Below are 72,089 nucleotides of genomic sequence, written 5' to 3' on the forward strand. Positions count from 1 at the left end.
TAACCTGCTCGGATTTACTGCCATTCTCGCTTTGATTTACTGTTGTTAATAGGGCTTCATACATTTACCATCTGTTCAAGTCGACGAAAGTCGCACCACTTAGCAGTTATTGATTTCAAAGTGGCCTAGAATTCGAAATAAAAGAAGGTGCCCTATAAGAAAAATATCTTCTGTGAAATGAGTCTTGCTATTCCGAAGCAATTAAAAACAATAAACATGTTTTTTGATCAGCAAAAATCAATCATCTGAGAATAAGATCATCAGTTTGAGCATTCAATTTCAGTTTGAAGCTTTTTTCGAATTTTTTAAAAAAATATTCGAGTACCGGTACTTTACCGGTACTACCGGTACTGAGGGCTTCAGTACCATAGTACCGGTTCTCGCCAAAAAGGGTCGGTACTGCGAACCCTAATTTGATCGTAATTTTCGCAGGTAAAAATGCAAACAAAAGAAATTTTTAATATATCATTTTCTTCGTTTTTACATTCCTATAAAAGAAATGTATAGAATTCGCTCAAACTTTCAAGATTTTTTCCGAGGCCCGGAGGGCCGAGTCCAATATACCAATCGACTCAGCTCGACGATTTGGGACAATGTCTTTGTGTGTATGTAACGGACAAACTCTCATTCGTGTTTCTCAGCAATGGCTGAACCGATCTTATCCAAACTAATTTTAAATGAAAGAGCTATCAAACAGTAAGAACGCTATTAATTTGTTTTTGATTCTTATGTTTATTTTCCAAGATGTTTGTTTGAATGTGTAAAAATGGCGCATTTCGCAGTTTTTTTTTAAATTATCTGCCAAAATTGACAACATAGATTAACAATTTATATATTTTTAGATAGCTTATACGAATACCTTTCGAACAAGCTAAAAAAAGAGATATTTAACATTAAATGCGGACGAAAGATTTTTATCATTTCCCATTGCCAGAAAAATGACCAAAAACATGTAATCTATTATTAACGCCAAAACGGCTTATTATAGGTCAATAATATCTTCGTAGAATATAATGGAGGCAATATGCCCTTTCTTTTGGTATTGTGCTTTTGCTGATTAATCCTCCTATGAGTGAGATATTTTCACAAATTTTCTTGGAAGTGATTATATCGAAATGATGCCTTCAGCAAATTTGTAGCTCTTACTTTTGCGAATAACTTTACTGAAGACTTCAAATATCTATTTTGAATACTTTAAAAGCTATGGCTTGCTGTTTGTGGATTACTCTTTGTCGCCTATTTATTGTTCAATATAGTAATAATCCATTGAAATAAGCTAAACATTATTACGATAAAACGAATTTTGTATTTCATTTTTCTATCTACAACCGCTAGAAATAATCACCGAACACTTCCAATTTGTCTGGAAGGAACTTGATAACTTAACAGTGCAAAAATGTTCATTTGTGCGAACCTTCTGACTGCAATTTTTCTAACTTATAACCATCGGATCGATCTCAAACATATCGAAAAATAAAAGCGAAGTAAATAACTCCAAGTAACGGCGTAGGCAAGATAAAGTTTTGGGTTTAACACCATACAACCCCCCCCCCCCCCCACCCACCACAAAAAAATTGGATTGAAGTTGAAAATTTATTGATGCTGACTGATTTAATTCAATATTACAATAACAATTATCTGATCCGGACATTGATAACCTGTTGTTGTAAACATCATGAGGACTTTTGATAAATTGTCGGAATGGGGTCCTGATATGTAACTGATCTATTGGTCTGATTTCACAGTTGTCTAATAGCATCAATATCAAATTCCTGCCTGAAAACATTCCAATAGAAAATAGAAAATTCCAGAGTTCTGTGATCAATCATAATCCTCAGATTTCTTTTCAAATTGAGCTCGCTTTTGTAGAGATGCACTGTAATAAGGGTCTTTATTTAATAGGAAGCGAAGTTAAAATTGATTTAATGTCTATGAAACATAGAACTGCTCACCAAAAAAATGCATAACTTTCAACATTTGCTAAAAATGTTTTTGCCTTTCTCATTCACTCTAAAATTCGTCAATCTAATCCCGACCCGGAGGACCGAGTGTCATATGCCAATCGACTGAGTTCGTCGAGATCGGAAAATATCTGTGTGTATGTGGAAAAAATGTGACCTCTGTTAATCAGAGATGGCTGGACCGATTTGCACAAAGTTAGTCTCAAATGAAAGGTACAACCTTCCCATCGGCTGTAATTGAATTTTTATTGATTGGACTTCCGGTTCCGGAGTTACGAGTTGAAGAGTGCAATCACACAGCAAATTCCCATATAAACTGAAATGAAAAATTTTCAAAATCAAATTTGTATTTTTGATGCCAAATGACTTTATAATGCATGAAACATTGAGATTTGATGCAAACTCAATGTTTGACAAAAATTGATTTTTTGGACTTTGGTACATTTTTGCCTTTCTCATATGGAAAGGTTATGCAATCACTCTAAAAATCGTCAATCATACCGGCCCGGAGGGAGTATGCAGTGAGGGTTTGCTATTTTCAAATTAAAACTAGTTTAAAATTTCTTAACAAGTTGAAAATTTTCGGCAGGACCCGGATCTTTTTCCATGATCCGCCGCTGCTTTCAAGCGATGTTTCAGTATCACATAGTATCTCAAGATCGTGGCTGTCGATCCATTGTACGTATGTGCAAATCGTACTGAACATGTAATATTCATTTCCACCATTGTATTGAACATAACCAGCCATGGAATCGTAGTCTGGACAAATGAGAAAAGCACAATTGCACCACTAGGTGGATTAACACAGGTTTTTATTTTGGGAATGCGTCGAGTTGAGATGAAAACGTAATATGATTAATACCGAGGATAACACTTTCCGAATGTAGAGAGAAATTTATGAAAAATGACGATTTCCGTTCGACTCTAGCAGGCGCTGATCGATTTTGATGAGCATTTGATTTTTGTTGTATGACCAATTATATGTATAGGTCAAATGTTCAAAAGCAGTAATTTAAGGTCAAGATAACATTATTTTGAAACCGCCAATTTCGGAGGTTTAGTATCTTCGATGAGTTTTACAAACGTTAAACAGCGCATCAGTTGATAAAATAATTTTGACGGTATATCGTCCAAGAAGTATTTATGGTGAATTTTCTCAGGTTAATATTCACGACTACAATAAAGTCTCAACAAATTAGCTAAAGACACGAACTCTGTTACTATTTTCTGAAAAAATAATTAATTTTAAAACTTCAAAAATTACGGTTTCAGAATTATGCCGTTTGGACAGTAAGATCGATTTTCACCAAACCCCCACCAATTGTAAAATTGGTATTGTAAAATAACGTAAGGGCGATATTTCAATGCTGATAGGTGGGACCGAAAAAGTAAATAATCGGCATTTTGACAATTTCAATAGCAAACACAAATTTCAATTTAATAATTTCAAATACTTCATGAGGGTTTCGATCGCTGAATCATGCAATCTAGGATGTAAAAAACACAATAGTTCTTAAATAGGAAATAAAACCAAGTCTGGAAATATTCACTGTTCATTTTCTTTGAATGGTGTCACTGCTAGTTTTGAAAAGAAGAAGAAAAAGCGTTGATTTCTTAGTTCTCAGTCGCGTCGGAAATTTCAGTAAAGTATAAACTTCAAATCGATTCAAAAAACTACAAGGGGCAGCCCTATGGGGTTGCACGAACTGTAGACGTAGGACTATACTACTTAATGTAAAATATTTATTTTCTTAGTACTTAGTGTGTGGGAAAAAACACCCGGACCGGAGAAGAAAAATCAAATTTTAGACAATATAATCATATCTCTTGTGTAGAACAAGCTTTCTAGTTGCTCTCAAACAGATCCTAAAAGTTCAAACACCCATGGATAACCCTAAGTTTGTAGATGTGTTTCGATGTCACAGGATTGTAAAATGGTTAATATTACGTCATGAAATTTCAATTCTTCCGTGACAATTTTTTGTGCCTGCAAAATGACCTGTGTGTATGCAAAGCTCATGGTTTGTTGGGATATTAGCATTGATCGGAAAATGCTTTCCAACGCTGCGCATTGCATACATACAGGACATTTTGCAGGTCACCAGAAGCTGTTCATTTTAACACCGCCAGATGTTCATTTTACCCACTCGCTATAAACATGTCTCATTTTTGGACATGTTTAGAAATCAAGAATCATGTTTGAAAAAATGTGTTTATGACGAAGTATTTTTACCAGATATGTACAAAACATGTCTAACAAGAAACATAAGGTGATTGTAATATCTCATTCACTTATTAGTTAGAAAATAATGACTTTGCTAAACGTGTTCATTTTACCGCCAGTTCCCCTACCTACCAACACATTGACGCCAAACATTGAACCCAAGCGTACAATGCAAAATGAGTCAACGCTGATGATGATGGGTAGAACGAAAGAGACAACTAGTACCACCACTATTAGCGCATTTCACCAAAATTCTACGCGGCCTTTCCCGATTGAAAGGAACGGCCACGCTTAGCCCATCTGTCATAATATCGTGATTTTGCATAGCGAAGGGCTGAATGATAACACATAATTTTGTTCCAAAACAGCCCTGCGTTATGCAACACTTTGTGCAGGTTGATTATATCAGTTGCAAGTGGGGCCAAATTCACCAAGTTCCGTAAAATTCCTTTTAAATTACAGAATTGATAAAATAGACCTTTCTCGTCAAAAAATTTTATATGATAGGATGCTTCCTTTTTTATCCCCAATTCGTTACTTCCTATTGCCGCAATGATTTGGTACCTCTAACTATTGAAAAAATCAAAAATAGTGCAAGCTGCTCATTTAACCCCATATTCTGAATACCTATCTTGCCTTGTTTCCCCGTATTTTTACACCATTTGGATGAATTTCCTGTGGGGAATACTAAAAGGATGCCAGATCTGCATATATATTAGTAAATCTGTAGATTTTGCGTTTTCACTGCAGATCTTTTGCAGATTACAAATATTTAGCAGAACAAAGCCTATGCCAGCCAATTTATACACCAGCCTTCAACATTTTTGATCATTTAAATTATATACATACTACATTTCTACGTCGCTTTTATTGAAGATTTTTGTAGCAATCTGCAGACTTTTATATTTTTACTGCAGGCTATTGTTTAAATAGACCTGGCATCACTGATGCTGAAATGATTCATTCATATACCTGTCAAAAATATAGAGCATTGTGTGAAAATGTATAACCTCACTTTTCTGACAGTTCGGTGTGCTTGTTTACCTAAGATTTGTTTACACGGACTTTTAAAATTTACATTACTTGAATACTTTCGATGCTCTTTGAAAGAATATCAACTCAAGAGGGATGAGGATTGGAACAATGGTAACCTGGTTCATACATTGACCAATCGGCGCTGGATGTAAAACCCGGTGGCATATGCTGAATCGAAAGATCAAGCATTGGGCTATAAAACGATTGCTTTCTGGATGATGGATAAGGATTTGTACACATTTGTTTGTTTGCTCGTGGGTTAATTCCTAACAAGATGATCCGATTGATTATTCATTTTTGGGTGGTGAAGTTTACCTGAACTTTATAGGTAACGAATTCGGTCGATGATAAGTTGTTGAAATGATTTTGATCGTTCAATGCCCATATCGAAGAACGTTTCCATTGGTCAGAATGCCTACCAGCGTATGATAGCTGCAAACATGAGGACAACAAGGTTATCGCTTTCGAATGGAACAATCATTTATTATTCGGTTTCAAGTTCCATTACACTAAAAGTTCCGTTGATTATCGCATTGTCGTTGATTTAGCCGGAAAATGCAAAATAGCGCTCGGCACTGACGACAAGGAGTAAGAAGGATTTTATTGGAGTGATAATAATGCAGAGCATTATATATTCTGGTAGAATATCAGGGAGGAGAAATTATATGTAAATTTATATTATATCCCGAGTTGCATTAATTTTGGCACCGCAATAAAGCTATCTGCAACTGCTGTCTTGTTCAAATTGGCACGAAATAACTAGGCAGCGAATGATAGATTTCATAGTCAATTTATTTACTTTTTCTGAAGGATAAGTAATTAGTATGTTGTGAATATATGTGTCGCCGGTGCCGTGTGTTATGGTGGTACCGGACGGAACAGTTGGTCAGATCTGTCTTAACGCTCTCTACTTAGCGCAGGATACGCGAAACCGCTGCTAGCTTTCGAAAGAAAATTCCTAGCTGCTGCTACTCTATCAGTCTCTCGATTGAGGACTATAATTTCGGTCGAAAAATTATGCTATGAAAATTGTATTTCCTGGAATTTCATCTGACGAGATCAATTCATTGTGAGGAATTTCGCTGCGTTTCAATATTGCTTGCCTCTGTAGGTGATGATGTGTGTGGATTCACTTCGGCAGCCAGCTCTTATGTTTTGGGTAATTTTGCTATCTTATTCTGCTGAATAAATCATCTGCCTAAAGCCTCTACGTTATACTACGGTCACTTTAAAAACGCCCTGCTATTTAATCTTGTAGCTCTCGGCAAGTCAGTCCTGGCACTCTCCTCGACTATTCCTGGCACTATACCGCTGACGTCGCACTAATCACGGTGATCAAATTTGGCGAGAGCGGCAGTGGTTTCGTCGGTATTGTTCACTCGACAAGCAGTAAGTGCAAGGACTCTGCTACTTATGCCTGAGCCCCTCATTGAAACCTTCGTCCTGCCGGAGTGTTAGCTTCGTCCGATACCGGAGCGTATTGTTGAACCGAAGCAGTCTGCTACTGGCGCTGCTTCCTTCGAATTGGAATCGCTGAATATTCCCGTTAGCCGAATGTCCAACGTGACCGAAGGCAAACCGATTGCAGCAACACTATCAGCCGTAGCTGACATTTTAGCCTTCAATCCAAGTACCTGCCATTGGCATAGCGACAGACGAGTGCGGTGCAGGCTGGACATCGGTTGACTCGGTGCCGGACGGGGCGAAACAACTGCAACAGGAGCGGACCTAGTATGGGGTGTAAAGGTCATCAATTGCCATAGATCACCAAAATGCTCTGCGACTAACATTGTGAACAAAACAAACCAAATGAAATTGATCGCAACAACGATAAAATAATCTAAATTCTACCCAAACGTTTGAAAAGGGTCACTGCCAAACGTAAACCTTGAGAAAAAGGTAAAAGAAGTTTTGGTCGAATTCATTATAATTCTATTTAAAAATTTAATACTGTTTTATTTGGTTTGATTGCGCAAATTGTTTACATCAGACACTCCCCTTAATTCATTGTGTACGTATTTCACTGCCTTTATAATCCTTTTGGAATCAGTTACAATAATCCTTTATAATCATTTTATAATATGCGTATTGCTAGTTAGGACTTTTATATCAGCCGGGCCCTTTTATAATTTGTTATAAAATCATTATCAAAATTCTTCATAATCCATTGTTGCGTTATGTTTATGCACATGGTCAGATAGATAGTTTTTAACTGGGACGTGACGTGTGGATACGAAAAAACCTAATGTCAATTGCAGCCAGGGGGAGCTGTCAAATGCAGCCAAAGGGAACCGTCAAATGCAGTGAGGGGGAACTGTCAAATGTAGCCAGTCCATTTAAAATATGTGAGGAAGAAAGAGTGGCTATGCAAGACAAGAGATCAAATGAACAGAAAAAATGAAAAAGAAAACATCTATCCACAGGTTTTGTCCCAGGATTTTAATAGAGAACATGAAAATTCGATTTGTTTGCATTTGGCAGTAGGCCTTTTTCAAATGTTTGGCTAGAAATTCCTTACTTCTTCAATGAATCAAAAATCAAAATTACAGCTGAGCGACCTTGTTTGGAAAGTGTTAACATTTGGCAGCGAACCAAACCAAGTTTCTCATACTATGATCGAATCAACAAAAATTCCAAGACTATGTAAACAATCTCTCTGAACTGTCAAAAAAGTGAGGTTAAACATTATCATGCAATGTTCTCCACCGAGAGGTTCACTTTAGTTTGTTTACATAATCAATGAACTTTGTACCGCGACTCACCACTTCATTTGCCGCGTTGCCAGGAACTCAAGCAAAAATATACAAAACCGTGTTGCCCAAACACACATTTTGAGTCCCACCATTCTTGCAAAGGTGAAAAAAAATACTCAACATTCTTGCATTTTTCAAATTTAAAAAAATCAATAAAAAATCACGATAGCTCCAAATAGTCTCATTTCAACGGCAATATTCTTAAAAATGTGTAGTCTTTTGAATAAAAATAAGAAAAAAGGGGGTTAGGTCGGACGAGAAAGGTCTATTGCTTAGATGAGCTAAACTAATTAATCAAATCCTGTTTTAAAAACTGTCCTTGCGTTTAAACCAAAATGGGAAGCATACTACTACCACTACATTACTTAATTTCAAGCGCAAATACATGTGCTAGTTAAACCAAAAATTAACTGGCAACATTACAGCGGCATTTAGGAAGCAATTGGAGCGGTCGCCTGTTGGACGACACAGGGCAGCGTCCCTCCACAGCCAGTGTAACGGACTTCCAGCTCAGCTACACTGGTTGTAAAAAACAGAGCGCAGTGATCTGCTTCGCCAGCCGTTCAACAGGGAACTGAGCGTGTCTGGCCAAGTCCGTTCTTTAAATAGTCGATGATGACGTCATTCATAGAAGCGTTGCGCGCTAGGTATACCAATCCGTCGTACAGGGCTTGGGAAGCGCTATCTTCTGTGTGTTAATGCGCGATATTTTGACAAGGTTGTATATTATTTAATTTTTTAATGCTATGATATCAAAAATCTTTGGGTTTATCTATTGGAATCTATTCTTAGAAGTATTTCGGGGCTTTTTTTGCAAAAAATTTGAAAATTTATCGTGAGATGGCTGAATTATATGCGTTTAAAATTGGACCACTTTTCGTTACATACCATTTTTGTAGAATTTGCAGAGTGCACCCCCATATCGAAAACAAAGATGTAGTCCTACGTCAAAAAAATTCGATTTTTTTGGCTCAGTGCAATATACATAACCCCTTTAGGAGAATTCAGTTTTCCCACCACAATGCATTGATTGAGGAATTTAGATATTTTATTAACAGAGCATTAGCAATAATTCGTTTGTATGTCTATTTTATTGGCCATTTTTTCGCTTTCCCATTGATTTGGTTTGAGATTTCTAGCACTGATGTTGTCCTATGCTGATTTGAGCGATTCTCTGAGTCCTGCCACTATCCCATGTAGTATGTGTTATCAAAAACATCGCGAAGCATCAAGTTCTAAATGTTCTCAAACGATATAATATCCGAAGAGAGTGATAAGAGTTATAATAAATGTCTCATCACACTGATAGGTGGATTAAAAGCGTTTTTAATTGCGAAAACGGCTGTGTAAGTGAAAGTAAGTAATTTATTATAACTCGCGGTTTGGACTTTTTTTCAAAAATTACTAATTTGCGAATTTTCAACCGATTTGAAAAAAAAATCAAATGATTCTAAAAGTTGAAAGAACCCAGTTAAACTCATTCCGGAACCGGTTTCGATTTCTGAATGGAGTCATCATGGATTCCAAATCAAATGCAACAACAGATTCCGACTCAGAATCGGTTGTTGCATTTGATTTGGAATCCATACTGACTCCATTCAGGATTCCGAATCAAATTCCAAATGGTTTGACCGGGAATGGTCTTGAAACGGTATTTCGATATTTTTGAAAAAGTGCAATTATTTTGAGGAGTGAAGCCATTGCTTTGAAAAACTATAAAACATAAACAATAAAACAATAAAAGTCAGCAAAAATGAGAACGGTTTTTTGTTCCGCTTCAATATTAAATTAAATAAATTAAATAAACGATTAAAAACGATTATATAATACTAATTGTTACTTACGTAGTAAAACAACCAGTATTTAAACTGGTTTTGTCACGAATCATAATTCCACTGACAGCACGAAACCTGATGAAACACTAACGGCAACCGTACACTGGGGTACAAATGTACCCCACTCCAACTTGTTCACCTGCTTCCGCAAAGGCTATAAGTAAACTGGCTAAACCACCTTTGCCTACCCTTACAAGGAACTCTAAATTGAATTATGGTTAGGGTCCCAGGTCGGTAAATGCCGAATTCTCGTTTTCACAAGGCTCCAAAGAAGGCGTGGGGTACATTTTTACCCCAGTACAACGTTCTAGGGTTAAAAAGACACTAATTCATATTACAGTACATCTCTTCAAAAGTAGACTCATTATGATAGGAAATCTGAGGGTTACGGACATCCGATCGAGAGATGGAGATTGTCACGTACTTATTTTTACATCAGGACTAGCGGATGGAAGCTACTTTTTTGTTGGAGATGAACCACTGCTACTTGAGACCGTTGATGTTTCTGCTTTACTTCAATGACATGTATTTAGTGCTGAAAATTCCTCGCCGGTCCAGTACAGATGATCTCAAAATATTTCATCTCATCCGTTTCTATGATTTCTCCAAAACTAGCATAAAACCTTCGCTGAATGTAGTGTAGCAAGAACTGGGTGTGTGTGAATCCGAAAAAGTGCCCGGTAATTGAATTCTAATGGAAGACTTTCTAGCCTACCATACCCCAGAACTTTTAAACTGCCGAAAATCTACGGAGAAGTCACAGTCTATTTAGAGGTAACGGGGGAAGGCAGTCTTCTTTCGACTGTCCTGGTTTTTTACTCGTCTTATATGGTCACCCTATGTAACCCCTTAATGATATTGATCTGTAATACTTTTGTTGCATGTGTGAGGTTTTGAAAGCAGATTGATAAGCTTAGAACGTAACATTTTGTACCTTTCCAGATTCTGCAAAAAATTGATTAATTTCGAAAATGGCAGTGGGTCGTGTAGCAGGAACAGGAAATATCGGATATTCAACAAACTATCGCGGTGGAGGTAAGATTTCATTTTGATACTGGCTTATACAGAGGAGTTCATTTTATGGACTTAAACAAATCAATAGCAAAGCATGAATATATTTATTTTTGTAACAATGGTTTCTTTGTTTCAACTCTCCTCCTACCGAGGAAAGTTGAAACAGCAATCTATGTGAGTTGAAACAAGTAACCAATTATTTTAAATAGTATCAAATCGTTTTCTAAAGCATCAAATGTTACAATTGTGTCATTTTTATCCCTTTACACTAAGATAATTCCTTAAAACACACTTAATGTTAGATTTTGGTTACAAATGCAGCAAATTTCTGCACTGGTCTCAACAGAAATAACAGTAATATACACACCAAAATGTATGAATTTTATCGTTGACGTAATTGCTACTATGACACAATTTAACAAACCGTAATTCACGAAATGACGGAACATAACCGTGTTCCGTTTAATTTTACATGAAACCTATGCTTTAATTGCGCAATGACATAAAATTATACTTAATCATCATTCAGAACAAACGCTATATGCGAAGTAAAATTACATGATTTGCGAAATTCAACGTCGTGTAAAATTTAAATCAAACGTAAAACTAAGTCATTTTTGGTGCTCGTATATGTCAGGGTTAGGAGACGTAAATTTACACGATTTTTTCTAGGTGTGTACTTTATCTAATCATTTTTCATATATTTATTATTTTCCAACCACTTCCCGTAGAACATTCTGCATTCATTAAAATGGTTGATATGACCAGTGATACTATGTATGACTTCAAGTGATGCGGGTTTATAAAAATACGTAATTTGGTATCCATATCGGTAGTATTTGGTTTATTTTGAATTATGACCACTTTGCTCCAAGCTTCAGAAGTTGATAGGAGTAAAAATTAAAGGGTTGTGTACAGGACACGACCACGGTGACATTAAAAATATAGCTTTTTTATCTATCACACATATCGACACACGTTCTTGTTCACTCGCCTGTTTTCATATGTTACAATTTGCTATATATCCTCCCCATTAAAACATAATTTATTGAAGGTCTTTTAACGGTAATCTATTAATTAATCAAGTATCTCACTAGGTGATTGGTATTATTTGGCTGATCCATCTAGTAAAAATAGGCTGGTCTGTCCAGAAAATATATTCAAAAGAAATGTTCCATATTGAGAGCTGTGATGAGGAAACCCACGCCCGCCAACGGAAATATACAGATTCTCCATAAAATATGAAATTTCATTTTCCATTTAAATTTTCAATAATGTACTAATGAACTTAAGTAAACAATCTTAAGTGTAAGTATTTCTTGATCGATTAGTGGTGGAAAAATGAAATTATTTGATAAATTACATTGTTATGCAACGTTCGCACTACCAGTTAAAACGGGTTTTTATGCTATCTTGGTGACATTTTTCTTGTTGCTAATTATTAAAACGTGTTATAACTCTGTAGTGTAAACATTGTATTATTAAACCAATTCTGCAGCGTTTTATGTTATATAGGTGTTTTATGTGGTAATAGGACTGACATAATTATATCTTCAGTACAGCGGTTTGTTTCATAATTTAAAACAGATTTATTTTAAAATTTAAATTAGTATACCCAACCGTATTTGTTGTATACCTTAAAACGCAATTAGAACTGTGTTTTAAATACATAGGGTAGGACAGATATTCTGACTGGTTAAACTGGGAAAACAATTTTAAGTCTAGTAACGCTTAAGACATGGCTTGAATTTGAATCGAAAAAGAACACCCGCTTCAACTGCTGCTGGGACGGTAAGTTCTGTTTTAAAATTTTCCGTTGTGTGCAGTACGAAACAAAAGTGTTTGAAATTAGAAAACAAAAAGTTCTGGTGGGAATGTGATTGTTTCCGATGCAACTACACTCAGATTTTTCACGCAGGGGATAGAGGCCGTGTAAATGAAAACCGCGTAAATTTAAAAAAAACGCGTTAATGAAAACCGCGTAAATTTCAAAATCCGCGTGTACTCTCCTATATAAAATACTACGCTGCTGAACAGTGCAATAACTACAGAAGCACGTTGTCAGATGCCTTACTGATAAAAAACATATAACCGAAATATGAAACATGAAAACCAATAGGCTCTTTACCCTACGCAGCTACAAAGCGCCGTAAACATGGATTACAAGTTACAACGCACACGCATGCATAAAAATATATTTTTTTCAAACGCAACACTCTTAAGCAGCACACACCGTATTGAATTAAATCCAAACCACCCCGCCCACCCACTTTGCAAATCATTCTGTGACACCATGCTGGTACCCGACAAATCCGCACACGGCCACCGCTGCCGAAAATGCATAGCGTCTACCGCTTATTGTAGTGCCCAGACGCTGCAGCCATGATCTTACCCGTTCGACATAAGAACAAAAACTGATTCAAACGGGTACGCGTCACCTCTATTTATAAACTAACCGTATATGGTTTAGTCACTTAGGTGCGAGTGTGTGCAAATGCCAACGTTACCGAAAATCGATAGCGCTTATTGCATCGCCCGGAGACGACGTTGCTCGTGTGGGATAAGAGCAACGACTGATTTAAACGGACATGCGTTGCTTCTATTTATGACTTTTCGTGTTTCATTGAGCAACTAAGCTGCCCTATTTTGACGGCTGTGTCTGAGAAATCTGCCTCACGAATGGTATTTTTCCCGTTTTTCGTGAACTTTTTAATTTTACCAATTTCCAAAAGTCTACTTTTATTGGGGAGATATTAAATTATTACCAATATTTAAGTTAGGTGTTTCTGAATCGGTTGGTGTATGAATGATTAAAATCCATCTAGTAATATCGGAGTTAAAAGCGTGCAAACCTTACATAGTTTCGTTACATGGGAGATAGTTTAGATTTTAGAATGACACCTAGCCCTAGATAGTGGAGTAAGACATTTTTAATGTCAAAAATTAGAACAATTGCTTATTCCATGGCTATAAATGACCGATAACTAATAAACTGAGAATATTCATTGCTGTTGTTAATTCAAGAAAGAAGAATCTTGATTATTATTATTAGTTCAGGAACGTGAATGTGATTATAACATTACCATAAGACTAGAAGTTCATCATCGAGGAGAGTTGTAACAAGGTGTTTCAATCCTCCTAGGTCGAGTAGTAAGCCCTAATAACAACTGCGGTTTTATAGTGGTTTTATAGCCACTCATAAAACTTAGATTGCACTTGTAGCGTGCTATAAAACATCAATTGTTACTTTGGAGGCTTGATCCATAATTGGGCCATTAAGCTATACATAGTTTTCCGTCCATTCGATAAATTTTAGGTAAAATATACATAATATTGTAACACGTAAAATCGATTTTTTTTTGTTTTTTAAAATGAACCTTATGTAAAAATAGCCAACCATACTTAATAAAACTGCGGTTGTTTTCATCTGGCCCATCAAGACAACACTCACAATGAAAAAAAAACTATAGAGTTCTATACAAATTATTTTACTCACACCACTTGGGGGTTTGTTTTCCTCCACCTGTTATATGTAAAACTGTCAGACAATTTAAACGTTTGAAATCGCTTTCCTAAAGTATGTATAATGGTGTTTAAATGCTCTGTGTCAATGTGAAACTTATTCCGGAGACTACACTGAAATGAAAATGTCTTTTGTATTCATAAAATTTCTCATATGGATCGCACTTCGCTTAATTGTGTAAAATTTATATGAAACTATATGAATGTTACTAAAAGTTCATGTTCAAACTCAGTGATATCCAATAGGTTTGAATCTTGCGCGGTCAATATGAATAAGATTAGAATAGCATATTCAAGTTATATGAATAACTAATGATCTCAGTTATCTCATTGCTACTGGGTTGGGAAATGAAAAATCTGACAAAAAAAAAACGAAATGGCCGACCAAGAGCTACTCTTAAGTTTGAGTAGCTCATAACTTGAACTTAGACGTAATGTCGACGAGCTTTTGGAGAAATTTTGAAGATTTGTTGCTTTTTAAAAAACTTATTTTTTTAAAAACTCTTTTCTCCGTTGTGGGAGCGGTTCTCTGGCTGATGCTAAAAGAAAAATAACGGGTAAATACAGGTACGTACAATGATTACGTGGTTTGATTGTGAAACGGATGTTGCGATGTGTTTTGTAGTAGGGATTGTTGTTGGGGTAGTGAGTAAAATGTTCGGTATAGAGAGGACCAAATGATCTAAACTGCAGACCCGTTCGAACCCCTTTCGTTGGGTGTTTTGAAATTCATTTGAACTTCATCTTAACTGAAATGAAAATATGTTTTATATTCATAAGATTTGTCATATGAATCGTACCTCAATGTGATTTGATTTTGAATTTGATCAATTTGATGTGTAGAATTTATATGAACACATATAAATGTTACTCAAAGTTCATGTTAAACCTCAGTGATATCCAATAAGTTCGAGTTCTGCGCCGACAATATGAATATGATTAGAATAACATATTAAAATTTTTCTTCTTCTGATTTCATACCATCAGATAATGGTGTCGAATTACACGAGTTCGTGTTCTATTCTTACCAGTCAACAAAGAGCATGAGTGTGACTGAATTTATAGCTGACCGTATAGAAATTTCAAAACGGCCGGCATAGTTATGTCTCTAGTTGGGATAGGCTGGTATGGCGGCGCAAATATTTTGACCTGGCTTGTTATTTGCTCACACAATGTGCCACAAAGAGCGAAATACAGCGATGAAAAATAGAGCAGAACAAAAACACTGCGATGTGCAGAGCGACCGCACAAAGAGAAACTTGAAAACGAAAAAGAAGAGAAGAGCGGTGGTTCACATGTACAGTGCAAAGAGCGTTTTTTATTTTTCTCTTTATTTGCTCTGAGGTGCATTACATCCCTGGTTTTGACGTATATTCAATCAAATGTTTACACATGTATTATAAACTTGATTGTTCGAACATAGAACGGTAAATATTATCGTTGATGTCCTGCCATTTGGGCCATTAAATAAAGAATAAAATTCCTTTAATTTCATGAACCGATAAAGCTCATTTTTCTTAACATAACAATATATTAGTTCAACCTTTAAAACCTCAGAATGATTTTAATTTATTTACTAAAAATATGTAAACACGTTTTCGTTTGACACTATCCGTCCTACATGACAGTGAATTTAACCATATAAGTTAGCATTTTTAACAGTTATCGCTGCAAAAGAATAGGGATCAAGGTAGATTAATGGAAGGTGTGGTCGTGATAATTCAATTTAATAAAACTATTTTTATTTGTCTATTTGCGTACAAAAAGGTTGAAAAGGTCGATTACCTAACTTTAACGTCAGCTAGACCGGAAAAAATCTAAAACAGAAAATGGCTTAATGATCCGAATGGAAGCTTCTGGGATATCGTGGGCAAGTGATAATTCCAGATAATAATGTGTTTGCCAAAATGGCAACCGAAAAAAATGAAGAGTTGTGTACAGGGCACGACCACGGTGACATGAAAAATGTAGTTTTTTTAAGAGCGTGTGATATAATTCATGAATGAATGATGGGAGACTATATAGTCTTCAGTAAAAATATGCTACCTCCCGTTCTAGCTTTCTATCCTGTTCTCATGTGTTACAATTTGCTATACACCAAATATTATTCATTGCAATATAGTCTGCTCCAGTAAATCCCATACGAATCATAAAGGACATAAATGAAACGCCATTTGTAGATGAAAAAGGTTTTAAATCGCAATAAAAATAGGTTTGTTCCACTCCGGAGTAAACAGGAGCAAAAAATCTTTGCTCCTTTTTACTCCGGTTTGCTACCAGAAGAAGAAAAAAGAGAAGAAGAGAGTACAGGAACGATTTTCTCCGGAGTACTTCTACGACCCGGTCAAACCATTCGGTATTTGATTCGGAATCCTGAATGGAGTCAGTATGGATTCCAAATCAAATGCAACAACCGGTTCTAAGTCGGAATCGGTTGTTGCATTTCATTTGATTTCATACCATCAGATAATGGTGTCGAATTACACGAGTTCGTGTTCTATTCTTACCAGTCAACAAAGAGCATGAGTGTGACTGAATTTATAGCTGACCGTATAGAAATTTCAAAACGGCCGGCATAGTTATGTCTCTAGTTGGGATAGGCTGGTATGGCGGCGCAAATATTTTGACCTGGCTTGTTATTTGCTCACACAATGTGCCACAAAGAGCGAAATACAGCGATGAAAAATAGAGCAGAACAAAAACACTGCGATGTGCAGAGCGACCGCACAAAGAGAAACTTGAAAACGAAAAAGAAGAGAAGAGCGGTGGTTCACATGTACAGTGCAAAGAGCGTTTTTTATTTTTCTCTTTATTTGCTCTGAGGTGCATTACATCCCTGGTTTTGACGTATATTCAATCAAATGTTTACACATGTATTATAAACTTGATTGTTCGAACATAGAACGGTAAATATTATCGTTGATGTCCTGCCATTTGGGCCATTAAATAAAGAATAAAATTCCTTTAATTTCATGAACCGATAAAGCTCATTTTTCTTAACATAACAATATATTAGTTCAACCTTTAAAACCTCAGAATGATTTTAATTGATTTACTAAAAATATGTAAACACGTTTTCGTTTGACACTATCCGTCCTACATGACAGTGAATTTAACCATATAAGTTAGCATTTTTAACAGTTATCGCTGCAAAAGAATAGGGATCAAGGTAGATTAATGGAAGGTGTGGTCGTGATAATTCAATTTAATAAAACTATTTTTATTTGTCTATTTGCGTACAAAAAGGTTGAAAAGGTCGATTACCTAACTTTAACGTCAGCTAGACCGGAAAAAATCTAAAACAGAAAATGGCTTAATGATCCGAATGGAAGCTTCTGGGATATCGTGGGCAAGTGATAATTCCAGATAATAATGTGTTTGCCAAAATGGCAACCGAAAAAAATGAAGAGTTGTGTACAGGGCACGACCACGGTGACATGAAAAATGTAGTTTTTTTAAGAGCGTGTGATATAATTCATGAATGAATGATGGGAGACTATATAGTCTTCAGTAAAAATATGCTACCTCCCGTTCTAGCTTTCTATCCTGTTCTCATGTGTTACAATTTGCTATACACCAAATATTATTCATTGCAATATAGTCTGCTCCAGTAAATCCCATACGAATCATAAAGGACATAAATGAAACGCCATTTGTAGATGAAAAAGGTTTTAAATCGCAATAAAAATAGGTTTGTTCCACTCCGGAGTAAACAGGAGCAAAAAATCTTTGCTCCTTTTTACTCCGGTTTGCTACCAGAAGAAGAAAAAAGAGAAGAAGAGAGTACAGGAACGATTTTCTCCGGAGTACTTCTACGACCCGGTCAAACCATTCGGTATTTGATTCGGAATCCTGAATGGAGTCAGTATGGATTCCAAATCAAATGCAACAACCGGTTCTAAGTCGGAATCGGTTGTTGCATTTCATTTGGAATCCATAATGACTCCATTCAGAAATCCGAACCGGTTCCGGAATGAGTTTATCTGGGGATTAGCGTGCGCCGTAGAATGAAATGTCAAACACGTTCACGAAGTAGACCCACTTAAGTTCAAACAAACGACTTCTCAAAATACATGGATTTGACTAGTTTGGAATGACACCGACAAATAGTCATTGTTCCATTTTTGAGAGTGTTGTCGCCACTCTCCTTATATGTATCAAGACAAGAACCAGTCAGAATTCCAGCTCGTTTCCGGTTGAACTTTGCTGGGGAAGAGAAAGGTGGGCAAAATTATCATCTCCTAATGTGTTGGCATTTAGTCTGAAACATTAAGTATGCTGCCGGACCCATGGAACGTAAGAATCAATGGATGGACAAAATAACAGTTGGAGCTCAGTGTTTACCATGCATATTATTTCGGGAGTTTAACTGTGTAATTTTGTTTTTGCATCATCTGCATTTTAGGGTTACTGCTTTAAACTAGCACAATCTTCTCGAGCTGTGTTAGTGAAATTATTCCAAATACACGTAGGCAAAAGAGATTTACAGTATTTTGGAAAGCGATTTTGGTTCGTTTTTTCATTGTTTCAGGTAAACTGTGTCTGTTAATGAACTGGTCAGACTACACAATTCTCGATGTCTCATGTCGGTATTATAACACAATCATTAGAACGACGTAATGCAGTATTCCCATACTGGAAAGATAATGAATTAAAAAATTGAAAAATGTTGCCACCTCTACAATAATGTATTGTAGTGCAATGTGAACTGCCATTACGTACGACGAAATTCACAGTGTGCTAGGAACTTTTTGTGCCATATTGGCGTTAAAATGATTGAGAACTGCAGAGGTGGACTATACTGTTATTTTATAATATTTGCCTATTCACACCCTCCTTCTTAAAACATAATTTATTGATGGTCCTTTAACAGTAACAAAATGCTAAAATCAAGTACAATACCATTCTTCATATTCTAGTTATTTTCCTTCGACCTATTTCCGCTACTAGGCGGTGACTCCGCTATCTGGACTAGATATCGTACCCATCAACTCATGTCATGGACCGGGGTCCAACGGCTCTACTTCTCTTCAGAAGGAAGGCGTGACCAGATTTTTCCTTCTCAGAAAATGTTCAACCTCGGCTGGAATTAAACCCAGACCAACTGGTGTGAGACGGCGGTCACACTTACCATTCTACCATCGGCGCCGTCAAGTACAATACCATTTTCTTTGCTATACTTTTGAACTAATCGATTTATTCAATAATTTCAATTATCTCTTGGTATGTATCGATTGCAATTAGCGACTATGCGAAAAATAATCTATTTGCCATAAATCGATCAATTGAAAAAAATGGCATTATTGGCTGATCCATTAAGATAAAATAGGCTGGTCTGTTCAGAAAATATACTCAACACGAGTATTCATATTATGTACTATATGATGAGGAAGTTCTTCCACGAACTATGAAATTTCATTTTAAAATTAAATTTTTAATAATGTACTAATGCACTTAGGTAAACAACCTTTAGGCTAACCATTTCTTAATCGATTTATAGCTAAACAAATAAAATTGTTTTATGATATGCAGTATTATTATTGTCCAAACCTGTAATTTAACCCTCTAGTTCCCAACACCGTCTCTAGGCGGTCTCTATAAAAATCTAAATAAAACTACTAAAACATGACTGTATGTTGTCTTCCGCTCTAGCATTTCTTCCCAACGCTCACACCTTTCATACACACACATTATTTGAATACTCGTAGCTTTCTGTCAAAGGAAATTGAAACTCAAAGTTGAAAATTCGAGGAAAACGTGGAAAAAACTATTTTGTGTGTAGTGGTAATCTTCATTAAACAAATTTTAACTATTTTTGGAAATTTCAAAAAATATTTTTAAGTAGCTACTAGCATTGCACTGTTGATGTGAATTGGATTAGTGGAATAATTCGGAAGTTTAGGTTTTTCGGTAAAATACTTTGCCCGCCTAAAGACGGTGTTGGGCACCTGAGCGAAAAAAAATTCAGTCTTTGGTTATTACTTATCGTACCGAAACTAGCAATATGTGCAATTTTAGCTGAAAAGAAGTATGTTTTAAAAACTTTGGGTGAATGTTGCTGTTAGAATATGGATATGGTTATCATTTAATAATATTTAGGGGAGTCTGGGGCTAGTTGGCGGAATCTTTTTTCTCCTTTTGTATTAGACATATGGCGCCGTCTCTAGTTCTGCGCTTCAAGTACTGTTTAAACCATTCTCCAATGTGTTTATGTTACATTAAATTCTTTTTCGTACACGTTGTAAGTGATATTGAGTTTTCGAGCGTATTAGAGTGAAGAGCCTGCTTTAGTAGTATTAGGAAGGGTGCCTCACCATTTCATTAATTACTCGGAATACAATTGATGCAATGCGTAAGAATTGGCACCAATATCTTTGCTTTCTTCTTATGAACCATTATTATATCAAAAATCGCCATTTGAACCAATACGTTGAACAAAGATGGCTAAAGCCGTTCTAACAAACGGTTTTACATGGCTAGGGCGAAAATAGGCTCATTACCCTAGGTAAAGTTTTTAAGTTTCAGCATTTTTGTTATTTAGGGCGAGTTCAAAGCTATTCTACGAATAACTAGATTTTTCGATAGCACGCGAAAACAACTTTCCTTGGCCGTATATATAACCACATATAACCACAAGCAAAATTTGTGTTTTTTATTTCGATTATAGAGGTTTTAACCTTAAGGTCATTCGCCTCTTCGGGTTAGAAAAATCTCTTATGAAAATTTCTAACCCTATGTGCGGGATCGGGGCTCGAGCCCAGGTGCGCTGCGTACAAGGCAATCGATATACTACGTACGCCTACCCCCGTTTTGTTTTTTTACTTCCAAATTTCCCCTGAAGAATTTCGAAAATTTAGCTTTTGAATACAATGTGTGCGCCTAAGTTAAAATGCAGGAGCATTGAGGCTGAAAAATAATAACAAGTATCAGTTGATTTGCAGTTTTATTCAAAAAACATCTCACGCGATCAATACTTTATCATCAAAAAAGGCCAGGTGGCATCATTGTGCGTATAGTCGTAAATTGGCGAGATTCCCGCGTCACATATTTAAAATTCCGTAATGCAGCTAACAGTCCGCTCTTCTATGCCCAACACCGCCTCTAGGCGGCCTACTATTTTTAAGGCTTTAATGAAAAATCCATTACTTTCAAGAATTTTCAACATTATTTTCGTTTTTCTCATCACGAAGCCCACCTCCAAAAGTTTTTTCAAGCCAAAAAAAAAAATTTGGGCACTAGAGGGTTAATAATTTTAGAATTAAACTGAAACCAGTTTGAAATGAAAACAATGACCTTAGCTTTTGTTCTACAGCATTTTATTTTTATATACGTGTTTCATTGTGGAACTAGAACTGAACCAAATATATCCCCAGTTTTATAATTTTCAACAGTTTTGTTCCACAATTTAATTTTTTTACATTTCTTACAAAAGAAATGTATAGGATTCGCTCAAACTTTGACAACTTTTTCCAAGGCCCGGAGGGCCGAGTCTCATATACCAATCGACTCAGCTCGACAAATTGAGACAATGTCTGTATGTGTGTGTGTGTATGTGTGTATGTATGTATGTACAAAATGTCATGTAATTATCTCAGCAATGGCTGAACCGATCTTAATGAAATTAGTTTCAAATGAAAGGCCTAACGTTGCCATTTGACACTATTATTTTTGATTTTCGATATGTTCTTTACTTTCTGAGATATGGGCGATTTTGTCAAAACACAGCAGGTTTTTCGCAAATAACTTTTGAACAATACAATATTGTCCCACAAACTGCGCATAAGTAGAAAACTTGTAAAAATACCTTTCCAACAAGCTATAGATTGTCTAAATCCGTACACGAGCGACGGAGATATTAGACATTTTGTATTTTTAGTTCTCGCTTATCAATTTCCACCAATTAAAAATGAGATTGTTTCATACAGAGTATTGCTTTATTGGTGTTTTAGGGGCAAAACTAAACCGATTTTGAATATCGGGGTATGAAAACACATCTACGTGATTCAAGGAATTCGATGTTGAGAACATTTTGGGAATTACCTTTATAATAAAAGAACTATTTCTCAAAAATCAATATATAAGTTCACTTCAAAGACAAAATAATGCGTTGATAAAGAAACAGTGAGTTCTAGTATTTATTCCTTGGATTAGGCATTGCGTTCAATCATGAGGTAAATGTTGGATGGTATATCAATACACAGATCAACAAGTAATTCACCTAGTAGTGAGATAAAAGATTTCTAATATAATTATACTTGTGGCGTCACCGAAAGCAACTGTATGTTTGAAGCCCAAAAATCTAGCGAAAATTTAGCTCTTTTGCAAGATTTTGGTTATACTGGTTATGGAGCAAAACTTACTACTTACATTATTTATGATAAGAATGTAAGAATCAATATAACATAATAATATACTATACAAATAATGTCACTGCATTAACCATCATTTGCCGTTTCTCACACGCCCCCCCCCCATCTCTCTCTCACTCTCTCTCTCTCTCTCTCTCTCTCTCTCTCTCTCTCTCTCTCTCTCTCTCTCTCTCTCTCTCTCTCTTTCTCTCTCTGTCTCTCTTCTATCGCATTTATCTAGCTATTTCTGTATGCATTTCTAAGTTGTGTGATAAGATCTTCTGCCAATCTGAAATATTTATTAATTGTAATTGCGAAGGTTTGAGAAAACAAAACTATTTTTTGTCTGCTGCTACATCAACTCAACTTTAATTCAATTGTATTCAAAGCCTGTATCTACACTATAATTAAGGAAATTCATGGCTATATCAGAAAAATATTTGGCTTAACTTGGTAATATGAAAGTATGACGATGGAAATTTTCAAAAGAGACATTCCACGTGCGATATTTAAACTATTCGTATCTCTATTGAATTTTGAATGAAATATATGCTCAAAGACTTAAAGCTGAAGCCAGGATTTCGAAGACAAAATACATGAGAGGAAGAGGTTCTAGAGACGACAATGTGAACCTCCCACCCGAGTTCGGATTGACGGTGACGAAATCGAGATGGTCGACGAATTCATGTATTTGGGCTCACTGGTAACCGACGACAATGATAACAGCAGAGAAATTCAGAGACGGATCATAGCGGGAAATCGTGCCTACTTTGGACTCCAGAGGACGCTCCGGTCGAACAAAATTCGCCGCCGCACGAAGTTGATTATCTTCAAGACGCTGATTAGATCGGTGGTCCTCTACGGCCACGAGACCTGGACTATGCTCGTGGAGGACCAACGCGCCCTTGGAGTTTTCGAACGAAAAGTGTTGCGTACCATCTATGGTGGCGTGCAGATGGAAGACGGAACGTTGCGCAGGCGAATGAACCATGAGTTGTATCAGGTGCACATTCGTTGTATTGGTACGAACTTTCATGAAAAATAACGGATCAAAGACCAAAAATATCCACAAATTAGATCCAGGAAAAGAAGTCCCCAAAGTACCCACTCTCGATGGGGGATGCAACTACAATGTGTCTTCTAACTTATCGTCGTCCATATTTGGATATACTGAGTAGTTTGAACCATTTCTTTTTCACAATAGTGGTCTGTATAGGACTTATTTATCCATATTTCCTACACGAGAATTCCGAACGAAACAATACAAACACGGCTTTTATACAATCGACATAGCCTAGACATTTCACACTATTTACTTCAATGCAAATAAAAACATTGAAATATCTACCTGTCTCGTTCACGAATCGCATTCTCCCTCTGTCGTTCTCTGTTCAAGGGACTTGAAAGCACATGTGACCTTGTCTCACTTTACTATATTCAATTGCGCGTTAAAATACTGGACCAGTAAATTCTGTTCTGCACATAAATCTTTTTTCGGGAATATGTGACCAAAAAGTAAACTTTGAATTCGTCAAGTAAAGAAGCATGAAAACAAAAAGAATAAAACAAAAAAAAGATAGAAACCCTAGAAAGTCCATTGCATATTTATTAGCCTTTTCTCAGAAGATGGGATTTTCAAAAACATTTCAAAACTTTCTGATGCAATGGTTTTCATTCGGTTTATTCATTATCTTTATTCAAAAATGTGTTTGGCTTCAAATATATGACCATTTCATTTTAATTAATAATTTCATTCCGCATCTTTTTATTCGTTTTGTTCATCTGCGTTCATTTTACTTATTTTATTCGTTTCATTCTTTGGATTCACTCTGATCAGTTTATTTTTTTGTGCATTTTACTCATATCATTCATTGTTTTCATTGTATGCATTTTATTATTTTTTTCCAGTTTATTCATTTTGTTCAGTTTCTTCATTTTAATAATCTGACTACTTTTTCAGTTATGATTAAAACTCATCCAAATAATTTATTTGATTCAATTTATTTCTTTATATTAATTTATAACTTTTTACTGTTGTTCAATTTTTCATTTCAATCAATGCATTTAATTCTGCTCATTTTCTTCTTTTTATTCATTTTATCACTCCAGCTCATTTTATTTATTTGATTCGTTTGTTTTATTAATGCATTTCATTTTTTTTTTACTTTATTCATTTTGTTGATCCATTCTTTTTATTCATTTGATCCATTTCATTAATTTGATTCATTGTATTCACTGGATGAATTAAATCAATTTGATTCATTTAATTCATTTGATTCATGTGATTCGTGTGATTCATGTGATTCATTTGATTCATATGATTCATTTGATTTATTTGATGCATTTCATTTGATTCATTTGATTCGATTGATTCATTTCAATCATTTGAATCATTTGATTCATTTGATTCATTTGATTCATTTGATTTATTTGATTTATTTGATTTATTTGATTTATTTGATTGATTTAATTCAATTGATTCATTTGATTCATTTGATTCATTTGATTCATTTGATTCATTTGATTCATTTGATTCATTTGATTCATTAGATTCATTTGATTCATTTGATTCATTTGATTCATTTGATTCATTTGATTCACTTGATTCATTTGATTCATTTGATCCATTTGATCCATTTGATTCATTTGATTCATTTGATTCATTTGATTCATTTGATTCATTTGATTCATTTGATTCATTTGATTCATTTGATTCATTTGATTCATTTGATTCATTTGATTCATATGATTCATTTGATTCATTTGATTCATTTGATTCATTTGATTCATTTGATTCATTTGATTCATTTGATTCATTTGATTCATTTGATTCATTTGATTCATTTGATTCATTTGATTCATTTGATTCATTTGATTCATTTGATTCATTTGATTCATTTGATTCATTTGATTTATCTGATTCATTTTATTCGTATCTTTAATTTTATGCATTTCATGTTCAGTCATTCGTTTTATTTCATTCAATTTGTTAGTATGAGTCAATTTATTCTATTAATCTTATAACTATTTCTAAATATAATCTTAATTTTTATGTAATAACCTAATCTAATTTGATTCGTGTATTTGGATGAAAATTATAATGATTTCCATTAATTTTTCTACTTATTTTATGAATTTAAAAACCTATTGTTTCATTTTTTGCTTTACTTTCTTATTTCGGTCGTTTTGTTGATTTCTATAATTTATTCAGTTTATTCGAGATTTTATTCGTGCAACCTCTAATTGGGTGCCACCTCTAATTGGGTGCCTAATTCTCGTGAGTTCTGCAAACTAATACAATAGTGAAATGTGTAAGAAATGTCTCATCTCACTGCTAGGTGGATTAAATCGGTTTTATTATAGAGGTTAGTGATACCTTTTTTTAGTCGATTAACACAAATAATCGATTAATTTCTAAAATAATCGAAAAATCAATAATCGATTACAAGCTTCAACTGCTATCAATTAATCGAGAGCATAATTAATGAAGGGTGTGCGTTGAAAATGAAAGTCGCATAACAAGAAATATGACAAAGCTTCTCCAATTTTTTCAAAACGTGTCCAGTGACCTTTTTTTGGTCGCCAAACTAAGATTTACTAAGTAATCGCTTATTGATTTTAATCGGTTATCTTGGTCAATTAATCGAATGAATTAATCAAGCTCTCAAAAATTATTCGATTAATGGATGATCGATTATTTGCAAGAGAGGTTTTAACCTTAGGGTCAATCGTCTCTTTTCGAGTTAGAGAAATTTCTTTTTAGACAAATCTCTAATCCTATGTGCGGGGTTGGGAATCGAACCCAGGAGAGCTGCGTACAAGGCATTTTCCAACTACGCTATGCCCGTCCCCATTTAAATTGGTGTACATCGCCGTTATATTTGTTACCTAATTTTAAACACGTTTAGAACTGTCTTTTAAATAAATAGAGCAGCACAGATACATACTAAAAAGAACACCCTCTAAAACTGCTGCTGGGGAGAGTAAGTTCTAGTTTTAAAATTTTTAGTTTTTAATTATAGAATTGATTTTTCATACTATGGAAACTAGAAAACTCTTGTGAATTAACTAGAGGTGTCAGCTTATATTTCTCATATGATTTGTGGGGCCAACTACCATTTGATTTAGCAGTGTTCAGAAAAGACAAAATTATTTCCGTTCAGATATTAGGATGCCAAAAAATGATAACTTGCAATAGTAGAAACAGAACACTATAGATTAGAATTGTCGCTTGTAGTACCATTTTCACTCACACTCTTGTAGCGCGTCCATTACGTTGACGGTTATATACCATGGTATATAACTGTCAAACTAATGAGCGCTCTGATAGAATGAAAGAGATAGACAAACGGCATTACAAGCGACAATCCTAATCTAGTGTTCTGTACCTAATTGTTGAATTTTCAAGACGAGTAATCTGCAAAAGCTTTAGAGTCTCAAAAAATTGCAAAATCCTTCAATCCTTCAATCAAAAGTTTTACCTCATCATTGGCACCTTAACAAAAAATTAAAAAATGTTCTGAATTAACAAACATTAAATGTTTTATCGTCTATTTAGATTATAGTTCTTTCATTACAAGGCAAATAATGGCTGTATTATTTTCATTACGAAAAATAATCGTCTCATCGGAATACTATGAACACCATTGTTCGAGCCGACATCTCGAATGAACTATGTAATAAAAATTGATGCACCCCTTGCGTGTCTACCGTAATGATGACAGCAACGTGGGCAAAAACAAGCGCGCGAATTCTACGCGCGCGACCGATGGCGTCCTTTTTTGTGTTAAATGGAGCAGAAGTAAGAGCAGAAATCATCAGTTCAATTCTAGCTTTCAACATGTACAGATCAAAGGATAAATAAATGTGAAAAGTACCCTGAAAGTTTTATTAAGTGCTAGTGCTCCTTTCGGTTCAAGTGTCCGCCCAGAATTCTACGGAAATTGTCCCTGATGCGTGTATACAGTCCACTGAGCGAACATAAATGGTCCTAACGATCCGGATGTTAGTGAAGTGAAGTGGTGGATAGTAGTTCCGGAAAGTTCTGTGTGGAACCGTTTGTAAAAGTGAACTCGCTGGTAGACGCCATCAGTGCAAGCTGTGGGTCGCCGCTGTTTTAAACCAAATACCACAAATTTTGTGAAGTGAACTCGTGGGGCGACGCCATTAGTGCAAGCTGTGAGTCGCCGCCATTTGTGAAGTGTACTCGCGGGTAAACGCTATTAATGCAAGCGTTGGTCACCGCCATTTTGTGAAGTGTGTCCGCGGGAAGACGCCATTAGCGCAAGCGTGAGTCGCGCCATTTTCAAAGAAATTAACCAGTGAGTGATGCCGCCGTTGGTTGGAAAAAAGCGACTTGGTGCTTTTGTTCCTGTTCAAGCATAAGGCTTGACATAATACTCCGGTTCTGGTGTGATGCCAGAGTCTAAGCTAGGTTTATCCACCCATTCCAATCCAGTGGAAAATACTGGTGCTAGTACTACACTTGGGCAGTCAGTATCAGTGCTTAAAATTCTCATACCTATTCAATGAACGACGAAATTCAGAGAATTCATTTTTGTCATTTCCCCGCCTATTTCGTCGCTAACTGCATGAAAAAATAAAACAATAAAGGCGATGTCCCCTCCTCTCTCGATTCTATGAAAACGAGTAGCAGCAGCAGGGACTTTCGTTTTCCTATGAGAATTCGAAGTTGCAATTTCGTTTTGATGCATGGTCAGTAATTTGCGACTCTCATTCATTAAATGAAATTAATGTAATGTGCATCTAATAATGCAACTAGAACATAGTTAAAATTAGAAATATGCACACCTATCAGGCTTCCGTCTTACAATACCATCATTAGCTCGCAAATCTACAGAATCGAGCATCGACAAATAAATATCATTGCTAGTGTATGTTCGTTTCCCCAGCAGTAAGTTCAATATCGAATGTACCAATATCATTCTGAATCTCAAAGCGCAAACGAGCGTGTGGAGCGAATAATGAAAACGCTCTGCAACATGCTTGCTTTGTCCTAGCCTGTTGTCTCATTTTCGATTTCGCAAAGTGCTAGTGGTATGGAAAGAAGCTTCGTTCTTTCGTCATTTTCGCCTGATTTTGGCAAATGAAAAAAACATTTTCCGACTCTGGTCAGCATCAAATCTTTCCACTCCCGTCAACAAGAAGCAGAAGAAAAAACGGAAGCTAAAAGAGAAGCTTCGAGCAATGGAGCAACTCGGTGTTCTCGTCCATCGCCGCGGTATGGCCAAAGGTAAGGTAACCAAAATTTTAAGTACCATTCAACCCCAACACGAAGACAATCTAGTGCTTAGTCAGGCACAAATTAAAGTGTACACCAAGAAATTGGAATCTGCTCAAAAGGAGTATGAAGTCCTGCAAGAGAAAATATTGGAGCTGGTATCTGCTGAGGACATGGATGCTCATGACCAACACTTCGAAGCCTTCGACGATTTGTGTGACATGGTAGGAATCATCCTGGAGGAACAGGGTGAATCTGGTGTGCCTATCGCAGCAAACTCCATTCCACCGAATGCTGCCACTTCACTGGTGATCCATCAACCTCTCAGAATGCCCATTCCCACTTTCGATGGAAGGTATGAAAGCTGGCCGAAGTTTAAGGCAATGTTCATGGACCTATTGGACAAAGCACCCGATCCGCCAGCTGTTAAGTTGTACCATCTCGATAAGGCATTAGTGGGTAGTGCAGCTGGTTTAATAGATGCGAAAACGATTAATGAAGGCAATTATGCACACGCTTGGGAAATTCTCGAGGAGAGGTACGAGAACAAACGACACGCTATCGACTGTTATATTCACGGCCTTTTGAATCTAACCAAAATGTCTAAGGAAACAAATGGCGAGCTCAGGAAACTGATAGACGAGTGCACAAGGCACGTCGAGAGTGTGAAGTTTTTAGAGCAACCTTTCACCGGAGTGTCGGAACAAATAGTGGTCCACTTGCTTGCAGTAGCATTGGATAAAGAAACTCGAAGACGCTGGGAATCCACTGTGAAGCATGGGGAACTTCCTGGATATGACATGATGCTGAAGTTTTTAAAAGAGCAATGCTTCGTTTTGGAGAGATGCGAAAGTACCAATCCCAAACAATCCGCAACTCAAGTCAAACCTATAAATATCCAGAGTAAGGCATCTTTCGCCAAATCACATGCATCTACTGCATCCGCTGAATCCGAGTACAAATGCGACTTCTGTGGCAAGGGCCACCTAAACTACACTTGTCCAGAATTCAAAGCGCTTCCCTTACAGCAACGATTGTCTAAGGTTCGAGAAAGAAACACTTGTTTTAATTGCTTAAGGAAAGGCCATCGCAGTAGAGATTGCCCTTCCGATAAAACATGCTTCAAATGCAATAGGAAGCATCACAGTCTACTCCACGCGGAAGCAAAAACAAGTTCTCCAGTAACAAAGGAGAGAAGTTCATCCAGAGAAGCTGATACTCAAACAGTTAAGAAACCGACGCAAGAAGAAAATCATCAGGAACAAACACAACTTACTGCTGCCACCTGTTCGAGTGTACTTCCAATACAGCATATACTTCTTCTCACAGCCGTTGTAGAGGTGATGGACAAAAACTACAAACCCCACCCGTGCAGAATTTTATTGGATAGTGGATCCCAAGCCAATCTGATTTCGCAGTCCATGATAAATGCATTAGGATTGCAGCAGTTTCCATTAAAGGTAACCGTAAAGGGAGTAAATAGCACGAAGAGCCATTCGTCAATGAGCAGCATAGTCCAAATCCGATCTAAATATTCAGACTTCAGAGCGAGTCTTCAATGTTTGGTGACGGACAACGTGACGGCAGACTTGCCCACTTCAAGCTTCGATGTTAGTAACTGGGTGCTTCCAACAGGTGTTCAACTCGCCGATCCGACGTTCCATCAAACTGGCAAAATAGATATGTTGATTGGAAGCCAGTGGTTCCTGAAATTGCTATTGCCAGGAGAGAAAACATTAGCCGAAAATCTTCCCGTACTTAAGGAGATTCAGTTCGGTTGGGTCCTGGGTGGCAGCTATGGAGGCGAGACAACATCTAACTACATAGTACATTCACATGCTGCAACGTTTGATGATTTGGATCATCTTATCTGTTGGTTTTGGGAGGTCGAAGAAGTTTCCAACGATGCACATGGTTCCAATGAAGAAGAATGCGGGCAGCATTTCCTAAACACTCATCGACGAGATGCTTCTGGCAGATACATTGTTCAGTTGCCTCTCAAGGATTGTTTTAATGAGCTTGGCGACTCCAGAGCCATGGCGCTACGAAGATTCTACGCATTGGAAAGAAGGTTGAATCAGCATACTGATTTGAAGCAGCAAAACTCAGAGTTCATGAGTGAGTACGAAGATCTTGGACACTGCAAAGAGATCAATGAATTCAACGATCCACCACATATAAGCAAATGGTACCTACCTCATCATGCTGTTATTCGACCATCAAATACAACCACTAAGTGTCGTGTCGTATTCGACGCTTCCGCAAAGGTGTTTGGCCGCTCCCTGAATGATGTCATGAAGATAGGTACTATTATTCAGAGCGACTTGCAATCAATCATCCTACGCTTCCGTGAACCTCGCTATGTTTTGACTACAGACATAGCGAAAATGTATAGGCAGATTGTTGTTGACGACTGCCACACTCCGTTGCAAAGAATATTCTGGCGGAAAGATTCATCGAGCGTCGTGCGTGTATTGGAATTAACAACGGTTACATACGGCACGGCATCTGCACCCTTTTTAGCCACAAGGGCCCTTAAGCAGCTGTCCACCGACGAACGAGATAAGTTTCCTATGGCAGCTGATATAGTCGACAAAAATTTCTACGTCGATAATGGCTTGTTTGGATACGACGACTTATCACAAGCACGTGATGCGCAAAACCAATTGATTCACTTGCTGAAGGCCGGTGGATTCCATTTGCACAAATGGTCATCGAATAGTCTAGAGCTGTTGGAGACCATTCCTGAAGCGGATCGAGAGCAGCTAGTAAGTTTTGAAGAATCCGGAGCCAATGAAGTCATTAAAATGCTTGGATTAATGCGGAATCCTTCAACGGACGAGCTGCTGTTCGTATCAATGCCCACCTGTGATATAGAAACGCCAACCAAACGACAAGTTTTATCCTTGATAGCCAGAATGTTTGATCCTTTGGGGTTGGTGTCTCCAGTAGTTATCATTGGCAAACTTCTTATGCAGCAAACCTGGAAGGAAAACATTGATTGGGATGAACAAATTACAGGAGAGTTGTTGAAAAATTGGAAATACTTCCTTGTCGCTATCGCCGGAATCAATCAACTGCACATACCACGTCAAGTATAGGTGACCAATGCTGCTCACTTTGGGCTGCATGGCTTTGCGGATGCTTCTCAAGGTGCATTAGAAGCCTGTGTCTACATTCGATCCGTGATCCCTGGTCTGGATGCCGTAGTTAAACTACTTTGTGGGAAATCGAAAGTAGTTCCAAAGGCAGCTCTCACAATTCCTCGCAAGGAACTAGCGGCTGCGTTACTGCTGCATCGTCTCGTGCGAAAAATTATTTCTTCCTCGAATTTGCTTTTCAGTGCAATCGTGTTGTGGTCTGACGGCCAAGTGGTTCTCGCATGGTTGAAGAAAAATCCCAGCCTACTAGAAATTTTCGTGCGAAACAGAGTATGTGAAATTATCTCTACTGAGAATGATTTTGAATGGAGATACGTAAAAACTTCCGAGAATCCAGCCGATGTGGTTTCTCGGGGTCAATCAGCCATTAAGTTAGCAACTAACAATTTATGGTGGAGTGGTCCATTGTTCTTGAAAAGTGATCCTTACGAGCTTGAAACTCCTACCCAACTATGCGATGATGATATTCCAGAAATGAAGTGTGTTGCCGTGGTGCATACGGTTGGGCGTTATGGAAAATTACCAGTTTTCCAAAAATTTGAATCTTTTCGTAAATTACAAAAAGTTATTGCATATGTTCTACGATTCTGCAAGAACGCGAAGGAGAAATTAGCGGAAACCCGTATCCTGAAAAAATACCCTACTATGACCGAGATGAACGAATCCATGAAGGTGATTGTTAGAGTGATTCAATATCAAGAATTTGCAGATGAGATAGCCCGTTTGAAATCAGGTGTGCAATGCAAGAGATTGTACAATTTGAATCCTGTTATCGACGACGAGATGCTAAGAGTTGGCGGTCGACTTCGACATTCCCAACTACCATTTTCCAGCAAACACCAGTAGATTTTACCAAATCGCAATAATGTAGTTGACAGTCTAATTAATGCACAGCGACTCTTCGGCGTCAGTTTTGGGTTCCGAATGGTCGTTCTGCTGTGCGTAAGATCACTCGTAGCTGTGTCCAGTGCTTTAAGACCAAACCGACAACGGTAGGTCAGTTCATGGGTGACCTGCCAGCCAGTCGTTGTGAACGAGCACCAGCTTTTCAAAAGGTTGGACTCGATTATGCTGGACCTATTCTTTTGAAGCAACCTGGACAAAAGGCAGTTGCTGTTAAGGGGTACATTTGTATCTTTGTGTGTATGGTGACCAAGGGTATTCATCTGGAAGCAGTCGAAAGCCTATCAACCGATTCATTCATCGCAGCGTTACACCGGTTCGTATCCCGACGAGGAGTACCAGAGGACATGTTCTCTGACAATGGGACCAACTTCGTTGGTGCAAAGAACCGACTGCATGAATTGTACCAAATGTTTAAACAGCAGTTAACGGAAAGGAAGCTGTTTGAATTTTGTCAACCTAGAAAAATTAACTGGAAAATGATTCCACCAAGTGCTCCTCACATGGGGGGAATATGGGAGCAGGTGTAAAGAGTACCAAATCCGTACTTAAAAGAATATGTCATACTACTACCCTTAACATGGTAGAGTTCTCTACACTTCTCTGTCAAATTGAAGCCGTTCTAAACTCTCGGCCTTGCTTTATGCTCATTCCGATGATCCAGCTGATCCTGAACCGCTTACTCCGGGACATTTTATGATCGACCGTCCATTAACGTCCATACCGGAGCCAACATATGAAGATATTCCAGTGAATAGACTTTCTCGTTGGCAATATGTCCAGCAACTTCAACAAAACTTTTGGAAACGATGGTCCCGAGAGTACCTTATGGGATTGCAGACCAGAACCAAATGGACAAAGAGGACATGCAATATTGCACCAGGCATGGTGGTAATAATTAAAGAAGATAATTTACCACCACAATCTTGGAAACTTGGAAGAGTTGAGCAAACTTTCCCTGCTAAAGACGGTCTGGTACGAGTAGTGGATTTGCGTACAAAAACAGGAATCCTACGACGTCTAATTCACAAACTAGCTTTGCTCCCGATTCTTGACAACGCTGAATCTTCAAGTTCTTCAGGCAGGTTTTTCAAATCATCTCGGGGGGAGGATGTTCGAGCCGACATCTCGAATGAACTATGTAATAAAAATTGATGCAGCCCTTGCGTGTCTACCGTAATGATGACAGCAACGCGACAACTCCTTGGTGGGCAAAAACAAGCGCGCGACCGATGGCGTCCTTTTTTGTGTTAAATAGAGCAGAAGTAAGAGCAGAAATCATCAGTTCAATTCTAGCTTTCAACATGTACAGATCAAAGGTTAAATAAATGTGAAAAGTACCCTGAAAGTTTTATTAAGTGCTAGTGCTCCTTTCGGTTCAAGTGTCCGCCCAGAATTCTACGGAAATTGTCCCTGATGCGTGTATACAGTCCACTGAGCGAACAACCATAATTTTTGAGCAAATCCGAAAACAATCATTGGAGATTCATATAATTATTACGCGGAAAAAGCTTTCTATCTAAATAAGTAATATTTCTTATAAATTTAATAAACCATCATATGCTTTAACACGTTAAACATTCCATATACATTTAACATAGTGTCACATATATTTCATTGGACCACCTAATGTTTTTAATATGATAGTTATCAGATAGTTATTATATATTGCGCTGATAGATTTGGGTCTGACACTAAAATTTAAATATTATATGGAAATCTGATAGAATTGAATTTGAGAGGAATGCAACATTCAACATGATAACCATATAAGTTTGATATTCCATTAAGAGTCTAATGTCGCAATCATTGGAAATTCCAATAGCGCTGAATTATATGAATATCATATAGGGGAGACTGAGGAGACTTGATCCCCGGGGAGACTTGATCCCATCATTGTAACTCAAAGGCGGATCAGAATACATTAATCGAATATACTAGAAAGTTGCGCAGTTTTATCTAAACATATGTTTCTTTAACAGAAAAAAATAAATTGGACATGTGTTACTGAATTTTTACCGATTCAAAGAAAAAAATCTCGGAAGAACTGAAGAAGATTTATTTTCTAAATTTTCAAACTTTTATACAATTGATAAAGTAACCCACTACATACTATATTTTTGCATACAGAATTACAGGAGAATGTCAATTATATGAATACGTTATGATTGAGCTGATTTTTTTGTTCAGCTACACTTGTGCTAAAATTTGCTGAAATAGATGCTATGGGTTCACTTGATCCCTTCAAATTTCTGGAGATTTGATCCCCTTCGTCATGCTTCATACACACTACTGAAAATAACCAAATTCACACCAGAACAATTGAAGTCATTGTTGCCATAAAATAACAAAAAATACTGTCAAAAATCAACGCTTCATCGTACAGAAACTTAACTGTAATTGTTTACTACAGTATGCGTAGCAACCATGCATCCCATTTGATGTTCCTCAACCATAATAACGACATTGCACAGAGATTTGGGGAATTCGTAAAAAAATCTGGTGGAGATGCGTAATATGTAGTAACAAAAATATTAATATGTAATCACAACAATTTAATCAATACCACAATACATTTATAACATTGAATGGGGTTAGGTACCTATTTTTGTCCTATTAGGAAGAATACCAAATTATTTCATTATTAATTTTATTATTTCAGCTTCTTTGCTTCGTTATTAGGAGCCATTTTTTATTTCGATTATAGAGGTTTTAGCCTTAAGGTCATTCGCCTCTTATTAAGAGCCAATATAATAACAAAATTGTCTTGAGAATGGTGAATATCTTCTGTTTGAGCGCAGCAAAAACTCTAATCGAGTACCCCAATTATCGCAACACCATTTGAGCCAATGGTTGGCAGAAGCTGCTCTAACCAAAAGCTTCAGATGGGTAGGATGATAATAGAAAAGGGTAAAAATAGGCTTACTACCCTACATGCTCTTTTAAATATGTTTTCAAAAAATAATCAAGTGTCCCCAAATTAGGGATCGAGTCTCCACTAATCAAAGAATTTTCCAGTTTTTTGTTGTTTTCCAAAAATGCTCATAGCTCATGTCCAGTATAATATTTCCATGTAATTTTTTTATGATTATCAGTCAACCCTAGAAACAATATAAAATTACAAAAAATACATAGTTTTTGTATCATTCCACGGAGTAGGATTGAAAAATAAAAAAGGGGATCAAGTCTCCTCAGTCTCCCCTAACCGTTGTGTATCCGACACGGTACCCGGGTACCTTTTTAAGTTTCAATTAATTAAATTCCTATGTTTTATCCATAGCTGGAAATTGAAACTTTGTGACATCTTAGAACTTCACTAAGTCAAGCTTGTGGGTTAATAATATTGTTGATATAGTAAGGGTGGGAGTGAGGAGAAGCTCCTGAATTTTTTTACTACTTAACAGGCCGACGTGGGTACCCGGGTACCCACAAAACTAAAATGCCCATAACTAAGGTAATATCCAACCGATTTCGATACTTTTGGCCGTTTTGGATTCAGGAACTCATCCACTTTTGAACTTGGTAAAAATGAATCGGGTTCCCGGAAATTCGGGTATCCGGAAGTAGGTTCCAGTACAGGGATACTATTTGCGAACTTCAATGGAATACTAGCAATATGGGTATCAAAATTCTTGGAATTGCATCAGTAGGCAGTATCCCGTGGTTTTGGAACCATTTGGTGATTTGACCGCGGAACGGACATTCCGGAGCAGGTTCCCGTGGGGCCGTGAGTGGCCATTCCATTCCAATTCCATTTTTCAAATTACCATAGGGTCCCGTAACAATAAAAAACAGACTTCCGAGACAATTTAAAGAGTTTTGATAGTCATATTGCTAGTACATTATTAAAATTTACAAATCATATCCTAGTACTGGAACATTACTCCGGACAATCCGGATTACCAAAAATCAGATCCATTATTCCGGTTTTATTGTACAGATTCAAAAAGTGGACGAGTTCCTAAATCCAAAACATCTAAAAATGTCCAAATCGGTTAAAGGAAGCCATAGTTATGAGCATTTCAATTTGTGGGTACCCGGATACCCTCGTTGGCCTGTTAAAGGTGTTTTTTTTGTTGGACACATAACTGATAATATGAATGTAGCGATTTCGCTCAGTGTATACAATACCGGTTGGGTTCGATCCACCATGCTAATAATCCGACCGAAAAGCTATTTTTTCGATTTGTTTTCCTCCAGCTATCAATAATTATGACAGGTGGAGGAAAACAAATCGTTGAACACACTAATTCAGTTACAGATTGTCAAGTACTCTATATACATTGAATAGAGTTTGTCAAATAAAAATAACCCTGCGGGAAAACCGAGAAAACAAGTATTCGTTTTTTTCTGGCAGGGTATCTGGTCGTGAAATTCGATATGTCAAATGATTCTGATAGTGTCAAATCAAGGCTGTCAATGTATATCTTTATTTTAAATTTAAATTTTATTTTCGCGTTTCTTCCAGAATGGAAATGTACAGTAACAATACCATGATTTTCACTGTGACAGTAAAGTAAATTTACAATAATTTGCAGTAAGTTTTAGTGTTATGTTTTTACAGTAAATTTCAATGTAAAATAGACTTTTTCAGTGAAAAAGGGGGGTGGTTATGTATCTTATCATTAAAAAAAATCATTTTTTCTCCAAACATTTTTTCCCCAAAATAGTAAAATTTAATGTGAATGCACTGTATCAGTTTTTTGCTGAACAGTGAAATTTATTGTTACATGAAATTTTATTGTAAATCTCTGTCAGAACTTGGCATCGAACAATGTTGAAACAGTAATAACTATAATATTTATGGTTTTATGATTGTTTGTAGGGTAAATGCTATTGTAAAATTCTATCCGGGCTGAGTTGGAAAAAAAACATTGTTGAAATCACAAAAATCAGCTTTATCGATATATGTAATAAAAACGCGTTTAATCCACCTAACAGTGTGATAAGACATTCCTTATAAGTCTTATCACTCTCTTCGGATATTATGTCGTTTGAGAACATTCAGAACTTGATGCTTCGCGATGTTTTTGATAACACATGTTACATGGGATAGTGGCAGGACTCCGAGAATCGCTCAAATCAGTATAGGACAACATCAGTGCTAGAAATCTCAAACCAAATCAATGGGAAAGCGAAAAAATGGCCCATAAAATAGATATACAAACGAACTATTGTTAATGTTCTGTTAATAAAATATCTGAATTCCTCAATCAATGCATTGTGGTGGGAAAACTGAATTTTCCTAAAGGGGTTGTGCTGAGCCAAAAAAATAGAATTTTTTTTAATCGATTTCAAGTTTATACTTTACTCAAATTTCCAACGCGATTGATAATTAAGAAATGAAATCGCAGCTCCTGGTATCTCGCTACCTCTGAAGTGCACGCGTGCACAGTTCAAAGTTTACTTCGACATCGACTTTTTCTAAAAGTGACTTCCCAGTAGTATCCTTCATTTGAATTATTATCGCTAATCCTAATGCCAACGAACAAATAAATACCTCTCGAAACCGAACCGTTTGGGAAAATCGTCATCATTACTGGAATTTTCATTTTCGCGAATCTTTTCGATAAGCTTCCGTCACTTGCGTAAATGCACTGGGTGCACAATGCTGTGCAAATCTAGCGAAATAGTCTTAAGGCACCAGCGGGTATCATTCAGAGCCATTTGCCCGGCGAGTTAAATCTGTAAAGAATACTAAAAATTACCTTCTATTCCATAATTTTCAGTTCAGCAATTCGAGAGACCCTGCTCACCGCAAGCCATGAAAAATAAACTGCATTGTGAACAGGGATGCCAAATTTACAGACATATCTGTATTTTACAGACTTTTGATGGTCTCCTACAGACGTAATCATACATCTACAGACTTTTAAAAAAGTAACAGTGTTTAACAAAATTATACTAGAATAATTTGATTCGAATACGAGTGATTCCTTCACAATAGTTTACTAATTTCAAGCCACTTTTAAAGTAATAACCTAGTGTAAACAGGATTTACACAACCCTTTACAGACTTTTACAGACATTTTAATTATTCTTCTACAGACATTTCACAAAAACATGTGGCATCGCTGATTGTGAAGCGACGGTCACTATTCATTGAAAAATCACGGTTTAATAAAAAATAAAACTTACAAACTTCAAATAGTTTATAATTTTCACAAATTTATGAGGGTAAAATTGTTACACATCGAGATTGTGCCGATAAAATGCCGAATCATTTCTTGGAGTGCATCCTCCACGATCAAATTAATAACGCAGCCACTTCCAGTATAGTATACAGTTATTTTCCTCTCGCATGGAATCAGAAACAGTATATTGATCTCGCTCTCGCACCGCAATGGCGATCTTCCTCTACAAAGCCGTGCAGATACAATAGAAGCGGTCAGATCAAAACGTGGTGTGCGGTGGATGGTGCGTGCCAGTAAAAAGTCTCGACTAAAAATAGTTTCGCGGGAATATAGATTCATCCTCAGCAGATTAAAACAACCACTAAAGGTAAAAATACGGCTTATAGTCGAAAATGTGATGCTAATTGGTACTTTCATCCCTTACGAAGGCTCATACGGCCTAGATGCATTTTTTCCGCGTGCTAATCGAGCACCGAAGGATAGATGGTAATAATACGCGGCATATCTAACGATCGTCCCGTTGAGGTAATTGATGATACAACCTGTACCACACTTGTGATAACATGCCAATTACAGTTCTTCCTGCATGTCCGGCCTTAGAACCGAAACATCATACGATACGGACAGCAATATTCACATAGGTCTCGATCAGCTCGACCTCTCAAGGTCAAAGGTAAGCGATCACAACCATTGCCGCAGAGTAAATCCTAACCACATTTCCATCATCTGAAAGCACGCCGAATCGTGATAAATTCCACGCAATACCATCTAATAAAGCATCTGATAGGTTAGAGCGAAGTAATAGTTACGACAAATCATCAAAAGCCCATCATCAGGTACAGTTGATTGCCTATGTGAGTGTCCGGCAAACCTCATTAAACGAGATATAACCTCGTTAGAGGGCTTTTTATTTACAGTTCAAACCCCTCATCTTTACCCGAGCGAAGACGATTTCGCACCAGTAATATCGGGCTAGCGGAGCGAGTACGAAACCGGACGGGCCACCACCACTCACTTTCGTCCACCAAATTATTCGTGCTGGTTCAAGCGACAAGGACGAGACGACCACGTTCGTGTGCAAGGAGTCGCACAGCAAGCAAGCACCACGAGTGCGACACAGTCTGCAGCAAGGTGCAACGTGACAGACCGCAGTGTATTCGTGACGATGCACGGTGCGAGAGTGTAGCGGCGTGACAAGCAGTGTAGCCGACCGGTCGCGCGACTCAGCAGGTGCATTGATCGACGGCAGGAGATGCGGAGCAGCAGTTGCAACGACACGGGGCCCCCACCGACACCCTAGCGCTGAAGATAAGGGTCTGTGAAATCATGTGAAGCAAATAGAAATAAGTTTGAAATGATAGATTGATGTATTCTTAAGTAGCTAACGATACCGTACTGATTTACCTTACGTGAGCCATTTGGCTTGTATGAGATACAGCTTCATTTCCCTAAGCTAATCGGTTAGCAATATTCCTCTATAGACTGAAAGTGATCAGCCGAGTCCGCTTAGAGTCGTACTTGAGGTGACAGATGCGTTAACGACCCTCCCGCCAATTCTATATGGTACTCTTTACATTTGTGTGGTTTGCCTCGTTTAGGGAATTCGTAACATTGGCGCCCAACCAAAAAACCCTCATTCGCGCGTAGGATTCTAGTGCCGTTAAGTTGGTGATCAGTGATTTTTTAGCAAAAGGACGGTGAAACACTGGAAAACAAACATGGATTTAGAGCATCTTTCTCCAGAGGAACTGGACTTCGAGTTGATGGTAAGGACTGTAAAAGGAACGAAAGGCCAGGACCACAAATGGAAAATTTCAAAACTACTTCAAATTTTGAGTACAGAGGACGCCGGAGGAGCATCCGCACCAACATCATCGACGCACGTTCTCTCGGACGTCGATAGCATATATAAATGCCAAGCCAAACTTCCTCCAATTTTCCAAGTTTTGGAAGCCGCATTTCGCCAAAACGATGAAAATCAAGCGAGGTTATGCAGATCAAGACTGATGCATTACAGATTTAGGCTTTCCATTATATCGGATCCGATGATCACATCCAATGCCAGCAAAACGATAGCCAAGATAAACAAAACACTAGAGAGAATTGAACATCTTCTAGGCAATCTAGCTTCTAAAAAGGTGGAAGAAGAACTGCCTGGAGATCCAGATACACAGCAAAGGCTAAAGATCGCGCAGCTTCAATCAAGCATAAAAGACGCATCACAGCAGCAACAACTATTAGAACAGGAACTCCAACAACAGTTGTCTCAACAACTGCAGCAAAATAAAGACGGTCAAATTCCGGAAGGACAATCAACACAGTACGAGCAACAATATCAACAGCAAAATTTACAGCAACAGCAGGAGTTGATAGGTCAACACCAACAGCAGCAGCAACGATACCAGCAACTTAGACTCGAACAACAAAGACAAGAACAACAACACCAGCAGTTGGTTAACCAGATGCAACAACAGCAACAGCAGTTAGAACAGCAGCTACACCAAGAGCAAGTCAGACGGCAGCAGATTGAGGTGCAGTTACAGGATCAAATAAATCGACGAATTCCAGTTTCGGGGTTTCAGAACAACTCAATCTCAGGATATTGGGATCCACAGCTCCACCAAGAATCAGGAATACTTCATCAGGTACCAGGGCTGGACCATATTCCCCCTCACTTACTTGATGATTTCCTGCGGTTCTTAAGATCTCAAAACAGACCTAGTATACCTAGAACACCAAATCCACAACCATCTGCAAACAGGTTCACGCAGCCAGTACACAAATGGCCATTTGAATACGCTGGACAGCCCAACATCATACAGCTAGGTTAATTTCTAAATCAAGTGAATACCTATGCAGACACAGAAGGAATGGACGAGCAAACTCTGTTACGGTCCATCAAACATTTGCTAAAAGGGCGAGTACTTCAATGGTATACTCGTGCTTACCTTAGCCTTTCAACTTGGGAAATCTTCAAGGCCGAGATCAAACAGGAGTTTTTGCCGCCCAACTACTCAGAAATTGTAAAGCAGGACCTGTATTTGCGCTTCCAAGGTCCAAATGAACCGTTCACCAACTTCTACAGAGATTTAGTGGCAGCTTTTGAGATTGTGGAACCGGCAATATCGGAATCCGAGAAACTCTTCATCATTAAATCTCACCTAAATTCCGATTTCTCGCCAATAGCTGCAGCTTCACGAGCAAATAAAATTCGTGATCTAGTTGCCGTTTGCAGGGACTTTGAGGTCTCCAGATCTTACTCTTTACGAGCTCGCACCCCCTTCACATCTCGCACTGCTTGGACAAAACCTGAGCCCTCGATATTTCAGCGTTCGACCACCAACAGAATGGACAATGCAAATCGTCCAACTTTCAACAGACAGTCATTTAGTACCGCCCAAGTCAACACGATGGAATCAAGTCAAGACATCGATGAAGAGCTAGATTCACTTCGTATTCAGGAGCGTGAAGTTTTGCAGCAAGACATGGCATTTCGGAATGAAGCGGCAGCAAATACAGTAGAAGAGGTTAATGCGGTTCGGATGCAAAATAACTGGAGAGAACGATTATCCACCAACACAGGCGAAAGCCCGGCTAGAGAAAACAATAACAATAACAGAGATCTTGCTTCTGCAATCGTATGTTGGCAATGCGAAAATTCTGGTCACACCTACCCGAGATGTCCCAATCCGAAGCGATACCTTTTCTGTTACAGTTGCGGCAAAAAAGGATGCACTACGCGTAACTGCGATGCTTGCATCTTGCGTTGGAAGCAATTGGACACTCAGCATTCGGGAAACCGACACTGGGAGAACCCACAATAAGGGGCGTGAGGTCTCCCGATAAAGTAAATACCCCTTTATTAAACGATATTCCAGTCTTCTGTAAAGCAGACTCCATAATTATCGACCCCGACAACAAAGACAATCGTCCATATGCCGTTATTTCTATTCTAGGTCGGCAAATACGTGGACTTCTCGACAGTGGTGCCACATGCAGTCTTATTGGAGGATCCGTTTCAAAAATTGCAACAGATTTAGGACTAACTAAATTTCCGGTCAACGGAGAAGTAAAAACTGCAGATAATTCAGCTCATCGAATATCGTTTTTCTCTCATGTGCCCATTTCGTATAACAACAAGAATATCACACTACCGATACTTTTCATCGAAACAATGCCACCTATTCTTATCTTGGGGATGGACTTTTGGTCCAAGTTTGGAGTGAAACCAACCATTTGCGGAATCACCAACAACTTGGAAAGCGGAACATCGATCGTTGATACGTTATCCAAGCAAGATAAGGAGAAGCTGCAGGCAGTAATTCGGAAATTTCCAACATCTCAGAATCAAGGACATTTGGGAAGAACAACATTGTACTACCACAAGATAGACACTGGAAATTCACCTCCATTCAAACAGAAATACTATCCAATGTCCAAGTTTATCCTGGATGATTTGAACAAGGAGGTAGACAGAATGCTGAATCTGGGGGTCATCGAAAACGCCGATTGCTGCCCATGGAATAATGCCACGGTCGCTGTGAAGAAAAAGGACGGCTCTATGAGATTATGCCTGGATGCCAGAAAGTTAAATTCTGTCATCGTCCAAGAGGCGTACCCTATTCCACAGATAGCCTCGATCGTAAATAACCTGAGCGGTTCGAAGTTCCTATCTTCAATAGATCTAGAATCTGCTTTTTGGCAAATACCGCTTGAACAGGAATCGAAACAGAAAACGGCATTCACTATCCCTCAGCGAGGACATTATCAGTTCACCGTAGTTCCATTCGGCCTTTCCACGGCCAGTCAAGCGCTATCTCGAGTCATGAATCATTTGTTCATTGATCTTGAAAGTTTTTGTGTATCTTGACGACTTGGTAATAGCCACGGAATCGTTTCAAGAACACCTTGAAATTCTGCAATAAGTCGCACGAAGATTGATGAATGCTGGTCTGACAATCAACGCAGAAAAGTCAGTTTTCTGCAGGAAGAGCTTGAGGTACCTAGGATATGTGCTGAATGAAGAAGGTTGGCACGTAGATGAGGACAAAGTGGAAGCTATTAGTAAGTTCCCCGCTCCAACGAATAAGAAGGAAGTGCAACGGTTCATCGGGATGTGCGGCTGGTACCGACGGTTCATCAAAGACTTCTCACAAACGGCAGTCCCGCTAACAGAACTCACCAAGGCAAAAACTAAATTCAAGTGGACGGAAGATTGCGAGAGAGCTTTCCAGTCACTCAAGTCACATCTAATCTCGGCACCAGTATTGGCAACTCCAAATTATTCCAAGCCGTTCGCAGTCGCCTGTGATGCAAGTGATGTCGCAATTGGAGGAGTACTCACGCAGGACTACAACGGAGGAGAGAAGGCTATTTCCTACTTTTCGCAAAAACTCTCATCAGCTGAAAGGAAGTATTCGGTAACACAGAGAGAGTGTCCTGCAGTCATTCGGTCGATCGAAAAGTTCCGAGGATACCTCGAAGGTACACATTTCACAGTGTACTGCGATCACTCAAGCTTAACCTACCTGAAAACGATGAAAAATCCTACACCGCTCCTTGCTCGATGGATTCTTCGTATGAACGCGTATTCCTTCGATATTAAGTTTCGTAAGGGAAGCTCAAACGTTGTTCCTGACTGCCTGAGTCGTGTGGAAATAGTCAACGCAATAGACACTGCTCATTCAGGAACTTCTGATCCGTGGTTCGACAAACTACTGGAGGAGATTCAAACAGATTCGGATAGATTTCCAGACTTTAGAATAATCGGAGATCAGTTATACAAAAACTGCATCATGAAGGATGAAACTGGAGGTAAATGTCATCGTTGGAAGAAGGTCATCCCTACGCATTTGCGCCAGGAGCTCATACATCGATACCATGATATACCTACAGCAGCTCATCTGGGGTGTGAGCGCACACAGCATCGCATTCAACGAGACCACTATTGGCCCCAAATGGCAACGGACATCCGCAAATATGTACAAGCATGTGATGTTTGCAAGGCCTGCAAGGCACCTAATACAACGCTGATGTCCACGTTAGGAAATGCCAAACCAGCTCAGTTACCGTGGGAGCTGATATCGATCGATTGGGTAGGCCCTCTAACACGGTCGAAAAAGGGGAACACTGTACTTTTAGTGATTGTCGATTGGGTAACCAAATTTGTAATCACGGAACCCTTTCGCACAGCAAATGCCCAAAAGATGTGTGATTTTTTTGAGCACTACGTGTTTCATCGATTCTCGACACCAAGGATCATCGTTTCCGATTCTGGCTCTCAATTTCTCTCTCAGGCATTCCAATCACTGCTTAAAAGATACAACGTTATCCACATGAGAACCGCATTCTACACTCCGATGTGTAACGCAGCTGAGCGGACCAATCGTACGCTGATCACTTGCGTAAGATCTCTCTTGGATGACGACCAACGAAACTGGGATGTACACATTCAGCAAGTAGTATGCGCAATCAACACAGCAAAGCACGAATCTCTTGGGTGTAGTCCCCACTATTGCAATTTCGGAAGAGATCACATCTTATTCACCAATCAATACCCCCTGGCTAAGCTGAATTCCGCTGAGGATCCCGTCGAGGCACAAAAGTTACGAATCGCAGCAGCACAAAACATACAACATTTCGTAATATCCAGGATAAAGGCAGCCCACGATAGCAGCAAGCAGCGTTACGATCTTCGAGCACGACAGCGAGGGTTCACTGTAGGCGAAATAGTATGGAGACGATCGTTCGAATTGTCGAGCGCATCTGAACATCGAACAAAAAAGCTCGGCGCGAAATTCATACCCTGCATCGTACGACAAGTCCAAGGATGCAACAACTACAGGTTGGAGGATATAAAAACTTCAAAAACCGGTGTCTATCATTCCAAAGACATCAAAGCAGACTAATTTTCAAAAATCAAGCTAAGTACGCAGTTTAACTGTCGACCAAGAGCGATCACGCCACAAACCCGGTGCTGTTGACCGCTTAGTGGCCCATACCCTGATTATTGAAACCCTATCGGCATCAGTCACTTCGGAATATCTACAGTTCACAGCTTCGATCAACATACCTTTCGGGCCCACAAGTAGCTGCTGAATCAACACGAGAGGATCTGCACGCACAACAAAGCGGAGGAAATCCTGGACCTGGGTTTTTAAGAAGAAATTAGTAGTGAGTCCACAGATCCGAAATAGGGAACACTCCTACCTTCTTCAACGTTGGAGCTGAATGCACCAGAACAACGAGGAAAAGCGCACCTGCGCTAGCCGTTCGCAAAACGCGAGAAATCGCAGTCTCGACGCCGACAACGATGAGAAGGATTTCCTCAACAACTACGTCACTGCTTATCAAGAAAGATCACTCACTCAAGTAGGGTTACGCAAATACGACGAAACGAAAGTGTTAAATAGACTCAAAATGACTCATCACCATAAAGCTCATACCGTGCAGTATAAAATCAGTTACCGTTAGTTAAAATCCTTATGTATTTTCTCGGCGTAATTTCTGGCGCCCAACACAAACTTGTAACACAGGTGTTGAAGATGCGATTGGCACTAGGATTAGATAGATAGTAAGGTAAAAATAGAAATCTTCCGCTTAAATCAATCAGCGGTGATATAATAAAGTTCTTGAAAGATCTGGCACCAGGAGGTGTAGCAAGAAAAACAGTTACCGTTAGCTAATAAGTTCTGTATTGAAGCACCGTGAACGAAGGAAGTTGCAATCATCGATATCCAGTTGGAGAAAATTTGTTCGAGATTGAGTAGCGTAAGAATCAATCAGCCTCTTCAAGATCTTACATCAACATTCATACGAAATTTTTGCGGATGCAAGCCTCCGCAAAAATTTCGTTCCGGCTTGTGTGATGTTGTGTTACACATCGAGATTGTGCCGATAAAATGCCGAATCATTTCTTGGAGTGCATCCTCCACGATCAAATTAATAACGCAGCCACTTCCAGTATAGTATACAGTTATTTTCCTCTCGCATGGAATCAGAAACAGTATATTGATCTCGCTCTCGCACCGCAATGGCGATCTTCCTCTACAAAGCCGTGCAGATACAATAGAAGCGGTCAGATCAAAACGTGGTGTGCGGTGGATGGTGCGTGCCAGTAAAAAGTCTCGACTAAAAATAGTTTCGCGGGAATATAGATTCATCCTCAGCAGATTAAAACAACCACTAAAGGTAAAAATACGGCTTATAGTCGAAAATGTGATGCTAATTGGTACTTTCATCCCTTACGAAGGCTCATACGGCCTAGATGCATTTTTTCCGCGTGCTAATCGAGCACCGAAGGATAGATGGTAATAATACGCGGCATATCTAACGATCGTCCCGTTGAGGTAATTGATGATACAACCTGTACCACACTTGTGATAACATGCCAATTACAGTTCTTCCTGCATGTCCGGCCTTAGAACCGAAACATCATACGATACGGACAGCAATATTCACATAGGTCTCGATCAGCTCGACCTCTCAAGGTCAAAGGTAAGCGATCACAACCATTGCCGCAGAGTAAATCCTAACCACATTTCCATCATCTGAAAGCACGCCGAATCGTGATAAATTCCACGCAATACCATCTAATAGTGCATCTGATAGGTTAGAGCGAAGTAATAGTTACGACAAATCATCAAAAGCCCATCATCAGGTACAGTTGATTGCCTATGTGAGTGTCCGGCAAACCTCATTAAACGAGACATAACCTCGTTAGAGGGCTTTTTATTTACAGTCCAAACCCCTCATCTTTACCCGAGCGAAGACGATCTCGCACCAGTAATATCGGGCTAGCGGAGCGAGTACGAAGCCGGACGGGCCACCACCACTCACTTTCGTCCACCAAATTATTCGTGCTGGTTCAAGCGACAAGGACGAGACGACCACGTTCGTGTGCAAGGAGTCGCACAGCAAGCAAGCACCACGAGTGCGACACAGTCTGCAGCAAGGTGCAACGTGACAGACCGCAGTGCATTCGTGACTATGCACGGTGCGAGAGTGTAGCGGCGTGACAAGCAGTGTAGCCGACCGGTCGCGCGACTCAGCAGGTGCATTGATCGACGGCAGGAGATGCGGAGCAGCAGTTGCAACGACACGGGGCCCCCACCGACACCCTAGCGCTGAAGATAAGGGTCTGTGAAATCATGTGAAGCAAATAGAAATAAGTTTGAAATGATAGATTGATGTATTCTTAAGTAGCTAACGATACCGTACTGATTTACCTTACGTGAGCCATTTGGCTTGTATGAGATACAGCTTCATTTCCCTAAGCTAATCGGTTAGCAGTATTCCTCTATAGACTGAAAGTGATCAGCCGAGTCCGCTTAGAGTCGTACTTGAGGTGACAGATGCGTTAACGACCCTCCCGCCAATTCTATATGGTACTCTTTACATTTGTGTGGTTTGCCTCGTTTAGGGAATTCGTAACAAAATGTTTATTAAGCTTTTGTAATATTGTGTAGGAAAAAAGCTGAAAATTTGAGAATTTTATCTATCTGCAACATATAAACCCTTAAGTATAGCAATTAATACGAATATTCGAATTGGAATGGGTTCGCCAAATTTTGGAAGAAGTCGACAAAATAACCTCTTGAAAACTTCCTAAAAATAGTTGTAGTTCGATGCAATAAAAAATCCCCAAAAAAGGAATGTACCTATTAATGTGGAACACAGTGAATAATACATACAATAAAGACCGGTTTTTATCAGTCTCATGATGTATTTTAGGCTGACAAAATGGGGACATTGACTAAATCAGGCAATTTTCTTTTTCTTTATAATAAACTGAAGCTGTTAAAATATTCATCGCGTCCCTTGGTGTAGTCTGATAACTATTTCTGATTATTTAATATAAATTTTTTTTAAAGGAGTTTTCTAGCGTAAAATTTAAAAAAGATAAAATTTTTATTTTTGCATTTTTTCATCTTCATGATAAGGAAAACATGCTCAATACAGTCTTGTTCGTCTGCTAGAGCCCATTAAACAAATGTTTATATGTGGCTGATAAAATCGGGTTTTCAATGTATTATAATGGATATTCAGTTGTAGAAGGAGTTTCTTGTGAACGACTGTAGAACGACTTCGTTTCTACTTACTTGAAGTCAGCGGCGTAGCCAGAAATTCGGTTTGGTGGGGGTTTGGTGAAACTCTGACTTACTGTACAAACTTAGGGACAGATCACTCTAAGAATGTATAACAAATTTGCATCAAATTGAAAAAAATGCATTTAATTTCCTTTTATGCATCAGCTTTGTTTAACAAACGTCCTACACTGATCCACTTTGTTCGACGTTTTGTTAAATGTAGGGCTAGTTTTTCTGTAGGGTTTTGACGTCTTACACGCAACGCAAACAACATTGCACGCAACGCGAAATACATTATGAATTCCTATTTTGGTGGAAATAAATGCATTTAATTTTGCTGATTTTTAAAAATGCATCACAAGGGATCTGCCCCTAGGTACAAACGGCATAATTCCAAAACCGTAATTTTTGAAGTTTTAAAATTATGCAGAATTAATTTTTCAGAAAATAGTAACAGAGTTCGCGTCTTTAGCGAATTTGTTGAAACTTTATTGTAGACATGAATATTAACCTGAGTAAATTCGACATAAATACTTCTTGGACGATATAACGTCAAAATTATTTTACCAAATCATGTGCAGTTTAACGTTTGTAAAACTCATCGAAGATACTAAACCTCCGAAATTAGCGGTTTCAAAATGATGTTATCTTGACCTTAAATTACTGTTTTTGATTATTTGACCTATTCATATAAATGGTCCTACAACAAGAATCAAATGCTTATCAAAATCGATCAGGACCTGCTAGAGTCGAATAGAAAACCCCATTTTTCATTAATTTCTCTCTACATTCGGAAAGTGTTATCCTCGTTATTAATCATATTGCGTTTTCGTCTGAACTCGACGCATTCCCAAAATAAAAACCTCTTTTAATCCACCTAGTGGGGCAATCGTGCCTTTCTCATTCATCCAGACTACGATTCCAAGGACTGCAAAACTGTATATGGAAATGGATATTACGTATTCAGTACGATTTGCTCATACATACAATGGATCGACAGCCACGATCTTGAGATACTATGTGTTGATACTGAAATATCGCTTGAAACCAGCGGCGGATCATGGAGGAAGATCCGGGAGGTCTGGGCCCTGTCGAAAATTTTCAACTTGTTAAGAAATTTTAAACTAGTTTTAATTTTAAAGTAGCCACCCCTCACTGCATACTCCTTCCGGGTAAAATACAAATACAAATTTGATTTTGAAATTTTCCCTTACTTTCTTCTTTGAGAATTTTTCATTTCAGTTTATATGGGAATTTCCTGTGTGGCCGCACTCTTCAACCCGTAACTCCGGAACCGAAAGTCCAATCAATAAAAATTTCGATAGCAGATGTGAAGGTTGTACCTTTCATTTGAGACTAAGTTTGTGCAAATCGGTCCAGCTATCTCTGTGGAACAGAGGTGATATTTATTCCACATACACACATACATACATACACACACAGACATTTTCCGATCTCGACGAACTGAGTCGTGACACTCGGGATTAGATTGACGATTTTTAGAGTGAATGAGAAAGGCAAAAACATTTTTAGCAAATGTTTAAAGTTATGCATTTTTTGTGAGCAGACATTAAAGGAAGCGTTTTATAGACATTAAATCAATTTTACGCCACGTTCACTTCTCATTTTGGTGAAATTGGCGTGATTTTCAGGTATGCAAAAAATATACAATATGCCAACAAGCGGGTATGGTGGAAGAACTTTTACTGCTGGATTAAAAAGTTTATTGCAAATATTGAACGGTAAGTTGTTTTTTAAAGAATTTCTTAATTATTGGGTGTAACCATTTGCACTGTTTATTATTTATTTAATTTCAGAAGGTAGAATAGGAATTTTATCTGAACTGAACTGAACCCGAGGATCAGTTCAGTGAGAGTTCGGAATAGCTGAACTTTGTGGATATTTCTCCAACACCGTCGTTTTTTTACATTTCTTATAAAAGAAATGTATAGAATTCGCTCAAACTTTTAATATTTTTTCCGAGGCCCGGAGGGCCGAGTCTTATATACCAATCTACTCAGCTCGACGATTTGGGACAATGTCTGCGTGTGTGTGAGTGTCTGTCTGTGTGTATGTATCGGACAAATTCTCATTCGTGTTTCTCAGCAATGGCTGAACCGATCTTATCGAAACCAATTTTAAATGAAAGAACTAAAAAACAGCATGAACGCTATTAATTTGTTTCTGATTCTAATGTTTAGTTTCCAAGATATGAATGTTTGAATGCGTAAAGATGGCGCTTTTGCAGTTTTTTTTAAATTATCTGCCGAAATTGACCATATAGATTAAAAATTTATATGTTTTTAGACAGCTTTAACGAATACCTTTCGAACAAGCTATAAATTGTTGAATTCGGACTATTATCAAAAGAGATATTTAACATTAAATGCGGACAAAAGATTTTTGTCATTTCCCATTGCTAGAAATATGGCCAAAAACATTTAATCTATTATTAACGCCAAAACGGCTTATTTTAGGTCAATAGTATTTTCGGAGAATTTAATGGAGGTAATATGCCCTTTCTTTTGGTATTATGCTTATACTGATTAATCCACCTATGAGTGAGATATTTTCCCAAATTTTCTTATTTTTTTTATCTTAAAATACGTTTATTTAGGCCCAAATGCTGTTGCTTAACGAGGCCGATAATTCATTTTTTTTATATTACATGTCACATGTTAGTGGGGGAAGGGAAAGCCGTATTTAGGGGCGGCTTGCTCCCCTCTTATGTAAGTAAAGGAAAAAGGTAGGAAGTGGGATACATATTGTGTAATTGACATCGTCGTGTGCTGATTGATCATTGTGGCGGATATGCACACTTTGTTGTAGTGTTGTAGTTTCCAGCCTGTAATCGCAGGGGCGAGGGGAGGGTCGATATTTCGGATAATTATTGGCACTCTATATCATCTGCATGTGCGGTATGTCATGATGTTCTGGATAGACGGTTATCAAGAAGAGTGTGCACCGAAGACTCGTGAAGCAATGCCATATTGTAGATACAGGGATAGGTTGGTGAGATTCTACTGTGAATGAGAGAGGGTAAAATGTATTAAACTTGGACATCAATGGTTTTCAAAAAGATATAGATAAGAAAAATATAGGGGTGGTCACGGCTTGCCAGGACGTCCCGGACTGGCACATAGGGTGATCTACCTCGGGCCCGAAGGGATTCTATTAGTTGGGACCTGGCAACACAGTACTCTGCGCACAGCCAAACAACATGCTCGATGTCGTGATAGCCGTTCTCACAAACACAATGATTATTTTCAGCAAGCCCTATACGACGGAGATGCGCGTCAAACGAGTAATGGTTGGACATGATCCTTGACATCGTACGAATAAAGTCCCGGTTCACATCCAACCCCTTAAACCAAGCATTCGTTGATACCTTCGGGATAATGGAATGTAGCCACCGTCCCAGATGCCCATTGCTCCATGAGGTTTGCCAACTATCGAGCGTCCTCTGACGAGAGATACTGAAAAATTCGTTGAAGCAAATTGGTCTTTCGTAAGTGTCGCCTTCTAATGCGCCCACCTTGGCTAAAGAGTCCGCCTTCTCATTGCCCGCAATAGAACAATGTGACGGGACCCAAACCAAGGTAATCTGGTAAGATTTTTCAGATAAAGCACTCAGATATTCCCGTATTTTCCCCAGGAAATACGGTGAGTGCTTTCCAGGCTTCGCCGCACGGATGGCCTCAATGGAGCTGAGACTATCCGAAACGATGAAGTAATGGTCTGAGGGCAGGGTGTCAATGATCCCGAGAGTATACTGAATGGCAGCTAATTCTGCGACGTAAATTGAAGCAGGATCATTGAGTTTGAATGAGGCAGCAAGATTTTCGTTGAAGATACCGAAGCCTGTGGACCCGTCGAGAATTGATCCGTCAGTGTAGAACATTTTGGCGCAGTCGACTTGATGGTATTTGTTATAGAAAATATTTGGCGAATATGATCCGGAATTCCATAAATCTCTTCCTTCATGGATGTATCGAAAAATACAGTTGGATCAGAAGTATCTAAGAGATGAGCACGGTTGACGTTATATGTAGATGAATTGATGTTCTGTGCCATGTAATCGAAGTACAAGGACATGAATCGGGTCTGAGAATTAAGCTCGACAAGCCTTTCGCAATTTGCAATCACCAATGGGTTCAGAATATCGCATCGAATGAGCAATCGATATGAGAGGTCCCAGAATCGATTTTTCAGCGGAAGAACGCCCGCCAGCACTTCGAGACTCATCGTATGGGTCGAGTGCATGCAACCCAAGGCAATACGCAAGCAACGATACTGGATTCGCTCCAGTTTGATGAAGTGTATGTTCGCAGCGGAGCGAAAGCAGAAACATCCGTACTCCAACACTGATAATATCGTTGTTTGGTACAACCTGATTAGGTCTCCTGGATGGGCACCCCACCATGTTCCAGTTATTGTACGGAAAAAGTTGATCCTTTGTTGGCACTTCTGTTTCAGATACCTAATGTGACATCCCCAGGTACCTTTAGAGTCGAACCATACCCCGAGATATTTGAATGTTGAAGCCTGAGCAATAGTTTGATCCATTAATTGAAGCTGTAGTTGCGCTGGTTCACGCTTTCTAGAAAATACGACTAGCTCAGTTTTCTCCGTGGAGAACTCGATACCCAGTTGGAGAGCCCATGCAGACAAATTGTCCAAGGTATCTTGCAGTGGTCCTCGCAAGTCGACGGCTTTAGGACCTGTAATAGAGACCACACCGTCATCTGCAAGCTGCCTTAGCGTGCAGGAATTGACAAGACATTCGTCAATGTCATTCACGTAAAAATTGTAGAGGAGAGGGCTTAGACATGAGCCCTGGGGAAGGCCCATGTAGCTAAATCGTGATGTCGATAAATCGCCATGCGAGAAATGCATTTGTTTTTCAGACAACAGGTTTAGCAAAAAGTTATTTAAAATTGGCGAAAGACCATGCTGGTGCAACTTCTCATAAAGAATGTTGATCGAAACTGAATCGAAAGCCCCCTTAATATCCAAGAATACTGATGCCATCTGCTCTTTGTTAGCATATGCCATTTGAATTTCTGTTGAGAGCAACGCAAGGCAATCGTTCGTCCCTTTGCCTTTGCGGAAGCCAAATTGTGTATCTGACAGTAAGCCATTTGTTTCGACCCAATTGTCGAGCCGAAACAGGATCATTTTCTCGAACAACTTCCGGATACAGGACAGCATTGCAATCGGACGATACGAATTGTGGTCGGAGGCTGGTTTTCCTGGTTTTTGGATGGCGATGACCCTCACCTGTCTCCAGTCATGTGGGACAATGTTACCCTCAAGAAACCTATTAAATAAATTCAACAAGCGTCTTTTGGCAGAGTCTGGCAGGTTCTTCAATAAGTTGAATTTAATTCTATCTGGCCCCGGGGCTTTATTGTTACATGATAAGAGAGCAAGTGAGAACTCCACCATCGTAAACGGTGTTTCGTTCGCGGTATTGTAAGGCGACGCGGTAGATTTTCTGTGCCGGGGCGGAATCCGGACAAACCTTCTTGGCGAAATCGAATATCCAACGGTTTGAATATTCCACGCTCTCGTTAGTACTGTTTCGGTTTCGCATACGTCGGGCCGTGCCCCAAAGAGTGCTCATCGATGTTTCTCTTGTTAACCCGTCGACAAACCGGCGCCAGTAACTGCGTTTCTTAGCTTTCATTAAATTTTTCATTCGCTTTTCTAATATCGCGTATACTCGATAACTAGCAACTAAACCGTCGTTCCGGAAGGTTGTATACGCGGCAGCTTTCTCCGCGTACACGTCTGAGCACTCTTTGTCCCACCACGGGTTGGGAGAACGTTTTTGGGTGTTCACGTCGGGTACTCGTTTCGTCTGAGTTTGAATCGCGCTATCGAGAATCGAGTTGGACAAAAACTTATATTCTTCCTCCGGGGGAAGTATCTGTGTTGAATCGATAGTTTTGGATATCTCAGCAGCGTAGCTCTTCCAATCAATGTTTCGTGTGAGGTCATAGGGAACATTGATTGGTGTCGATGGTCTTGAACCAGTGGTGATTGCAATTACAATTGGTAAGTGGTCACTACCGTGGGGATCAGATATTACCTTCCACTTGCAATCTAACCGTAGTGATGTCGAGCATAAAGATATGTCCAGTGCACTTGCTTGTGCAGGTGGTCTAGGAATTCGTGTCATTTCCCCTGTGTTCAGAATTGTCATATTGAAGTTGTCACAAAGGTCTTGAATTGTCGAAGATCGATTATCGTCGTATAGACAGCCCCACCCCGTACCGTGAGAGTTAAAGTCTCCAAGAAGCAGGCGGGGCGAGGGAAGGTGTTCAATCACGTTGGAGAATCTTCGATATCCCATCATGGCCCTAGGAGGAATGTAAATAGAAGCAATGCAAAGATCTTTGCCTTTGATTGTTGTTTGACAAGCGACAACTTCAATGCCTGGCGTCGAAGGGAGGTTGATTCGATTGAAGGAGTAGCACTTTTTGATCCCTAAAAGTACCCCCCCCATATGAGTCTTCTCGATCCAAGCGGATAATGTTAAAATCGTGGAAGTTGAGGTTTATATTAGAAGTTAGCCATGTTTCACATAGGTAAAATGCATCACAATGATTGTAATTTAGCAAGTGTTTTAATGAATCAATTTTGGGGATAATACTTCTGCAGTTCCACTGTAAAACAGTGATCAGATCCCTGATTCCGTCTAATAAGTTAGCCATCGAAGGATACGATCGCTGTAAGGAGGGGCCATTGTTCGGTCAACTGTTTTAAAAATGTTCTTACTGTTGGTAGAATAGCAACCAGCAAGCTTTTCATAGTATCGGTAATGTTGAAAGCTGTGAATATCCAGTCCACAATGTCAGAAAATTTAAGGAATCCCGTTTTAGGTTGAGTTTCTGACTGTAAAATTGGAGCACTTGGGATTTTTGGTGCCCCGGGGAGTGCTGGGAACTCCTGGTTGTATCTCAATTTCCCAAAACCAGGAGGTATTATCTTCGGATTTGTACCAGCACTTCCAGTTGATGAATTATTTTTATTTTGTACCCTTGTTTGGGACAACCTAGGACCCTTACGAGGAAGTTCAGGTGAGTTTTGATTAGGTCTTTTCCTAGAGTTTCCAAGCGGAGCCAAAGAATGCCCCTCGCAAGGGTCGTTAGAGGCGTTATCGTTAGTTGGCAAGAGAGCGAATGGGTTTTCGGAGATAAGTGGAACAGCTCTTTTAAGCATTTCTGCGTAAGAGCGTCTGGAACGATCTTTGGCGGATCGCTTCAGTTTATCCGCGCGAAGTTTGTACGTTGGGCATGTCAAAAGTGCATGCGGATTCTCCCCACAGTAAACACACTTCTCAGCGGGGCTACTGCAAGTATCATCCGCATGGCGTTCCCCACATTTACCGCACCGTTGCTTGTTGCTACAGTAGGTGGCCGTGTGACCTAGTTGCATGCAATTGGAACAATTCATGACCCGCGGTACAAACAGGCGTACAGGTAGACGAGCTCCTCCCACTTCAACGTAGCTCGGAAGTGCAGATCCGGCGAAGGTTACGCGAAACGAGTCTGATGGATAGTAATTACCATCTTCGATGGACTTTGAGTGCAATTGCTTGCACTCCAAAATCTTAACTGATTGAAGGTTAGGGTCCTTAAAGCGGCCAGCCCCATCATTCATCAGATCATCGACAGTTAGACCCGCATCACTTACCACACCGTCGATCTCCACATCACGAGAAGGGATGTAGACGCGATACTCCAGCGTAAAGAGGCTATTGCTAACGATATCATTGGCCTGTTTCAAGTCAGTAACGACTACGCGCAGTTTATCTGACTGAACCTTTTTAATCTCGGTTACGGCCGAGTAACGTTTTGTCAGCTCCCGTGCAACAGTTATGCTGTTTAACGGTTTATTTTTGGGCCGAAAGTATACCACCCGAGGACCAGCGGATCCATCCTGGTAAACCTTGACTCGGGGGGGCTGTGAGACATTGGGGGAAAGTGGGGGAAGTGGATCGACCATAACATTATCTGTCTCAGTATCAGATATACGTTCTTCTTCTTCATAATATTCCTCTTCGGAGGGTGATCCTTCTGTTTGTTCCATTTTGTTGCGGGAGCAACACGCTCGACCGCACTGTTTAACTTAAATCAAAATAAAAAATCAAAAGCAATAAAAAGAAAAAAATCGATAAGAAAAGTAAAACACGAAACACTTCACCAGTTGGTTCCTGACGAGCTGGTAGGTGAATTGATCCTTCGTTTGTTTTATCCGTCACCCGCGTGACCTTCACACAGTAGAGCTGATATAGCTCGTCTAAACAAAGCCGTCTTTCAGGCAAGAAAAATGTTTAGTAACGCACTTCACTGCACTACTTTAACTGATATCGCAGGTAACAATTATCACTCGCGGGACTGTTTATTAGTAATGCTTTACTGCAGCCTCTGCCACAGCAAGCACCTTCGTACCACCGAAAAAACTAAACCACACCGGAGAGAACAAAAAGCACTTGTTTCCCGGTACAAAGTTGGGTTACGAATGTTCCCAAATTTTCTTGGAAGTGATTATATCGAAATGATGTCTTCAGCGAATTTGTAGCTCTTACTTTTGCGAATAACTTTACTGAAGACTTTAAATATCTATTTTGAATACTTTAAAAGTTATGGTTTGTTGTTTGTGGAATACTCTTTGTCGCCTATTTATTGTTCAATATAGTAATACTCCATTGAAATAAGCTAAACATTATTTCGATAAAACGAATTTTGTATTTCATTTTTCTATCTACAACCGCTAGAAATAATCACCGAACACTTCCAAGTTTCTGGAAGGAAAGTTCCATCACTTATCAGTGCAAAAATGTTCATTTGTGCGAACCTTCTGACTGCAATGTTTCTAACTTATAACCATCGGATCGATCTGAAACATATCGGAAAATGAAAAGCGAAATAAATAGATAGATTGATAACCTGTTGTTGTAAACATCATGAGGACTTTTGATAAATTGTCGGAATGGGGTCCTGATATGTAACTGATCTATTGGTCTTGATTTCACAGTTGTCTAATAGCATCAATATCAAATTCCTGCCTGAAAACATTCCAATAGAAAATTCCAGAGTTCTGTAATCAATCATAACCCTCAGATTTCTTTTCAAATTGAGCTCGCTTTTGTAGAAATGTACTGTAATAAGGGTCTTTATTTAATAGGAAGTGAAGTTAAAATTTATTTAATGTCTATGAAACATAGAACTGCTCACCAAAAAAATGCATAACTTTCAACATTTGCAAAAAATGTTTTTGTCTTTCTCATTCACTCTAAAATTCGTCAATCTAATCAAGCCTATGTACGTGTGTGTATGTGTGTATGTGGAAAAAATGTGACCTCTGTTTCTCAGAGATAGCTGCACCAATTTGCACAAAGTTAGTCTCAAATGAAAGGTACAACCTTCCCATCGGCTGCTATTGAATTTTTTTATTGATTGAACTTCCGGTTCCGGAGTTACGAGTTGAAGAGTGCAATCACACAGCAAATTCCCATATAAACGGAAATGAAAGATTTTCAAAATCAAATTTGTATTTTTGATGCCAAATGACTTTAAAATGCATGAATCAGGAATCAGAATATATTGGCTCAAATGGCACGTTCCCCGTACATAGTCGGGGATTTGTGCCTTGCCGTGTGTTTTCATCATTTCCTGAGCGGAAGGAAAGGACAAGGACGTGTGAGGAAGTAGAATTGGAAGGGTGGGAAAAATAACAGCACAAAACAAAAATAAACAACAGGTAAGTTAGACTCACAAGTAGTTCAACTTGCCTGCGAATAAGCCTAAAGCTCTTTACCACATTGGATAAGAAACTTTAGTATGTCTCTGAGTTTCAGTCGACCAAACATGGTTTCGTCTATATAAGGACGGCTGAAGACTCGAAATCGCAATTGCGCTACCGCTGGACAGTTGCATATCAGATGATATGAGGTTCCATAGTCAGATTCACAAAGATCACATGAAAAAGACTCAGCGCGCTGAATAGTTGCCATGTGATAATTGAGTTTGCAGTGGCCGGTTAAAGCCCTGGTCAGCATGCCGCAGTGGAGCTTCGAAAAATGTAAGAGATTTTTCGAAACCACTGGGCATGGTTGTTCTAGAAACGCCTTTGTTTGGCGACACGTTTGTAGATTTCTCCAATAATTGCGGTGCTCGGACGAAGCCCAGGACCGTATTTTTTCCCGTATCCAACTTGTCGAAATTGGCAGCGCGGGCTCAGGACCAACGAAGTCAATCGCTGAACCTGCCCTGGCCAATTCGTCAGCCCATTCATTTCCAGTAATACCGCAATGTCCGGGCACCCAGACAAGGTAGATAGTGTTGACAATGCTTAGTTCTTCGATTTGGGTTCGGCACGCGATCACTAGCTTGGACCGGGATTTGTCTGAGCTAAGGGCCTTGATTGCAGCCTGACTATCGGAGCAGAAGTTTATAACTCTGCCGGACAATCTCAGTTGAAGGGCCGATTGCACCCCGCACATAATCGCAAAGATTTCTGCTTGGAATACAGTACAGTATCTACCTAGTGAGTGAGATTGTTCCAATCTCATTTCACGACAGTAGACACCAGCACCGGCACGTCCCTCCATCAGAGAACCGTCAGTGTAACAGACTACTTGCGTTTGTTGTTGTCTTTCCATAAAGCCAGACAACCACTCCTCTCGAGAGGGAATCTTCACATGGAATGTCCTGTAAGGAAAACTACAAGTGAGTGTAATGTCGCTGGGAGCAAGAATATCTTCACCCCATGTAACCATTTGTGACCACAATCGTGTATGACTGGTAGCAAGATCAACATGATTACTGTTCCAAAGCCCAGTAACCTGCAGTCTGTATGCACATGATAGTGCTTCTTGTTTTAAGTGTATGTGTAATGGTTTGATATTTAAAAGTGCCTCAAGAGCAGCAGTCGGAGTCGTGGTGAAAGCACCAGTCAACGCCATGAGCGCCATTCTTTGCAGATGGTTTAGCTTTGACTGGACTGTCACCACCTCTCCCCTCTGCCACCACACAAGGCATCCGTATGACAGTATTGGACGTACAATTGTCGTGTAAATCCAATAGATGTATTTAGTTTTGAGACCCCAGGTCTTGCCAAAAGTTCGTCTGCACTGCCCGAAAGCCATGCACGCTTTCTTGACTCTGAACTCAATGTGAGCAGACCAATTCAGTTTGGAATCCAATATGACTCCAACGTATTTGACTTGATCTGCACACAGTAGCTCAGAATCAAAGAACTGCAAGGGACGAACTCCGGTTGTTATTCGCTTCTTCGTGAAAATAACCATTGAAGTTTTGCTTGGGTTAACTGATAGTTTAACCTGTCGACACCACTGTTCGACGGCTCTTAATGCCTGTTGCATTAAGTCAAAGATTGTTCCGATGCAAAATCCAGTAATTAGTATTTGGTAATCGTCAGCAAACCCGTAGGTTGGAAATCCAAGCTCATTGAGTTTCTTCAACAAGCCGTCAGCTACTAAGTTCCAAACAAAGGTGACAGAACGCCGCCCTGAGGACAACCGCAAATACTCAACTTCCGTATCTCAGCCTGTCGCAGTGACGAGCAAAGTATGCGGTTACTAAGCATTGCGTTCATCCAACCGGAGATACATGCAGGTATCCCATGACCGCGCGTCGCTTCCAGAATAGACTGGAAGGACACATTGTCAAAAGCACCCTCAATATCTAGGAATACACCTAAGCTAGATTGCTTGAGCGAGAAGGCTTTCTCAATGTTGTAAACAACATCGTGAAGCAGAGTGATCGTGGATTTCCCACACTGATATGCATGTTGCATTTTGTGCAGTGGATATTCAACTAAACTAACGTTCCTGATGTAATGATCGATTATCCGTTGCAAAGCTTTCAGAAGAAAAGAACTTAAGCTGATAGGCCTAAAACTCTTGGTTTCTTCATAGCTTGAGCGCCCCCCTTTGGGAATAAATCTAACAGTTATTTCTCGCCATGCTTTCGGGATATACCCGGTAGCAAGACTGGAAAGCAAAATCTTTTTCAAGACATGTTTAAGAATATCAAATCCCTTTTGCAGTAGCACGGGAAGTATTCCCACTTGACCGATTCAGTGGAGACCAATGTGCGTGCTAACGCCCACGAGTCCGAATCACCAGAATGAGATCTGTGAACATTGTTCAACTCCGGATCGATACAACCTGAAAAGTGTGTGTCGAAGAGACAATTAAGAACATCTTTTTCGTCTGTCACATAAACACCATCTCTGGTTTTTAAGGAGTTCATCTGAAAATCATTCGATTTGGAGAGAATTTTATTTAATCTGCTAGCCTCGTTCAGACTAGAGACATTAGTGCATAGGCTTTGCCAGCCAGCCCGTTCTGCAGATTTAAGACATTTCTTATATGCACTACGAGCTGACCTGAAAGCCCTGGAGTCATCACGCTGACGCCGGTTCCAAGCTCTTCTCATAACTTTCTTCATTCTTTCAAGCTCAGCCCTCCACCAAGGGGTTCCCCTAGTCGATTTAACAGTACGAAGTGGACAAGCTTCTTCGTAGGATGCTAATATGAATGAGTTTGTCGTATCCACGACGTCATCTAAGTCGTCTAGTTGACTAATTGTTGGAAAATATCAATGAAATTTAGTCGCCAAGTTTTTCAAAAAGAGGTCCCAGTTTGTAGATTTAGGATTACGATATGTCACCACATTGAAGGTGACATCAAAATGATCGAAAAATATATATTTATGATCGGATAGAGACGGTTCAGTTTCATTTCGAACCTGCCAATTTCCCAGTTCATGCAAAATTCTATCAGAGCAAAGTGTTATGTCTAACACCTCCTCCCTCCCAGACCTCGCAAAAGTTGGTCGGTTTCCCACATTCAGAATATGGAGATTTGTACTACTTATGTACTCCATCAGTTCAGAGCCTCTCAGATTGATGTCCGAGCTGCCCCAAATGATGTGATGAGCATTCGCATCACTGCCGATAATGAGCGGAAGCCCATTTCTGCTACAATATGATACAACGCTTTTGAAATCACCAGAAGGAGATGATTCGTTATGCGGTAGGTATGCTGAACAATATATATATATTTTTTGTCTACGTTTCCGACAGTCAGTGTAACTGTGACAACACAGATATCGCGAGTTGTGAGCTCCGATATGAGACACGCGTCAATAGCCTTATTTGCACGAATGCAAGCACGAGGCATTTCACGTGGGTTAGTCATGCCTGTCTTGTTGTAAGCAATGAAGGCAGTGTTAAGTAACTTTCCAAAATAGAAGTTTCCTTCATGGAAATACGGTTCTTGAACCAATGCTATGGAAGCTTTACCTTCCTGCATTAGTCGAGATAAATTCATAGTTGCTGTACGTTTATGTTGGAGATTGATTTGTGCTATTCTAACCATTGTTGATTAGAGAACTGTACATTTCATCTCCAACACAAATTGCACAACTACTAGAGGACACCAAGCGAGTTGGGATGTTAACGCATATAGCGAGCCATATCAGGTTTAAATGGGACATGATCATTTAATTCCCACGATTTGCGAAGAAAATAGTGGTCCACTGTGTCAGAGATTCGCATAACATAGTAAGGGCAAAACCCAAAATGCTCCGTGCGCGACTGGCATATTTTAGACCCTCCAGTCATTAAGTCCTCGGCACGGAACTACACCTTGACTTAGGGTCTCCTACTTTCAGTCGCCTCCTACGACATGGGAGCAGGACTCCAGTGGCTCAATTCTAGGCCGGATACCACACGGCCTCTGGGCAGGTTCATCTGTACACATCGAAATTTGATAATCGAAACTCAACAAAACTTCACCGAACTACAATCAGCTGAGAGTCTAAGCAAACCCCCAGCCAACGAAAATTCGGCAAAATTAAGTGGATCATCGGTGAAAAAATCGGTGTGTAGAGTGAACGTTCCGCTGCGTAATGCAGCATACTGGGGAGTTCGCCCAACTCTTCCCAGGCTCCGTTCGCCATTGAGAATGTTTTAAACCCCCTCAACAATTTTACCCATGGCACGGGTCGCATGACACTATTCCCTGTTTGGTAGATTTTTACCACTGAAACAGGTAGTCCGTAGTGTAATGCTTAGCCGGTTGAAGCAACCACTACCGACACTACACGGCTTATCTAGGCTGTTCGGTGAAAGAAGCTGACATTGAAGAACAGCTTCCATATTTAGATGGGCAAACAGCCGCAGAAGGAAGGAAGGATAACGGGTGAAGAGGGATTTGGGCTAAGCGCTTATTTAAAGGCGGCGCTGGCTCGCCTTGTCAGGGCTGCTTTAGGGCATGTGGTATTTAGGCCTAGAACGTATAGGGCCCACTACCTCGTCCTACCACACCCGCAGTCAGCCCCCGCTGCTGGTTCGGGTCGCGAATCACAACTAGTTGCTATCGCGAATAAGCATTATCCACCACCTATGCCCCGCCCGGTTGCTTGCAGCTCAGCTTCCCACGTAGCGTTCCTCCACCACCACGGGGCCCGGGAACCCGAAGTTAAAATTTATTTAATGTCTATGAAACATAGAACTGCTCACCAAAAAAATGCATAACTTTCAACATTTGCTAAAAATGTTTTTGTCTTTCTCATTCACTCTAAAATTCGTCAATCTAATCAAGCCTATGTACGTGTGTGTATGTGTGTATGTGGAAAAAATGTGACCTCTGTTTCTCAGAGATAGCTGCACCAATTTGCACAAAGTTAGTCTCAAATGAAAGGTACAACCTTCCCATCGGCTGCTATTGAATTTTTTATTGATTGAACTTCCGGTTCCGGAGTTACGAGTTGAAGAGTGCAATCACACAGCAAATTCCCATATAAACGGAAATGAAAGATTTTCAAAATCAAATTTGTATTTTTGATGCCAAATGACTTTAAAATGCATGAAACATTGAGATGTTTGACAAAAATTGACTTCTTTGGACTTCGTCTGAGAACATTTAGAACTTGATGCTTCGCGATGTTATTGATAACACATACTATATGGGATAGTGGCAGGACTCAGAGAATCGCTCAAATCAGCATAGGACAACATCAGTACTAGAAATCTCAAACCAAATCAATGGGAAAGCGAAAAAATGGCCCATAAAATAGACATACAAACGAATTATTGTTAATGCTGTGTTAATAAAATATCTAAATTGTGGTGGGAAAACTGAATTTTCCTAAAGGGGTTATATATTGTACTGAGCCAAAAAATCGATTTTGACGTAGGACTTACGTCTTTCTTTACTATACTGGGTGTCATTTCAAAATTTTCAAAACGGATGCGTTACGTACACTTTGAACTCTAATAACTTTTCTCCTACTCAAGGAATTACTAATTTTGTTTCATAAATCGAAAGGAAAACGTTCAACGCTTGCTATTGATACCTTGTTTGCTATGTAAAACTTGTTTAAAAAGTTCAAAAACTACTTTTAATGCGAATCAACATTAATGCTAAAACCTATAAATATGGGTGTCACCGTTTTTCTTAAAGCCAGACGTGTGTAAGCCACAGAGCAGAACACACGTACGTGTGCTGCTCAACGAGAAGCTGCATTTTGACCACCAACCAAATCATAGCTACTGCCTTATCGCTGCCAACCAAGAACAGTCGTCGCCCTGCGTGAAATTCATTGCTCTCAGAAGTGGACAGAGTTACTAATTCGCAAGCTGCTCTTCCAGTGCCTGGTCCGTGAGATTGCACAGAATTTCAAAACCTACTCTTCCGGAGCTCAGCCGTAATGGCCCTTTAGGAAGCCAGCGAGGCCTGCCTGGTTAGTTTGTTGGAAAATACCAATCTGTGCGCTATCCATGCCAAGCGAATAATCATCATGCCGAGCGGGAAACGGCGAAATAATATTCACAACAAACGGTCCTTATTAGGACCACAAAATCGTTCTCAGAAGAATTACAATTGAAATTTCCATTTCGTGCTTTGGAAAATAACTTCCCTCTTATCGGGTTAGTTATTTTCTATAATAATATCCGAAAAATGTGCGATAAAACCAATAAACTGACCAATTGGACGGAAGCAATAAAATACCTACAACAATTTGAGTCAAAAAAGTGATATTAACGGAAAAATGCTTCGATCGTTTCTAAGTGTTTGGCAGCTGAAGTTGCCGATTTGTTTTCCAACGTCAATTATTTGCGCTGTGCTGTACGGAACAGATTTTTGCGCGATTTGTTGGGAAATAATTAAAACAATTGTGTAGTAGATTCCGTAGATTTTACCGTAAATTTTGATAGAAATGATTTTGTAAAAGCATTAATTAGCCGTGCTTTGAATGGTGGTTTTTGCAAATCTTTCTAAAACATTAGTCATAACAGTTTTTGCAACCGGCCGAGACGGTTGTGCCTCCAGGTGGAAGGTTTTGTTCTCGAGAGAGTGACGGAGTGCGAGACGCTGTATGCGTTTTTGTGGGAGAGAGAGAGAGAGACCAGTTTGTTAAGTGTGAGTCGACAGTTGATACGTCGGAGGCGTGGTCAACGGCATCCTCGGTGTTTTGACAGCAAACCGCGGGTAGACGAATTTGCCTACCGCGGTGGCAGAAATCGACAGTGATCGTGCCTGTACACACAGAAAAAATATATTGTATTGGTGTCGTCGGGCAATTCTAATCGACGAGAGGGGAAGCGTCACAGGTAGACCCATTTGCTCTATTCGTCTACCGCAGAAGTGGTACGACGAATAAGGAAAACAAGTAGCACCGAAAAGTGCCGCATCGACAGTGGGATTTTCGCAGCAAGCCACAGGTAGCCACATTTGTTTACCGCGGCGGTGGAAACGGAGAGAGCGCGCTTGTGGTGGTGATACCGACGAGCAGCTTAACCGGAGAGAGTTTTGAAGTGTTGCAGGTAGGCCTATTTCTCTACTGAAGAAGCAACGCGACGAAGAAGGACAGCAAGTGTCACATTGTCAAACAACAGGCACCGAGTTTACAACGTAACACATGAGGTGTGTTCTACAGGTATAACAGGTATATTTTTCATTCCTTTTTGTGATAGTTTTTCTTGCTAGGTAAAATGGATGAAGAGATGAGAGAACGAGTAACAGACCCTCCCCCTAAGCCTTATGCTGAAAATGTAAATCCGACTAGAATTAAAATTTACCCAGAGTCGTCAACGGGACCATGGATTGTATTTATTAGGCGTAAAGTAAAGGCGCTAAATATTATTCAAATTTCTAAAGATTTGACTTCGCGATTCTCGGATGTAAAAGAGATCGTCAAAGTCAATAAAGATAAAATACGCATTGCCGTTGGTAGTCTCAAACAAGCCAATGCAATTGCTTCTTGCGAGCTTTTTACGCGTGAGTATAGAGCGTATATTCCTTCAAAGGAAATTGAAATTGATGGGGTCATCACAGAATCGAGTTTGACTGTTGATGACATAATTAAGCATGGGGTTGGTCGTTTCAAAGACACCATACTTAAAGACGTAAAAATACTTGAATGCAAGCAATTGCATTCAGTATCACACGAAGGAGATAAAAAAGTTTATCGACTGTCTGACTCATTTCGAGTGACTTTCGCTGGTTCTGCGCTGCCCAACTATGTCATTATCGATAAGATTCGTCTCCCTGTTCGCCTTTTTATTCCTCGTGTAATGAATTGCCTTAATTGCAAACAGCTTGGCCACACAGCCACTTACTGTTCCAATAAGGCACGGTGTGGCAAATGTGGGGGTTCTCATCAAGAGGATACATGCAATGAAAATTCAGAAAAATGTTTAATGTGCGGAGAAAACTCACATGAGCTCCCTGCATGCCCCATTTATAAATTGCGTGAGGATAAAATTAAACGATCCTTGAAGGAGAGGTCTAAGCGCTCCTATGCAGAAATGTTGAAAAATGCTACCCCGAAACCCATTTTCTTAGAAAACACTTACACATCTCTATTTTCGGAACAGTCTGACTCTGACGGAGCGTGCGAAGGTACATCATTTGTTTTACCCGGAAATTCCAGAAAAAGAAAACAGTCTTCTTTTCCCAAGCTGCCAAGAAAGGGCCTTAAAATTTCTCCACCAATAGATAAACTGCGCCCAAAACCGAAAAATTCCGATTCAAAACCGAAATCAATTCCGCCCGGTTTTGGGAACGTACAATCCAAACAGAACACCATTACTGGAAATAATAAAATTTCGACTTCCTCTGAGCCTCAGCCGGGGGTAGGATTATTGAAATTTTCTGAAATTGTTGATTGGATTTTTAAAGCATTCAATATTTCTGAACCACTAAAGAGTATACTTTCAGCTTTCCTCCCAACAATTAGAACATTTTTAGAGCAGCTGATTGCTCAATGGCCCATCCTTGCAGCGATTGTATCTTTCAATGGGTAATTCACCTCCTCCAATGAAAGATTCCATCACTGTTTTACAGTGGAATTGCAGAAGTATCATACCTAAAATTGATTCCTTAAAAATTTTACTGCATAATTTAAAATGCGATGCTTTTGCTCTATGTGAAACATGGCTTACCTCAAACATTAATTTCAACTTAAATGATTTCAACATTATTCGCCTAGACCGAGACACCCCGTATGGAGGAGTGCTTCTAGGAATTAAAAAGTGCTATTCTTTCTATAGAATTAACATCCCCTTGTTTGCGGGCATTGAGGCTGTAGCTGTCCAAACGAACATTAAAGGCAAAGACATGTCTATCGCTTCTATATATTTACCTCCCAAAGTTCAAATTGGACAACATCAAATTTTTGAGGTAGTGGAATCCATGGCTGCTCCGCGTCTGATACTGGGAGACTTCAACTCGCACGGAGTATTGTGGGGTTCCCTCTACAATGATAATCGATCCTCTTTGATATACAATGTTTGTGACGAATTTAATATGACAGTTTTAAATACTGGCGAAACAACACGCATCCCCAGACCTCCTGCACGTCCAAGTGCATTAGATCTATCTCTGTGCTCGACATCACTTCGGTTAGATTGCACGTGGAAGGTTGTACCTGATCCTCACGGTAGCGATCATTTGCCAATCGTTGTTTCAATTAACAGTGAGTTAGGCCTTACGAATTCAATTAATGTTCCTTATGACTTAACACGAAATATTGATTGGAAAACATACGAAACATTAATTTCCACTTCTCTTGCTTCAACAGAAGAGCTACCCCCTACCGAAGAATATGAATTCTTAGCGGGTTTAATTATTGAAGCAGCAGAACAAGCCCAAACGAAATGCAATCCTGGAATGACAATAAATAGACGACCCCCTAATCCTTGGTGGGACAAAGAGTGCTCTGATGCATATGAAGCTAAACAAGTTGCCTACAAAGAAATTATGAAACAGAAAGGGGGTATACGTGAGAACTTTGAAAATTATTTCATTTTGCAAAACAAATTTGACAGTATACGTCGTGCCAAAAAGTCTAGTTATTGGAGACGCTTCGTTGATGGCTTGTCAAGAGAAACATCAATGAGTACTCTTTGGAACACAGCCAGAAGAATGAGGAATCGAAACGTGACTAATGAAAGCGAAGATTTTTCGAATCGTTGGATATTTAATTTCGCCAAGAAAATTTGTCCCGATTCTGCTCCTGCGCAGAAAATTACTCGCGATGCTCCCACAAGTAACGATTTCATAGATTCGCCTTTGACAATGATGGAATTCTCAATTGCACTCCTCTCATGCAACAATAATGCTCCGGGACTAGACAGAATTAAATTCAACTTGGTGAAGAATCTGCCTGACCTAGCAAAAAGACGCTTGTTGAATTTATTCAATAAGCTTCTTGAGCAGAACATTGTGCCGCACGACTGGAGACAAGTGAGAGTTATCGCTATTCCAAAACCGGGAAAGCCAGCCTCCGATCATAACTCGTATCGACCGATTGCAATGCTATCCTGTATCAGGAAATTGTTGGAAAAAATTATCCTACGACGTCTCGACAATTGGGTTGAGGCGAACGGCTTGCTATCAGATACCCAGTTTGGTTTTCGAAGGGGAAAGGGAACGAATGATTGTCTGGCGCTACTTTCGTCAGAAATCCAACTCGCTTACGCAAAAAAAGAACAAATGGCGTCTGTGTTCTTAGACATAAAAGGAGCATTCGACTCAGTCTCCATTGATGTTCTCTCGGAGAAGCTACATCAATGTGGTCTTTCACCGATATTAAATAATTATTTATACAATTTATTGTCAGAAAAGCACATGCATTTTTCATATGGCGATTTGGCGACACTCAGAATAAGTTACATGGGCCTCCCACAAGGCTCTTGTCTAAGCCCCCTTCTCTATAATTTTTACGTGAATGACATTGATAATTGTATTGTCAGCCCATGCACTTTAAGACAACTTGCAGATGATGGGGTGGTTTCTGCCACAGGACCAAAAGCTATAAATTTACAACAACCATTGCAAGATAGCTTGGATAATTTATCAATTTGGGCTTTAAAGCTGGGCATCGATTTCTCTACGGAGAAAACAGAGTTGGTCGTTTTCTCAAGGAAGCGTGATCCAGCTCAGCTTCAGCTTCAGTTGGTTGGTAGAACGATAGCCCAAGTCCTGACTTTTAAATTCCTTGGAATTTGGTTCGATTCTAAAGGCACATGGGGAGGCCACATTAGGTATCTAATAACGAAATGCCAACAAAGGATAAATTTTCTGCGAACAATAACTGGATCATGGTGGGGTTCTCATCCAAGTGACATGATAAGATTGTATCAAACAACAATACTTTCAGTAATGGAATATGGGTGCATCTGTTTCCGTTCAGCTGCGAACACTCACATTATTAAACTGGAACGGATACAGTATCGCTGTTTACGAATTGCCTTAGGTTGCATGCAGTCGACCCATACAATGAGTCTTGAAGTACTAGCGGGAGTTCTTCCTTTAAAAGACCGATTCTGGGATCTCTCTTCTCGTTTACTTATTCGATGTGAGGTTATGAACCCACTGGTAATTGAAAATTTTGAAAGACTTGTCGAGCTTCAACCCCAAACCAGATTCATGACAGTGTATTTTAATCACATGTCACAGGAAATAACGCCTGCTAGGTATGTTCACACATACGTCAATATACTAGATATTCCTGAATCCACTTTATTCTTCGACACGTCCATGCAAGCAGAGATTCGTGGAATTCCGGATCATCTACGCTCGCGGGAGATCCCTAAAATATTCACAAGTAAATATCAACACATAGACTGCCTTAAAATGTTTTACACTGATGGGTCACGAATCAGTGAGGCCACTGGTTTCGGTATTTTCAACAATAATTTTTCAATTTCTCTCAAACTTGCAGAACCCGCCTCTGTTTATATAGCGGAACTAGCAGCAGTTCACTATAGTTTTCAAATAATTAATACTTTACCCCCGAACCATTACTTTATCCTCACTGATAGTCTCAGCACAATTGCAGCTCTACGCTCAAAGAGGATTGATAATCACGATCCATTCTTTTTGGGGAAGATACGAGAATCTCTGAGTAACCTGACAAGAAAATGTTATAAATTTACCCTAGTGTGGCTCCCCGCCCATTGCTCTATTGCGGGCAATGAGAAAGCTGATAATTTAGCCAAGATTGGTGCACTAGATGGTGAAATATATGAAAGACCCATCGCTTACAATGAATTTTATAGCGCTTCTCGACAGAGGACACTTGCTAGTTGGCAAACATCTTGGGACAATGGAGATATGGGACGATGGCTACACTCAATTATCCCTAAAGTATCAACGAAGGCATGGTTCAAAGGATTGGATGTAAGTCGGGACTTCATCCGTGTGATGTCTAGGCTCATGTCCAATCATTATACTTTAGATGCGCATCTCCGTCGTATTGGGCTCGCTGAGGGTAATCATTGTGCTTGTGGAGAAGGTTACCACGACATTGAGCATGTTGTTTGGTCCTGCACTGAATATCGTGAAGCCAGATCACAATTAGTAGATTCTTTACAAGTCCGAGGAAGACCAATCCATGTTCCTGTTAGAGACATCCTGGCGTATCGCGATCCTCTATACATGGAACTTATCTATCATTTTCTAAAAACAGCGTCTGTCAAAATTTAATTAAATTCATCTCCTCATACTCTCATCCAAGGCTAATCATTCACCAATTAAAGTGTCCTAGAATATTTAGTTTTTAAATTTAGACAATAACAGAAAAAAAGTAAATAAATACACCCGAAAATACTAGATCATTATGAAATACAACAATGTAAGGAAAAAAGCAAACAATAAAGTGATTTCAGTGTTAGTTTTAGACAAAGTACTAGTATAGTTAAAATTAGTCTTAAGGATTTTTGTAACGTGCTATGTAAAAAAAAAAGAAACTGGCGTAAAAAGCTTTTGCAAATGCCGTGTCAAATAAACGTATGGAAAAAAAAAAACATTAGTGAATGTGGAATGATGAAAATATTTTCATTTGTCGCACAAAGGGATGGACTACCATCTGCACTAAGAAGTTTATAAAAGAGATCGCATTCCGATATACAATGCTCATTCGATGTGAGCTGCGAAAGGGGAATGTTCGTGTATGTACGCAGCAGATGCGAATTCGGGCAAGGTTCGAATCGTTAGCAAGGATTCTCGTCTGGTATCACCAAACATAGTTATCTACAAACCGTTCTTTTTAGGATGAAAACATAATGGAGAAAGAATTGAATTAGAAAGTTCCATTTAATAACTTGCATTGAGTGTGCGCCTGTCAAGTCTGCTGTACTTTAGCAGTGACACATAAACCAATGTTTATCGAATTAATCTACAAACCCGTAGGTTTTTGCAAATCTTTCTAGAACATTAGTGAATGTGGAAACCCTACTACTAAGCGAATGCCACGCCAAAAAGAATGATGAAAATATTTTCATTTGTCGCACAAAGGGATGGACTACCATCTGCACTAAG

At 39.1% G+C, this 72,089-nt stretch overlaps 2 protein-coding genes across 2 annotated transcripts; both read left to right on the forward strand.

Moving 5' to 3' along the window:
• Positions 1-10,779: 10,779 nt before the first annotated feature.
• LOC131687629 (uncharacterized) lies at positions 10,780-33,527 on the forward strand. The gene is made up of 4 exons (XM_058971714.1): positions 10,780-10,843; positions 28,829-31,986; positions 32,035-32,827; positions 32,989-33,527. Exons 1-4 carry the CDS (start codon positions 10,780-10,782, stop codon positions 33,525-33,527), a joined length of 4,554 nt encoding a protein of 1,517 aa, XP_058827697.1.
• A 4,419-nt stretch (positions 33,528-37,946) lies between these two features.
• Positions 37,947-42,955, forward strand: LOC131693123 (uncharacterized). Its single transcript, XM_058980693.1, is given in 2 exon segments — positions 37,947-39,656; positions 39,708-42,955. A coding segment is annotated over 1 exon segment (2,106 nt). The 5' UTR covers positions 37,947-39,656; positions 39,708-40,849.
• Positions 42,956-72,089: the final 29,134 nt, after the last annotated feature.

The sequence above is a fragment of the Topomyia yanbarensis genome, chromosome 3, assembly GCF_030247195.1.
Source record: "Topomyia yanbarensis strain Yona2022 chromosome 3, ASM3024719v1, whole genome shotgun sequence".
NCBI lineage: Eukaryota > Metazoa > Arthropoda > Insecta > Diptera > Culicidae > Topomyia > Topomyia yanbarensis.

What these genes read in the sequence shown, in the direction of transcription:
- LOC131687629 (XM_058971714.1), top strand. Translation starts at nt 10,780, where the DNA reads ATGGCAGTGGGTCGTGTAGCAGGAACAGGAAATATCGGATATTCAACA. An exon ending in AAAATTGGAAATACTTCCTT is followed by an intron (nt 31,987 to 32,034) that starts GTCGCTATCGCC and finishes CGTCAAGTATAG; the next exon opens with GTGACCAATGCTGCTCACTT. An exon ending in GATAGCCCGTTTGAAATCAG is followed by an intron (nt 32,828 to 32,988) that starts GTGTGCAATGCA and finishes ATTAATGCACAG; the next exon opens with CGACTCTTCGGCGTCAGTTT.